The sequence below is a fragment of the Oncorhynchus clarkii genome, chromosome 9 (assembly GCF_045791955.1).
Source record: "Oncorhynchus clarkii lewisi isolate Uvic-CL-2024 chromosome 9, UVic_Ocla_1.0, whole genome shotgun sequence".
Classification (NCBI taxonomy): domain Eukaryota; kingdom Metazoa; phylum Chordata; class Actinopteri; order Salmoniformes; family Salmonidae; genus Oncorhynchus; species Oncorhynchus clarkii.
The window spans coordinates 8547698-8619786 of record NC_092155.1 but is presented as its reverse complement, the minus strand read 5'-3'; the positions used below and the strand labels follow the sequence as shown (position 1 = coordinate 8619786).

General features: G+C 43.1%; 4 protein-coding genes across 4 annotated transcripts in view; all 4 read right to left on the bottom strand.

Moving 5' to 3' along the window:
• Nucleotides 1–10118: 10118 nt before the first annotated feature.
• Nucleotides 10119–14914, bottom strand: LOC139415817 (zinc finger protein 714-like). The gene is made up of 5 exons (XM_071163932.1): nucleotides 14749–14914; nucleotides 12956–13414; nucleotides 11778–12209; nucleotides 11041–11705; nucleotides 10119–10467 (listed from the first exon to the last, which is right to left on the bottom strand). Exons 1-5 carry the CDS (start codon nucleotides 14912–14914, stop codon nucleotides 10201–10203), a joined length of 1989 nt encoding a protein of 662 aa, XP_071020033.1. The 3' UTR covers nucleotides 10119–10200.
• Nucleotides 14915–30073: 15159 nt separating this feature from the next.
• On the bottom strand, nucleotides 30074–60988 carry LOC139417029 (zinc finger protein 721-like). Its single transcript, XM_071166264.1, has 7 exons — nucleotides 60823–60988; nucleotides 58141–58590; nucleotides 55944–56181; nucleotides 54448–55697; nucleotides 47935–48102; nucleotides 45681–46130; nucleotides 30074–31812 (listed from the first exon to the last, which is right to left on the bottom strand). Exons 1-7 carry the CDS (start codon nucleotides 60986–60988, stop codon nucleotides 30074–30076), a joined length of 4461 nt encoding a protein of 1486 aa, XP_071022365.1.
• Nucleotides 60989–62244: 1256 nt separating this feature from the next.
• On the bottom strand, nucleotides 62245–63522 carry LOC139417028 (uncharacterized). The gene has a single exon (XM_071166262.1). It carries the CDS (start codon nucleotides 63520–63522, stop codon nucleotides 62245–62247), a length of 1278 nt encoding a protein of 425 aa, XP_071022363.1.
• Nucleotides 63523–70644: 7122 nt separating this feature from the next.
• Nucleotides 70645–72089, bottom strand: part of LOC139415843 (zinc finger protein 473 homolog) — a 5882-nt gene continuing 4437 nt past the window's right edge. Inside the window, exon 2 of the mRNA XM_071163973.1 lies at nucleotides 70645–71716. Within this exon, the coding sequence (XP_071020074.1) occupies nucleotides 70899–71716 (818 nt within the window). The 3' untranslated portion in view covers nucleotides 70645–70898. The remainder of the gene's footprint in view (nucleotides 71717–72089) is intronic.

The window sequence follows — 72089 nt, the reverse complement described above, 5'->3', positions numbered from 1 at the left end:
TCTAAAGGCCCATTTAAAAGTGTCAAGAAGGGGATCTGCTGTACCTATGTTATGTCTGAAAAAGTCTGTTATAAATTCTTCTGTCCCTTGTTCTAAACAAGTTATCATCTAGTAGGCTTTGATTAAATTTCCAATATCCTTACCCACGTGTATGCCAATTATATGATGATCCGACCGCATTCTGTCTCCTGTCAACACTTTTTAAAAATGTTTATTGCCAGAGAGAATGGCATAAAAAAGTAGTCAAGACGACTAGTTTGATTAAGCCTCCAGCATGTATATCTCACTAGGTCAGGGCATTTAAGTCTCCATATATCCATTAATTCCAATATATCCATGATATTCATAATTTCCTTAAGTGCCTGAGGGTGATAGTTTGTAGTGTGATTTCCTTTCCGGTCCATAGAGGTATTTAACACCGTATTAAAATCTCCCACCATAATAAGTCTAGTCTAGTGTTGCTTGTAGAGTTGATAAATTCTTATATATATTTTCAAAGAAGCTTGGATCATCATTATTTGGACTGTATAGGTTAATAAGCACACTTGTTATGTGCTTATTGTATAGGTTAATAAACACTTTTGTTCTTCAGCAATGTTGCACAATTCAAAAGAAGTTGAAATTCAAATTCTTATTCCCATTTAATGTACATTTGATATAACATGTTTCCAAAGTCGTAGACAAATACATTTGTTACCACAGCAACGATAAAGGACGATATCCATCCGGACCTTTGCCACCAAGGAAATGTGTGTCACTGGTCCTTCTCAAAAAGTAGTTGAGTTCCCCTGTTGTAGAGCATGAACCTGCAGGAGCGGGCCACTCCTTCGATGTTTGCAGAGAATGACAGGGTGTTGTCCAGGGTCACCGTGATGAGAGGTCTTTGAGTGGGCATGCCTTCCCCGGGACGAAGAGAAGTTCCATCTTGTCGAGCTTGAGCTTGAGGTGGTGGGCCAACATCCAAGTTGAGATATCTGCCAGGCATGCAGAGATGCGTGTCGCCACCTGGGTGTCAGAAGGGGGGGGGGGGGGAGAAAAGTAGTTGATTGTCATCCGCATAGCAATGATAGGAGAGACCATGTGAGGATATGATGGAGCCGAGTGACTTGGTGTATAGAGAGAAGATGAGAGGGCCTAGAACCAAGCCCTTGGGGGACATCAGTAGTGAGAGTACGTGGTGCAGACACAGGTCCTCTCCATGTCACCAGGTCCTCTTCACGTCACCAGGTCCTCTCCATGTCACCAGGTCCTCTCCACGTCACCAGGTAGGATCGACCTGCCAGGTAGGATGCAATCCAAGAGCGTGCAGAGCCGGAGACGCCCAGCCCTGAGAGGATGGAGAGGATCTGATAGAGCCGGAGACGCCCAGCCCTGAGAGGATGGAGAGGAGGATCTGATAGAGCCGGAGACGCCCAGCCCTGAGAGGAGGATCTGATAGAGCCGGAGACGCCCAGCCCTGAGAGGATGGAGAGGAGGATCTGATAGAGCCGGAGACGCCCAGCCCTGAGAGGATGGAGAGGAGGATCTGATAGAGCCGGAGACGCCCAGCCCTGAGAGGATGGAGAGGAGGATCTGATAGAGCCGGAGACGCCCAGCCCTGAGAGGATGGAGAGGAGGATCTGATAGAGCCGGAGACGCCCAGCCCTGAGAGGATGGAGAGGAGGATCTGATAGAGCCAGAGACACCCAGCCCTGAGAGGATGGAGAGGAGGATCTGATAGAGCCGGAGACGCCCAGCCCTGAGAGGGTGGAGAGGATCTGATAGAGCCGGAGACGCCCAGCCCTGAGAGGATGGAGAGGATCTGATGGTTCACGGTGGCGAAGGCAGCGGATAGATCTAGGAGGATGAGAACAGAGGAGTGACAGTCAGCTTTGGCAGTGCAGGAGAGCCTCCATGACACAGAGAAGTCTCGGTTGAGTGACCAGTCTTGAAGCATGACCGGTTTAGGGTCAAGAAGATTTTTCTGAGAGAGATAACGAGACTGTTGATCAGAGACCAGTGTTTTGGAATCAATAGGCTGGAGGAAAGTGGCTTTAGCAGCAGATACAGAGGTAGAGAGGAGGGAGTGAAAGGTTTCCTCAATTTTTCACTCAGCTACCCGTAGCCTTGTTCTGTAAGCTCGCAATGAGTCACTCAGCCACTGAGCAGGAGGGCCAAGCCAGCCGGGAGGAATAATATGGCAGCCGATACTGGATAAATGGTCTAGTCCCGCTTCATAACTGTGCTGACGATCTGCTGCTACACTGTGCTGTACTCCACTCAATATTTATTTTTGGCTTAACTACACTGTTTGTAATGACTATATGCTGTCTTCCTATACATGTACCACCTAATAGGATTTTGTTTTATTTTGTGTATGTGTGAGTTAAGTTTTGTCCTCTAAATTGGCCATCCCATTCAACAGTACAATGAATGTCAATGTTGGTATTGCTGTTTTTTTTAATTATTAGTTTTTGGGAAAATAATAAACATATACATTTTAAATATATAAAATATATATATAACATACTGTAACGTTTTCCCCACATGTAGGTATCTATTTCCCTTATCACTACTAGTCTTGGGTGGCAAGTAGCCTCGTGGTTAGAGTGTTGGGCCAGTAACCAAAAGGTTGCTGGATCAAATTCCAGAGCTGACAAAGTTAAAATCTGTCATTCTGAACAAGCCAATTAACCCACTGTTCCCCAGGATGCCGTCATTGTGCATAAGAATTTGTTCTTAATCTAACTGCACTTTTCTCAGATATGAAGGTAACACCCAGATGCAGACCATGTCGGACAACCAATAGTTTAATAATCCCAATTGGGGCAAATACAGATCAAGGCAGACAGAGGTCGGTAGGGCAAAGGTACAGGACGGCAGACAGAGGTCGGTAAGGCAAAGGTACAGGACGGCAGGCCGACGGGTCGGTAGGGCAAAGGTACAGGAAGGTAGGCAGACAGAGGTCGGTAGGGAAAAGGTGCAGAGGTCGGTAGGGCAAAGGTGCAGAGGTCGGTAGGGCAAAGGTGCAGAGGTCGGTAGGGCAAAGGTGCAGAGGTCGGTAGGGCAAAGGTGCAGGGGTCGGTAGGGCAAAGGTGCAGGGGTCGGTAGGGCAAAGGTGCAGAGGTCGGTAGGGCAAAGGTGCAGGGGTTTGTAGGGCAAAGGTGCAGAGGTTGGTAGGTCAAAGGTGCAGGACAGCAGGCAGAGGTCGGTAGGGCAAAGGTACAGGACGGCAGGCAGGCAGAGGTCAGTAGGGCAAAGGTACAGGACCGCAGGCAGAGGTCGGTAGGGCAAATGTGCAGAGGTCTGTAGGGCAAAGGTGCAGAAGGGTGAGAATACGGGAAACTGGAGAAAAGCAGGAGCTGAGACAAAATGCTGGTTAGCTTGAACAAACAAGACAAACTGGCACAAACAGAAAACACAGGTATAAATACCCAGGGAATAATGGGGAAGACGGGTGTGTCATGACTGTCCTGCTTGGCTCAGGTTACCAATGACCACAATCCTGCAGAGAGATTTCATCCCCACCAGAGGAGAAGGGATCTCTGTGGGGGTTTTATGACCCCTCACGCCCCATGGTAAATCTTAGACCACAGACAAAATTCCTTTGTCCTGTCACTATGGAGAACCAGCCTCAGAACATTAAACATAAAATAAAGGGACTTTGGAACAACGGTTTCCGTCAGCCACAATGGTGGTAAGGACGATAGATTTTTGTTTTGTTATTAAAGGTTAATAGATGACGTTATTACGAAAATATTGTAACGTTAAAAGTTTTCCTAGTATATGTTTGATGTTTATACATTGTACGTTGTGTGGAAAATGTCCAAATCAAAGAGAATGTTTTGGTAAAGAAATGTGAAGTTAGTTGTCTAAAATTGGATTTGAGTAAAATCTAGACCTTGCCTCTTAACTTGGTATGCCCAGAGAATTACCCTGAAGGCGGTTACGCCCACTTCTGACCCGAGGGTATAAAACCTGTGTGTGAAGAATTAACATATCAGACTAAGTGACCCAAGTTGCAGCCGAGGTCTAAAAAAGTAAACGAACCCAAAACTCAACCCAAGGTTGAAGACAAATAAATATTTTTCTACATTTCCACACACTTTGTCTATGCCTCTATTTAGTTTTCATGCTAGTGATGGCCGAGAATCAACTCTCACATAGGTACATAATTGCAAAGGGAATCGGTGTCTTTTAACAGCGCGATTTGCCAAGGAAAGAAACTCTGAGCGCGGCCCTATCCAGAAATCTGGCAGTGACTTCTGATTAAATTCAATTTTCACAGAACCGCTTCTTGCAATTTTGATGAGGCCTTCTTGTTCAGATATTGGTAAGTGGACTGGAGGCAGGGCAGGGAGGCAGGGCAGGGATAACGAATCCAGCTGTTTGTGTCGTCCGTTTCGGGAAAGTACCTGCATAATTTCCACCCAGCTCCCTCAGGTGCTTCGCTGTATCACACTTGACATTGTCCGTAAGCTTCAGTTAATTTGCACACAAAAAAATCATACAATGATGGAAAGACCTGTGTGTTGTCCTTGTTAATGCAGAGCTCCAACTTCTTAATCACAGCCTGAATTTTGTCCCGCACATTGAATATAGTTGTATGTTGTAAAAGTGTTACATGGTCGCAGTCCATATCATTACATAGTGCAGAAAATACACAAGAGTTCAGGGGCCTTGCTTTAACAAAGTTAACCATTTTCACTGTAGTGTCCAAAACGTCTTTCAACCTGTGGCAGCAAGAGCCTCTCGGTGGATGCTGCAGTGTACCCAAGAGCCTCTCGGTGGATGCTGCAGTGTACCCAAGAGCCTCTCGGGGGATGCTGCAGAGTACCCAAGAGCCTCTCGGTGGATGCTGCAGAGTACCCAAGAGCCTCTCGGTGGATGCTGCAGTGTACCCAAGAGCCTCTCGGTGGATGCTGCAGAGTACCCAAGAGCCTCTCGGTGGATGCTGCAGTGTACCCAAGAGCCTCTCGGTGGATGCTGCAGTGTACCCAAGAGCCTCTCGGTGGATGCTGCAGTGTACCCAAGAGCCTCTCGGTGGATGCTGCAGTGTACCCAAGAGCCTCTCGGTGGATGCTGCAGTGTACCCAAGAGCCTCTCGGTGGATGCTGCAGAGTACCCAAGAGCCTCTCGGTGGATGCTGCAGAGTACCCAAGAGCCTCTCGGTGGATGCTGCAGTGTACCCAAGAGCCTCTCGGTGGATGCTGCAGTGTACCCAAGAGCCTCTCGGTGGATGCTGCAGTGTACCCAAATGGCGTCGAGATCAACTGCTTGCACCACGTTACCACTCCACTATGTCTCCCTGTCATGGCTTTTGCGCCATCAGTACAGATACCAACACATCCATTTGATGTCACTAAGCTGTCCAGTACTTTATCCTTTATCCTGTTGTCCTGGTTTCCAGTGGTTTGCAGAAGAGGATGTCTTCCTTAATTGAACTCCCATAAACGTAACGGACATGTACCAGGAGCTGTGCCAGGCCCACCACGTCTGTTGACTCATCCAGCTGTAACAGACATGTACCAGGAGCTGTGCCAGGCCCACCACGTCTGTTGACTCATCCAGCTGTAACAGACATGTACCAGGAGCTGTGCCAGGCCCACCACGTCTGTTGACTCATCCAGCTGTAACACATAGAATTCACTGGCTTGTATGCGAAGCTGTAATTGTTTCAAAACTTCTCCTGCCAGGTCACTGATGTGTCGTGAAACAGTGTTGTTTGATGAAGGCATTGTCTGTATAGTTTTTTGGGCCTTTTTCCCCCAGCATTGTCCCAGCCATATCCACTGCAGCAGGAAGAATTAAGTCCTCTACAATAGTATGGGTCTTGTCTGTCCTAGCCACTCCTCTACAATAGTATGGGTCTTGCCTGTCCTAGCCACTCCTCTACAATAGTATGGGGCTTGCCTGTCCTAGCCACTCCTCTACAATAGTATGGGGCTTGCCTGTCCTAGCCACTCCTCTACAATAGTATGGGGCTTGCCTGTCCTAGCCACTCCTCTACAATAGTATGGGTCTGTCCTGTCCTAGCCACTCCTCCACAATAGTATGGGTCTTGCCTGTCCTAGCCACTCCTCTACAATAGTATGGGTCTTGCCTGTCCTAGCCACTCCTCCACAATAGTATGGGTCTTGCCTGTCCTAGCCACTCCTCTACAATAGTATGGGGCTTGCCTGTCCTAGCCACTCCTCTACAATAGTATGGGGCTTGCCTGTCCTAGCCACTCCTCTACAATAGTATGGGTCTTGCCTGTCCTAGCCACTCCTCTACAATAGTATGGGGCTTGCCTGTCCTAGCCACTCCTCTACAATAGTATGGGGCTAGCCTGTCCTAGCCACTCCTCTACAATAGTATGGGTCTTGCCTGTCCTAGCCACTCCTCTACAATAGTATGGGTCTGTCCTGTCCTAGCCACTCCTCCACAATAGTATGGGTCTTGCCTGTCCTAGCCACTCCTCTACAATAGTATGGGTCTTGCCTGTCCTAGCCACTCCTCCACCATAGTATGGGTCTTGCCTGTCCTAGCCACTCCTCTACAATAGTATGGGGCTTGCCTGTCCTAGCCACTCCTCTACAATAGTATGGGGCTTGCCTGTCCTAGCCACTCCTCTACAATAGTATGGGGCTTGCCTGTCCTAGCCACTCCTCTACAATAGTATGGGTCTTGCCTGTCCTAGCCACTCCTCCACAATAGTATGGGGCTTGCCTGTCCTAGCCACTCCTCTACAATAGTATGGGGCTTGCCTGTCCTAGCCACTCCTCTACAATAGTATGGGTCTTGCCTGTCCTAGCCACTCCTCTACAATAGTATGGGTCTTGCCTGTCCTAGCCACTCCTCTACAATAGTATGGGTCTTGCCTGTCCTAGCCACTCCTCCACAATAGTATGGGGCTTGCCTGTCCTAGCCACTCCTCTACAATAGTATGGGTCTTGCCTGTCCTAGCCACTCCTCCACAATAGTATGGGTCTTGACTGTCCTAGCCACTCCTCCACAATAGTATGGGGCTTGCCTGTCCTAGCCACTCCTCTACAATAGTATGGGGTTTGCCTGTCCTAGCCACTCCTCTACAATAGTATGGGTCTTGCCTGTCCTAGCCACTCCTCTACAATAGTATGGGGCTTGCCTGTCCTAGCCACTCCTCCACAATAGTATGGGTCTTGCCTGTCCTAGCCACTCCTCTACAATAGTATGGGTCTTGCCTGTCCTAGCCACTCCTCTACAATAGTATGGGGCTTGTCTGTCCCAGCCAGTCCTCTACAATAGTATGGGTCTTGCCTGTCCTAGCCACTCCTCTACAATAGTATGGGGCTTGCCTGTCCTAGCCACTCCTCCACAATAGTATGGGGCTTGCCTGTCCTAGCCACTCCTCTACAATAGTATGGGGCTTGCCTGTCCTAGCCACTCCTCCACAATAGTATGGGTCTTGTCTGTCCTAGCCACTCCTCTACAATAGTATGGGTCTTGCCTGTCCTAGCCACTCCTCTACAATAGTATGGGGCTTGTCTGTCCTAGCCACTCCTCTACAATAGTATGGGTCTTGCCTGTCCTAGCCACTCCTCCACAATAGTATGGTGCTTGTCTGTCCTAGCCACTCCTCCACAATAGCATGGGGCTTGTCTGTCCTAGCCACTCCTCTACAATAGTATGGGGCTTGCCTGTCCTAGCCACTCCTCTACAATAGTATGGGTCTTGCCTGTCCTAGCCACTCCTCTACAATAGTATGGGTCTTGCCTGTCCTAGCCACTCCTCCACGTATGGGTCTTGCCTGTCCTAGCCACTCCTCTACAATAGTATGGGTCTTGCCTGTCCTAGCCACTCCTCTACAATAGTATGGGTCTTGTCTGTCCTAGCCACTCGGTAGCTCACCATATAAGATGCTTCTAGCACCTTCTTCTTAATGGTATCTGTTGTTGTATACATGTCTTACTACTATAATTTAAGTCCTCTTTATTCTCACTCAAAAAACTCCTGTAGCTCATTTTTCAAATGGTCATGTTTCGTTTCTAAATGCATGAGTGAAGGTTTCCTGTGAGAGAGTAACGGTTAATGTGATTGGATGAGTAACGGTGAATGTGATTGGATGAGTAACGGTTAATGTGATTGGATGAGTAACGGTGAATGTGATTGGATGAGTAACGGTTAATGTGATTGGATGAGTAACGGTTTATGTGATTGGATGAGTAACGGTTAATGTGATTGGATGAGTAACGGTTAATGTGATTGGATGAGTAACGGTTAATGTGATTGGATGAGTAACGGTTAATGTGATTGGATGAGTAACGGTGAATGTGATTGGATGAGTAACGGTTAATGTGATTGGATGAGTAACGGTGAATGTGATTAGATGAGTAACGGCGAATGTGATTGGATGAGTAACGGTGAATGTAATTGGATGAGTAACGGTTAATGTGATTGGATGAGTAACGGTGAATGTGATTGGATGAGTAACGGTGAATGTGATTAGATGAGTAACGGCGAATGTGATTGGATGAGTAACGGTGAATGTGATTAGATGAGTAACGGCGAATGTGATTGGATGAGTAACGGTGAATGTTATTGGATGTTAATTATTTGACGAGGCTACCTGTATTTGACATTGTGTTGTTATTTCGCTGAACACTAGAGGGTTGAATTTAATTTTTGGCAGTGAAACGAGTCTACTCAGGTGAGAAAAAAAAGTGAATCACATTTTTATTTGGCGTACCCCAGTTTGGGAATACCTGTCAGGGGTCGTAGTTCATCAGGATCTCCTAGGGCAATAAGACCAGGAAAACTTGAGGGCGAGTATAATTTCTTCACTCTGCAACTGTTTATTATTAAATAAATGCCTTTGTTTTACACCCAGGGATGCGCATCACAAACCCTTCACCTGTGGACCTGGAGTTCCTCACCGTGATGGGACCTAGTGTCCCACCAGACGAATGCTGAGACATTTTCATTTTCATACACACCCCAAAGCATGAACTCAACACAGGAACAAAGAGGATACCCTCTGGTCTATTTGGGTCGGTGGCCCCTCCAGAGGAAATGCACAGCCAGTATTTATTCAAGCAAAGCCCTTTATAATCAGTCTACACATCCTATGGTCTCCCCAACTCTCCACCTCCAGGAAACACAATCCTGTTCCTCCTAAAGAAAAATACTAATTATATGACCCTGCATTGTGTGGATAACAAGTTAACAACAACAAAATACAGCAGTAGAATATTTAGGAAAAAGGCCCCAGAGAGAAAGAGGTTCTAAAAACAGGCCGTCTGCAGACAAAGAAAAATGACTTGCCAACAATGACCTATATACAGTCCAGCCTCGCTGGTAAACTCCTCCCTCAACCAGTTACATCTGATTCACACAATACAGGAATACCCCCTTATCCAATCACTACTCCCCTAGTTACAAAACATCCACCTTATCTAATCACTACTCCCCTAGTTACAAAACATCCCCCTTATCCAATCACTACTCCCCTGGTTACATATCCCTTATCCAATCACTACTCCCCTGTTTACAAAACATCCCCATTATCCAATCACTACTCCCCTGGTTACAAAACATCCCCCTTATCCAATCACTACTCCCCTAGTTACAAAACATTCCCCATTATCCAATCACTACTCCCCTGGTTAAGTAATGCTCACATTGATTATATAAGGGGGATGTTTTCTACAATTTCTTGAGATCGGATACACCTGGGTGGCTACTTATTGTACAATGTAGAAAATAGTACATATATATATATATATATATATATATATATACATATACATATATATATATATATATATATATATATACATATACACTATATATATATATATACATATATATATAGTGTATCCAAACTTCTGACTGGTACTGTAAATCTATTTACACATGAAAACTTGGGCCATATAAAACCACCAACGGGCAGCCTATTGGAAACCCTGCATCAGATCTGGACATCTTGTATCTACAGATCTGTCTACGACATTGAGTGATCACAACTCTCCTACATCATCTTCCAGTTGTTCACCTAAAAACTGGTGGTTGTCTGAACTGCAAATTGTCCATTTCATACACAAAGAGTAGCAACTTTACCTGTTAGGTTCAGACAACAGTCCCATTATATAATTACTGTGACATTGGACTGAGCAGGATCAGGAGGACCAGTTAGGGTTGGTCCACAGGGGATCTTGGGTGTATCTCAATACTCTCTTAGTCTTCTCTCTGTGTCCTCATTCACTTTCTTTGTGGTTGTTTTTCACGTGTTAGCAGATTAGTCTTCTGAATTAATATTTTATCACAGACTGAGCAGCCATGATGTTTCCGATTGAAGCTTTTCCCACAGTCCCCACAGCTACACGATGTCTCTCTGGTGTGAGTTAGTTTGTGTGTAGTTAAGGTCTGCTTGCGATTGAAGCTTTTCCCACAGTCACCACAGGAGAAAGGTTTCTCTCCTGTGTGAATCAGCATATGTCTTCTTAGGTCCCCTTTCAGAATAAAGCTCTTCCCGCAGTCAACACAGCTAAAAGGTTTCTCTCCTGTGTGAGTCAGTAAATGCCTCATTAGGACCCCCTTCTGAATGAAGCTTTTCCCACAGTCACCACAGCTAAATGGTGTCTCTCTGTTGTGAGTCAGTTTGTGCGTAGTTAAAGTCTCCTTGCGATTGAAACTTCTCCCACAGTCACCACAGGTGAATGGTTTCTCTCGTGTGTGAGTCAGTTTATGTCTCCTTAGGTCCCACTTCTGAATAAAGCTCTTCCCACAGTCACCACAGCTAAATGATTTCTCTCCTGTGTGAGTCAGTATATGTCTACTTAGTGCCCTGTTCTGAATAAAGCTCTTCCCACATTCACCACAGCTAAATGGTTTCTCTCCTGTGTGAGTCAGTTTATGTTCAGATAGGTGCCCTATCCGATTGAAGCTTTTCCCACAGTCACCACAGACAAATGGTTTCTCTCCTGTGTGAGTCAGTTTATGTTCAGTTAGGCTCACCTTCCGAATAAAGCTCTTCCCACAGTCACCACAGCTAAATGGTTTCGCTCCTGTGCGAGTCAATTTATGCTCAGTTAGGCTCACCTTCCGATTGAAACTTTTCCCACAGTCACCACAGCTAAATGGTTTCTCTTTGGTGTGAGTCAGTTTGTGCGTAGTTAAGGTCTCCTTCCGATTGAAGCTTTTCCCACAGTCACCACAGGTGAATGGTTTCTCTCCTGTGTGAGTCAGTTTATGCCTGGTTAGGAAATCCGTGCGATTGAAGCTTTTACCACAGTCACCACAGGTGAATGGTTTCTCTCCTGTGTGAGTCAGTTTATGTTCAGTTAGGCTCACCTTCCGAATAAAGCTCTTCCCACAGTCACCACAGCTAAATGGTTTCTCTTTGGTGTGAGTCAGTTTGTGCGTAGTTAAGGTCTCCTTCCGATTGAAGCTTTTCCCACAGTCACCACAGATAAATTGTTTCTCTCCTGTGTGAATCCTCATGTGATTGGACAGATCTCCTTTGTGTTTGAAGGTCTTTCCACAAACAGGGCAGGTGCAGGGTTTACCACTGTGACAGAGTCGGACATGGGCCTTCAGTTTACAGGTGGAGTTGTAGCGTTTTTGGCAGGAACTACATTCACTGGGTATCTTACTGAAGAGAGTCACATGTCTCTGCAGGTCAGCTTTCAGAGCAAATGTTGCACCACAGTCACGGCAGTGGTGAGTTTTTCTAGCTGTGGTGTTGGGTTTGGAACAGTGTTTCTTCAATGGTGGACTGGGATCCAATGGTGGACTGGGATCCAATGGTGGACTGGGATCTAATGGTGGACTGGGATCCAATGGTGGGCTACTGTCAAGTCCTACTGTGTCACTGCTTTCAGCTGAACTGTGGCTGGAGGCATTGTTTTGATTATCTGGAGGGTCACAGGGAATGTTGAGACCCTTAATGTGGGTCACAGTGACAAAAGGGTTCAGATCCACTGGTTTAGAGTCTCTCTCTCTGTTCTCCACAGTCTGGGTTTGGGGAAGAGTCAATGACTGAAGTGGGTCCTCTTGATCACATTCACTTTTCACACAGGAAGTAGTGAATATGGAGTCTTTGAGCCCTTGAAGCTGCTCTCCCTCCTGACTGGTCCTGACTTCCTCCTGTTCCTCTTTAATCTGTTTGGTCTCTGGGTCCTTCTGTCCCAGACTGGGGCTCCACTCCTGCTCACAGTGTTGCTGCTCAGGGGGAACCTCCTCTTCAGAGACAGAGAGCTGCAGGGAGTCTGGAGGGAAGCAGAGGAGGAGCAGAGGTTATTTATATACCACAGAATTAAAAAGAACACTTGAATCACAAATGTGAATTATAGATCTCAACGATTTTTTAATTGAAAATGTCTTTATTGGCATTGATCCTAAATAATATCAGGAGCTAAAATAATGTACGATACAGATAAATAGTTTTAAATAGTTTTACTGCTCCCAAACTTGATATTTTAATAAAGCTTGTACACGTCCTAATAATTTGAAAGATTTCTCAGAAAACTAGATGTTTTGATCACCGTATGCTAATATAGCCGATGTGAAATGGCTGGCTAGCTAGTTAGCGGTGGTGCGCCCAGGTTGGGGCGAGGGGACGGACGTAAAGTCTATACTGTTACACTTAGTAGAGGTCGACCTCTAATGCTTACTTCTATTATGACCTCACAGCGTTGAAGATGAGCAGAGTCAGGGGTCTACAGGACCGATGCCGTACTCAGCCTACTGCCATCAATATAATATGGAATTACTAGTGTGAACGTAAACATACTCACCGTCTCTAATGAAATGCTTTGGAGTCAGAAAGGCTGTGCTATATAAGCTATTTCAAATATCATTTCCTGACAGATAACTTTTTAGTTATGCCTGGTGAATCATAGCTATATTATGAACTGTTCTTTAAAAATGGATGCGATGGAGATCCCTGTTACCGGAAACAGTTTATTAACTAAGTAGAACCGTAGCTAGCTAGGTATTATATCTACATACTAACCTATTCTACGTAGTTGTATCTCTGGTGTCCTCCGCAGCATTCTCCGTAGCAGATCATTCTCCTCCTGGTACTCTGCTACCGTTTCCTCAATCGCACCAAAAATCTCAACAGCAGCAGATGCCGTTAAACATTCATTTAAAAACACACTCAACAACTGTAGTTTAGATGTTTTCAGTGGACTGAGAGTTGGGTGTTCAGCTAGTACGGCTTCTTGACATGGGTTCTCCAGATCACATTCACTTTTCACACAGGAAGGAGTGAATATGGAGTCTTTGGTATCAACGAGCCCTTGAAGCTGCTCTTCCTCCTGACTGGTCCTGACTTCCTCCTGTTCCTCTTTAATCTGTTTGGTCTCTGGGTCCTCCTGTCCCAGACTGGGGCTCCACTCCTGCTCACAGTGCTGCTGCTCAGGGGGAACCTCCTCTTCAGAGACAGAGGGCTGCAGGGAGTCTGGAGGGAAGGAGAGGAGGAGCAGAGGTTTACACTCTCTTATGTATTTATTTAGACAGTGAAACTAACATTTACAAATGTGCCTCTGTACTACAGAATTTGGGATCAAATGTTTTATATGTGGTGACAGTTAAGAACGTCACCTTTTATTTGAGGGGATTTTGATAATATCTGTTTTACCATTTAGAAATCAAAAGAACCTTTATGTATCTAGTCCCCCAATGTGAATTAGTCAGAAGCATTTGGATAAGTTAACGTAGTGTATTACAGTAGTCAGAAGCATTTGGATAAGTTAACGTAGCGTATTACAGTAGTCAGAAGCATTTGGATAAGTTAACGTAGCGTATTACAGTAGTCAGAAGCATTTGGATAAGTTAACAGTAGCCAGAAGCATTTGGATAAGTTAACGTAGTGTATTACAATAGTCAGAAGCATTTGGATAAGTTAACAGTAGTCAGAAGCATTTGGATAAGTTAACGTAGTGTATTACAATAGTCAGAAGCATTTGGATAAGTTAACAGTAGTCAGAAGCATTTGGATAAGTTAACGTAGCGTATTACAGTAGTCAGAAGTGTCGTATTTGATCCCATATTCATTACACACATTAAGCTTGTGAAACCACAAACTGGTTGAATGCAGTTGCAGTTTGTTTTGGTTGTGTTGTGGGTTTTGCCCAATAGGAAGTGAATGGTGAATAATGTGTTTGTTTTGGTTGTGTTGTGGGTTTTGCCCAATAGGAAGTGAATGGTGAATAATGTGTTTGTTTTGGTTGTGTTGTGGGTTTTGTCCAATAGGAAGTGAATGGTGAATAATGTGTTTGTTTTGGTTGTGTTGTGGGTTTTGCCCAATAGGAAGTGAATGGTGAATAATGTATTGTATAAGTTTGGAGTCCCTTTTATACAATATAATCTGTTTCTGGATAATAATGAATGAACCTTCAATGAAGTAAAGTGAGAAAGTTACAAGAAACAAAGATCCTCATCACATCCCTCCAAAATGCTAACCTCCCCTGTTATTGGTAAGGAGGAGGGGAGTTGTGATCTGTATTCCTGATTTTGCAGGATATTAACTTCATTATTCGTGATTATCCGTAATCATAGTATCATCCACATGAATGTATTAGTGTTCAGAAACATATTATATTCTTATTTACAATAAGAAATGGACTCCAAAAGTCCAATGCATTACACTTTAAATGTCTGTCATTTAGCAGACGCTCTTATCTCCAGCAATTACAGGAGACATGAGGGTTAAGTGCTCAAACACACATGGACAGATTTTTCACCTAATGTGGAAATATTGAAGGGGTCTGAATACTTTCCGAATGCACTGTACAGACGTACCTGTTCTACATAGTTTAACCTCCGGTGTGATCCGCAGCAGTCTCCGTAGCCGATCATTCTCCTCCTGGTACTCCACTACCGTTTTCTCAACTGCACCGAAAATCTCTACAGCAGCCGCCGTTAAACGATCATTTAAAAACACACGAAGCAACTGCTGTTTAGACATTTTAAGTTGACTGGTAGCTAGTTAGCTATTCAGCTGGTAGCTTCTTCCACAAAGAAAGAACGTTGTTCACAAGAAAGAAAAGTCCACTCGTAAGCTCACTTCCGCCTGTATCAGCGGGTGGCAAGCCAAAAGCCACAGCGCCTCTATGTGGAGGGAGAGTTAACTACAAGGGACAGACTTTATTTTTTTACTAAGTATAGAACAAATTATTATTTACACTGACGGCAACCTGGGGAAGAGTGGGTTAATTGGCTTGTTCAGAATTACTTCAGCCTCCCCTGGTTTCTCAGCAGCAGCTGTAAGCAGTGGTCGTGTCAGTGGTGGTTTTGTGGCAAACTAAGACCGTCACCAAAACAAAGATGTTCATGCCAAATTATTTGAGGAATGCTCCACACCACTCTCACTTGATTATATTACCTAGTTATTTACAGATTCTCATGTTGCTCTTTTGTAACTTTGTCAACTATGTGTTTAAATATATATGTTACCCCCCTTTTCTCCTCAATTCCTGATATCCAATTACGATCTTGTCTCATCGCTGCCACTCCCCAACGGGCTGGGGAGATGCGAAGGTTGAGTCATGCGTTCTCTGAAACATGACCTGCTAAACCACGCTTCTTAACACCCACCTGATTAAGCCGGAAGCCAGCTGCACCGATGTGTCGGAGGAAACACCGTTCAACTGACGACCGAAGTTAGCCTGCAGGCGCCCGGCTCGCCACAAGGAGTCGCTAGAGCGCGATGAGCCAAGTAAAGCCACCCAGTCAAACCCTTTATATTTGAAGGAGCAGGCTGGTTATTGTGACCTTGTTACTTTCTGGGGAAAGATGGTGTCTGCCGCTGGTGTCCCTGTTCATGTCCCAGCTGATGTCCCTGTTGGTGCCTGCAGCTATGTCCCAGCTGATGTCCCTGTTGGTGTCTGCAGCTGATGTCCCTGTTGGTGCCTGCAGCTATGTCCCAGCTGATGTCCCTGTTGGTGTCTGCAGCTGATGTCCCTGATGGTGCCTGCAGCTATGTCCCAGCTGATGTCCCTGTTGGTGCCTGCAGCTATGTCCCAGCGGATGTCCCCGTTGGTGCCTGCAGCTATGTCCCAGCTGATGTCCCTGTTGGTGCCTGCAGCTATGTCCCAGCTGATGTCCCTGTTGGTGCCTGCAGCTGATGTCCCTGTTGGTGCCTGCAGCTATGTCCCAGCTGATGTCCCTGTTGGTGCCTGCAGCTGATGTCCCTGTTGGTGCCTGCAGCTGATGTCCCTGTTGGTGCCTGCAGCTATGTCTCTGTTGATGTCCCTGTTGGTGCCTGCAGCTGATGTCCCTGTTGGTGCCTGCAGCTATGTCCCAGCTGATGTCCCAGCTGATGTCCCAGCTGATGTCCCAGCTGATGTCCTGTTGATGTCCAAGCTGATGTCCTGTTGATGTCCCAGCTGATGTCCCTGTTGATGTCCCAGCTGATGTCCCAGCTGATGTCCTGTTGATGTCCAAGCTGATGTCCCTGTTCATGTCCCAGCTGATGTCCCAGCTGATGTCCTGTTGATGTCCAAGCTGATGTCCCTGTTGATGTCCAAGCTGATGTCCCTGGTCTCAATAAACTGGGAGAGGTTGAAAATGTCAGGGAAGACACTTGCTAGTTGGCCAGCAGATGCATCGGATTACACGTCCTGGTAATCCGTCTGGCCCTGCGGCCTTGTGAATGTTGACCTGTTTAAACTTCTTACTCACATTGGCTGCGGAGAGAGTGATCACACAGTCATCTGGAACAGCTGATGCTCTCATGCATGTTCACTTCGAGGCAAGTAACCTCTTGGCTGTGCTTCCCTTTGTACTCTGTAATAGTTTGTATGCCAGTGTAGTACGATTCGATCTTAGTCCTGTATTGATGCTTTGCCTGTTTGATGGTTCGTCGGAGGGCATAGTGGGATTTTTTATAAGCTTCCAGATTAGAGTCCCGCTCCTTGAAAGCGGCAGCTCTGCCCATAGCTTAGCATCTGCTTCATCTGACCACTTTTTTATTGACCGAGTCACTGGTGCTTCCTGCTTTAATTTTTGCTTGTAAGAAGGAATCCGGAGCATAGAATCATGGTCAGATTTGCCAAATGGAGGGCGAGGGAGAGCTTTGTACGCGTCTCTGTGTGTGGCGTAAAGGTGGTCTAGCCTGACGCTACACGACCAAAAGCTTCCTTGTCTCCTTCTCAAAACCCGTTTGAGAAGAAGGTCAGTGCGGGGGAGGAACTCTGACCAGAGACCTCTTGGGTTTCTCAGCCAATGGGTTTTGAGAAGGAGACGAGGAGAGAGGACGCGAGGAGCATGCAATTACGAAGGTGTATAAAGATGGCGGGCACCGTGTACTTACCACAAACGCCTCATTTTCTAATTTCACCATATTGTACTGTGCTGCTCTCCGTTACTCTTTTTTGTATCGTTATTAGCACAATATACATGAACCCAATTCTAGCTCCAAGATGGCGGCAATTTAATACAACTATGTAGAAGAAGTGTGTGAGTATAGAGTGGTGAGGAGGAGTCTACTGTGTCCACAATATACATGAACCCAATTCTAGCTCCAAGATGGCGGCAATTTAATACAACTATGTAGAAGAAGTGTGTGAGTATAGTGGTGAGGAGGAGTCTACTCTGTCCAGAAGTGACTTCACCATTCATTTTCTGTATTCAGGTTCACTCAAACATTGTTTTAAACTTTGTTTAACTATTGACAGTTACAGCTGATTTCGGTATTGTGTGTTGATTTGCTCTCCCTAAATATTTGTCATCTGATGTATTCGATTCAGTCTCTGAATTGTTTAATCCATTTTTTTTTATTTTTTTATCCTGAATTAGCTTAGTGCGCATGTGCGCCCAGCTATATCCTGTCCCAAGGTTGTTTTTCCTGGTTTTCCCTGGCTAAACTAGCTAGCTAGCTAAACTATGCTTATTTTCATCCTCATTGCCAAACTTCATAAATAGTTTGCTAGTTTTACAATGAGACATTCGCTGTAAATAAACTTGAAAATTATTAATTGTTTTGTTGATTAGTCATGACTAATAGCAATGTGGTGGCAAAGGATATCATTGCCACTTAGCGTGGGTCCAAGTTCAGTTTTGAGATCCAGGTGTCATTGGCGTAGGGTTAGATGGACGTTTCTGACAGGTCTTGGAACTGTTACAACGGGCAGCCTCTCCCTGCTTGACTCATTGGGATATGTATTGATTTTGCCACCACAGCCAGATATGTACATAGTCTTATACCCGTAACCTTTTTTAAACTGACTATCATATTTGTTGGTTGAATCTGACTTTATTAATATAACGAGTAATCCAGGAATGTCACGAGTTAATTAAAACGATAAAATAGCAACTCTACAGAGCACCAATGGCTACAATGAATGGCTAAATTACTTCTGGACAGGAAAGGTCAGCTGAGAGCTCACCACCATCACCACCACTCTACTGTTGACGATCACAGATAGAACAATGAGCCAGATGTTTCATCAGATGTATAAACGTGCAGCATCCGGGTTGGCGTTTCCACACACCACCAAATATGGTGATGAGATGAAGGCCAGTGGGAGAAGATGGAGCGAGATGGGTTTTTGCTCACTTTCTGCTAATTTTCTTGTCGATGAAACATATACAGTTTTCCGTTACCAAAATTTAAATATGTTATGAAGAGAATGGACTAAGTTTTCTAGACTTTACCTTTATTTATTTTTTTACCCAACGTTTAAAAAAATATGTTGTTTAGAAGGAGTGAATTGGCGAGGTGAATTGTGAGGTATTGCACACATGAACTTCAGAGTAGGCGTTCCCTATCGGAAATATGGAAATAATGCTATAACGCACCAATAGGATCTCACTAGCTCGTGGTTGTTCTTCCCACTATGATTAATTTCCTCATATTGGAAATGACTGGAAACGACTGTGGTCACAGATAGATGAGACAGATATTTCACTGGATGTATAAATGTCAGACATCCGGTTAGCATTTCTTCTCACTACCAAATATGGTAGTGAGAGGAAGCCCAGTGGACGACAGTGGGAGAAGATTCAGCTAGATGGATTTTGGCCGACATTTTGCACATTTTCTCATAAAAGGAACATTTGATCTCCGTACAGTTTTCCGTTTCCAAAACTAGAATCTACAACAAACAGAGTGCACTACGTTTGGTAGACTTTGACTTACCCAATTGTTTGTAGAGATTACTTTGTTTAGGACGAGTGCACTAGATAGTGGCCGTTTTCCTAATGAACGTTATGCTTATTCAGCAAGGCACAAATGGTCTTCATCCTCTTCTTCGTGGTAGCTAGCTTGTCCCAAGTAGATATCTAGCTGACTAGCTAATTCACAAAAAAAAAAAACGACTTAGCTTAATAATAAATAGCTAGAAATAGATTTCTTTGCAAGTTTTCCCACTACTAGTACTCCTTCTGTGAATCAACTTTTTTTTCACGATAAGAAACATATGTCATCAATAAAATACTTTGTTTATTGTAAAAATGGAGTAGAGGAAAATCCTTGTTCCAGCTTCCAACAGACGTTGAAAGGTATGTAATAAATAATGAGAAGATGCATTTTGAGTAATTATTGCATGGTGAGGCACACGTTGTTGGCTGTGTAATCAGTAGTGTGCTGTATCCATGACTACCCATCGGATCAATCGCCAAAGCAATGATCACTGATAGATAAAAACATAGCTAGCTACCGGTAATGAAACAAACCTATAGCCGGGTTTAACACAGTGTAACCCCAAATATGGTAGTGAGAGGAAACGCCAAGCGGACGTGTCACATTTATACATGCAGTGATATATCTATCTCATCTATCTGTGATAGTTAGTTTACCAATGTGCCCAGCCGTATTACATCCAAGCCATCATTTGTGACACGGGGTCATTGCAAAGTAATTTATCGAGTCGTAGAACACTATTAACCCGTACCTCTTAAAATGATGGTAGATGTCTGTAAAACATTGTATAGGCAACGACTTATGTTCTGTTGCCCTGTGATCAGACTAAGTAAAGAAGAACACAAACGATAGTCTACTATAATCATACGCATCTTCAGAAAATAGACAAAACTCAAAAGGTTGTACATTTATTAAATGCCTGTTAACATAGGGGGAAAACATAGAACATATGGAAACCATAAAGGTAGAGCATTTGATCACAACCTGGAAGAACACATGGTGTGTGTGCATCCCCCCTCAACAGGAAAAGGGAACAAAAAAGAAAGACACACACACCATGTGTGGCAATAGAGAGGAGCTTCAAAAGACCAATCAGGTTTAAGAGGGCAGCAACGGAAAATGTTTCATAGGATAAAGTCTGGGTCTTTATTGTGATGTTTCATAGGACAGGATGAAGTGTGGGTCTTCATTATGATGTTTCATAGGATAAAGTCTGGCTCTTCATTATGATGTTTCATAGGACAGGATAGAGTCTGGGTCTTTATTGTGATGTTTCATAGGATAAAGTCTGGGTCTTTATTGTGATGTTTCATAGGATAAAGTCTGGGTCTTCATTATGATGTTTCATAGGATAAAGTCTGGGTCTTCATTGTGATGTTTCATAGGACAGGATAGAGTGTGGGTCTTTATTGTGATGTTTCATAGGACAGGATAGAGTCTGGGTCTTCATTGTGATGTTTCATAGGATAAAGTCTGGGTCTTTATTGTGATGTTTCATAGGATAAAGTCTGGGTCTTCATTGTGATGTTTCATAGGACAGGATAGAGTGTGGGTCGTTATTGTGATGTTTCATAGGACAGGATAGAGTCTGGGTCTTTATTGTGATGTTTCATAGGACAGGATAAAGTGTGGGTCTATTCTAATGTTTCATAGGACAGGATAAAGTGTGGGTCTATTCTAATGTTTCATAGGACAGGATAAAGTGTGGGTCTTTATTGTGATGTTTCATAGGACAGGATAAAGTGTGGGTCTATTCTAATGTTTCATAGGACAGGATAAAGTGTGGGTCTATTCTAATGTTTCATAGGACAGGATAAAGTCTGGGTCTTTATTGTGATGTTTCATAGGACAGGATAAAGTGTGGGTCTATTTAAATGAACTCTATTAAAAAACAATCAGGGTGAAAAACAGAGATAGAGGACATAACCATAAACTATTATCTACAAACTACAATATATCACCACAGATGTTATATCAACCACTACACTACTAAATTAACTATGAAACAGAAGACTTTAAGCATAGCCCAACATCCAGCTGAATTTAAAAATAATAATTTGAGATTAATAGCTACACACTTTTGTAATTACTGAGGAGGAAGATGTGGCTGAGAAACATCAGGCGTAGGGACATCAGTCTGCAGAAGTCCTTTGAGGACCTGAAGCGAGTGGGTTACACTGTGTGCGAGGAGCAGTTTTATTCTGATTATTGACCATCTTTGTCAATAAAAATGCATTTCAGTCATGATACTTTTCTGGTAAAAATGTCTTTCGACAGGGTTTACGGAAGACACTGTCCTCCGAGGCAGCACCTACCAGATTGCATTGCATGAATCCACCCCCTCAATCTGCAACAGATGAACGGCGTAGTAGAAAAAGAAGACAACCACAAAGTTGGTAGCAACTAAAGATGCATCGTTATTGTTTTATATCAACAGGTTTAAAGTCTTGAATTTGCTATTTTTTTGAAGGAGAGGCCAGGGAAGCAGATGTAGGAGTTTTAGGTGAGAAAGACAGAACAAGAGAGTGAAGGAGTGCTCCTCTCCTTCCTTCTACACCCAGCTCCAGCAGAGGAAGCAGCAGATGCTGAATTTAGTTCAAGGAGTCTGCAGGAGTTGGTCTGTCAGGTGAGGAGGCTTCCTCATGAGCAAACAGGAGGAGACTCAGGTGACAGAGGTGGCACGAGGCTTCCTCATGAGCAAACAGGAGGAGACTCAGGTGACAGAGGAAGCAGCATGTAAGCACAGGTGTCATGCAAGGAGGAGGCCATCATCCAATTGACGGTCTATAGTATAATAATAATAATAATAATAATAATAATAATGCACCCACAGTGATTGATTGCAGACACATTGAAACTAAAAATATCACAACGTTAGTCTCATACAGATGGTACTTTAACAAGAGAATACAGCTCCTGGAAAAGATGCTGTGAAAATCACACAAAAGAACAACAGTCAAATGCAAAGTAAGCATGCCGCGAGACTAAAAACCTCCAAAACCAAGTACGTGGTCATCTTATAGATTGGAATATCAAAAATGGAGGACATAATTGATTAAAAAAAACCTTAGCAGTCTCTGGCATTGTGTAAGGACGAAGAGTCACCTTACTTAGATCAAGTGCCTTTTGATTGTATCCTGGAAGGCCATGTCCAGCATGCCTACCCCCTAATAGAAAAAAATAAATGGTGAAGATATATATTTTTTTAAACATAGCACAGCGAAAACTGTGCTATGTGTGTTTCACCGGCTAGTCCTTTTCTTTTGGTGCCTGGACTTACACCCCCCCCCCTTGCTCACTATCCTGGTGAAGAGAACAAAAACAAACAGAGGAAAGGTGAGTCATCCCATTCCCTTTATCCCAGGGATGAACTAGATTCAGCCGCGTGACTATTATTTTCTTGAGCGGATGGTTGTGGGGGGTCGGGAACATAATTACAAATCATTTGTAGACTGTAAATTGATTGGAAAAAGCCCAAACAAATATAATTGTTTTGAATAAAATAATCATTCAAACCGTGCTTACATTTGTAACCAATCAGGTGTCTCTATTATTCATCGGAATGCAAGAATAGATTCTTAAATAAAATTTACAAAAATTAAATAACTTGAAGCTGATTTCCTGGTGTTTCTCCAGTCTTTTATGTACAACAATAAAATATATATTTTAAATTGCCTCAAAAACTTTGGGGCCCAAATAAAACCCACCCGTGTGCCAAATTCCTCGTGGGTGTCACGCCCTGGCCATAGAGAGGCTTTTATTCTCTATTTTGGTTAGGCCAGGGTGTGACGAGGTTGGGCATTCTATGTTCATTTCTCTATATTTTGCATTTCTTTGTTGTTTGGCCGGGTGTGGTTCTCAATCAGAGGCAGCTGTCTATCGTTGTCTGTGATTGAGAACCATACTTAGTTAGCTTTTTCCCCACATGGGTTTTGTGGGGAGTTCATTTCTGTTTAACCTTTCAGAACTGTTTTGGTTATTCCTTTTGTTATTTAGTGTTCAGTTTCAAATAAATAATATGAACACGTACAACGCTGCACCTTGGTCCTCACCTCCTTCCACCAACAGCCGTTACAGTGGGAAACAGTGCCTTGTCCTCACTGTCACTTTGAAACGAATTCCAATGTCCGTCTGGTCATGGTTCTGTTCAAAACAAAACGATTGTAAAATCATTTTGGTTACAACACCTGGTTGTAGTAGCTCCTTTGAGGTGTAACGATATGCAGTACTGTAGAGTACATTAATTCCTACAAACGCTGTTCGTCCGTGCTCATCCATTTTCTAGCTCTTCGAGTAAACTAGTAACTTACGTCCTGTTCTCTCAGATGTGCGGTTCTGAATGATTAGTTAGCTAAACTAGCTAGTGCTATTTTTCGGACAAGTGCAGAATCCGATTAATTGCACTACAGTAACGTTAGCCAGCCGATAAACATATACGTCTATATATCAACCTAACTAACGTTACTATTTCTCTTCTTGCCCATGTGAAATTCTAACATGTATTAAACAGGTAACGCCCACTACAACACGTTTTAATATCGAATTTATATAACGTGTATAAACATTCAAATATATATATTTGTAACTTACTTTTCGATCTTGGTGGCATTATAAAAGTGTCAACAACGAAAAGTTACTTAAAGTTAGTTAGTTAATAAAAGTGTTTTCTCCAAATCTCATTTTGAATATGACAAAGATGTATTTTATTGACGTCACTAAGCCATCTGACTGACATCTCTGATAGACCAATAAACGCGACTTTGAAAAACCCATCTCGACACTTGATCCCACCTACTCGGCTCACTTGCCTCCGCATTGGAAACGACAGGATGTGATCTATTCAATTCAATTCTATCTTAGTAGAACATCTTTGCTGTGGTCTAGCTTTACAACAACAATGGATCGTTACTAGTTACCACAGCCACAAATTTGTACAATATTTCTACAATTTCTCTTCCTAAAACCTGATTTTAAACCTAACCCTAACCACACAGTTAAACGTATGCCTAACCTTTAAATTAGAACCAACACGCACATTGGAGTTTTCTTAGGTTTTTACGACAGAGCCAATTTGTACTTGGTGGCTGTGGTAACTAGTGACAACCATTGTCTACAATCTTACTTCCGTGTTCTAGTCAAGGAATTTTAGAAAAATCCTTTATTCTCGTGGGCTGCGTGCCCTGAACCACACGACAGCGCCGCCAGCTGGATGGAGGTTTTCTGTGCAAGGCAGCCTACAGACCAGTAGCAAAGGGAAACGAAAACTACATAGACAAACAGTGAAGGATGATCTTGGAGAATCAATTCATCCTCAGGAGTCAACAGTTTATCATTATTCCATACAATATTAAATCAACACGATGAATGAGCAACATTTGATTAAAATTACATTTTTAAAAAACTATTGGACAAATTCAAGATGTTTTCTGGAAAGTATATCTATTTATATTATGTATCAATATATTTATATAATCAGGGGTTTTACTACAAGGTCCAGACCAGTTGGAATAGATAACTAAATGATGGGAAACAATTACAGCAAGTAATAGGGGGATCTAGGAGAATAATTTCTGGCATGAACTGAATTAATTTAGTCATTTTTAGTTCATTTAACCTTTACTTAACTAGGCAAGTCAGTTAAGAACAAATTTCTTATTTACAATTACGGCCAAAACTGGATGACGCTGGGCCAATTGTGCACCACCCTATGTGACTCCCAATCACGGCCGGTTGTGATACAGCCTGGATTCAAATCAGGGTGTCTGTAGTGACGCCTCAAGCACAGAGATGCAGTGCCATAGACCACTGAACCAGGGTCTGTAGTGACGCCTCTTACACTGAGATGCAGTGTCTTAGACCACTGAACCAGGGTCTGTAGTGACGCCTCTTACACTGAGATGCAGTGTCTTAGACCACTGAACCAGGGTCTGTAGTGACGCCTCAAGCACAGAGATGCAGTGTCTTAGACCACTGAACCAGGGTCTGTAGTGACGCCTCTTACACTGAGATGCAGTGTCTTAGACCACTGAACCAGGGTCTGTAGTGACGCCTCTTACACTGAGATGCAGTGTCTTAGACCACTGAACCAGGGTCTGTAGTGACGCCTCTTACACTGAGATGCAGTGTCTTAGACCACTGAACCAGGGTCTGTAGTGACGCCTCTTACACTGAGATGCAGTGTCTTAGACCACTGAACCAGGGTCTGTAGTGACGCCTCTTACACTGAGATGCAGTGTCTTAGACCACTGAACCAGGGTCTGTAGTGACGCCTCAAGCACAGAGATGCAGTGTCTTAGACCACTGAACCAGGGTCTGTAGTGACGCCTCAAGCACAGAGATGCAGTGTCTTAGACCACTGAACCAGGGTCTGTAGTGACGCCTCAAGCACAGAGATGCAGTGTCTTAGACCACTGAACCAGGGTCTGTAGTGACGCCTCAAGCACAGAGATGCAGTGTCTTAGACCACTGAACCAGGGTCTGTAGTGACGCCTCAAGCACAGAGATGCAGTGCCATAGACCACTGAACCAGGGTCTGTAGTGATGCCTCAAGCACAGAGATGCAGTGCCATAGACCACTGAAACAGGGTCTGTAGTGACGCCTCTTACACTGAGATGCAGTGTCTTAGACCACTGAACCAGGGTCTGTAGTGACGCCTCAAGCACAGAGATGCAGTGTCTTAGACCACTGAACCAGGGTCTGTAGTGATGCCTCAAGCACAGAGATGCAGTGCCATAGACCACTGAACCAGGGTCTGTAGTGACGCCTCAAGCACAGAGATGCAGTGCCATAGACCACTGAACCAGGGTCTGTAGTGACGCCTCAAGCACAGAGATGCAGTGCCATAGACCACTGAACCAGGGTCTGTAGTGACACCTCAAGCACAGAGATGCAGTGCCATAGACCACTGAACCAGGGTCTGTAGTGACGCCTCAAGCACAGAGATGCAGTGCCATAGACCACTGAACCAGGGTCTGTAGTGACGCCTCAAGCACAGAGATGCAGTGTCTTAGACCACTGAACCAGGGTCTGTAGTGATGCCTCAAGCACAGAGATGCAGTGCCATAGACCACTGAACTAGGGTCTGTAGTGACGCCTCAAGCACAGAGATGCAGTGTCTTAGACCACTGAACCAGGGTCTGTAGTGACGCCTCAAGCACAGAGATGCAGTGCCATAGACCACTGAACCAGGGTCTGTAGTGATGCCTCAAGCACAGAGATGCAGTGCCATAGACCACTGAACCAGGGTCTGTAGTGACGCCTCAAGCACAGAGATGCAGTGTCTTAGACCACTGAACCAGGGTCTGTAGTGACGCCTCAAGCACAGAGATGCAGTGCCATAGACCACTGAACCAGGGTCTGTAGTGATGCCTCAAGCACAGAGATGCAGTGCCATAGACCACTGAACCAGGGTCTGTAGTGACGCCTCTTACACTGAGATGCAGTGTCTTAGACCACTGAACCAGGGTCTGTAGTGACGCCTCTTACACTGAGATGCAGTGTCTTAGACCACTGAACCAGGGTCTGTAGTGACGCCACTTACACTGAGATGCAGTGTCTTAGACCACTGAACCAGGGTCTGTAGTGACGCCTCTTACACTGAGATGCAGTGTCTTAGACCACTGAACCAGGGTCTGTAGTGACGCCTCTTACACAGAGATGCAGTGTCTTAGACCACTGAACCAGGGTCTGTAGTGACGCCTCTTACACTGAGATGCAGTCTCTTAGACCACTGAACCAGGGTCTGTAGTGACGCCTCAAGCACAGAGATGCAGTGTCTTAGACCACTGAACCAGGGTCTGTAGTGACGCCTCTTACACTGAGATGCAGTGTCTTAGACCACTGAACCAGGGTCTGTAGTGACGCCTCTTACACTGAGATGCAGTGTCTTAGACCACTGAACCAGGGTCTGTAGTGACGCCTCAAGCACAGAGATGCAGTGTCTTAGACCACTGAACCAGGGTCTGTAGTGACGCCTCAAGCACTGAGATGCAGTGTCTTAGACCACTGAACCAGGGTCTGTAGTGACGCCTCAAGCACAGAGATGCAGTGTCTTAGACCACTGAACCAGGGTCTGTAGTGACGCCTCTTACACTGAGATGCAGTGTCTTAGACCACTGAACCAGGGTCTGTAGTGACGCCTCTTACACTGAGATGCAGTGTCTTAGACCACTGAACCAGGGTCTGTAGTGACGCCTCAAGCACAGAGATGCAGTGTCTTAGACCACTGAACCAGGGTCTGTAGTGATGCCTCAAGCACAGAGATGCAGTGTCTTAGACCACTGAACCAGGGTCTGTAGTGACGCCTCTTACACTGAGATGCAGTGTCTTAGACCACTGAACCAGGGTCTGTAGTGACGCCTCAAGCACAGAGATGCAGTGTCTTAGACCACTGAACCAGGGTCTGTAGTGACGCCTCAAGCACAGAGATGCAGTGCCTTAGACCACTGAACCAGGGTCTGTAGTGACGCCTCAAGCACAGAGATGCAGTGTCTTAGACCACTGAACCAGGGTCTGTAGTGACGCCTCAAGCACAGAGATGCAGTGCCTTAGACCACTGAACCAGGGTCTGTAGTTACGCCTCTTACACTGAGATGCAGTGTCTTAGACCACTGAACCAGGGTCTGTAGTGACGCCTCAAGCACAGAGATGCAGTGTCTTAGACCACTGAACCAGGGTCTGTAGTGAAGCCTCTTACACAGAGATGCAGTGTCATAGACCACTGAACCAGGGTCTGTAGTGACGCCACTCGGGAGCCCAACAAAGGAAAATACATTGTGACACAGGTGACTCCTGATAACTGGCTTGGGACTGATGTGACAGTGTGAATGTCCTTTGGACCGTGTGTACAATTACTTGGTGTCAAATTTGATTTACAAGTAAATCGATCACACGTCTATTTTCCTGTAACCCACAGCAGAGACTAAGATAGCTTTAAGATAAGCAGATAAGACAAACTTTATTGTCTAGTACGTTTAAACAGAATGAATGATCCAGAGACTAAGATAGTTTTAAGATAAGTAGATAAGATAAACTTTATTGTCTAGTACGTTTAAACAGAATGAAAATGTGTCATTGACGGTCAGAGTTACAATAAAAGGATAAAAAAACAGGGATAAAACAAACACATGAAATATTTACATGTCAGAATGAAATGTCAGAATGAAACCCATTTTCTAAATTTTATTTCACCTTTATTGAACCAGGTAGGCGAGTTGAGATCAAGTTCTCATTTGCAACTGCGACCTGGCCAAGATAAAGCAAAGCAGTGTGACACAGACAACACAGAGTTACAAATGGAGTAAACAATAAACAAGCCAATAAACAAATCAATGACACAGTAGAAAAAAGAAAGTCTATATACAGTGTGTGCAAAAGGCATGAGGAGGTAGGCAATAAATAGGCCATAGGAGCGAAGAGTTACAATTGAGCAGATTAACACTGGAGTGATAAATGAGCAGATGATGATGTGCAAGTAGAGATACTTGTGTGCAAAAGAGCAGAAAAGTCAATAAAATAAAAACATAACACATTTACATGTCAGAATGAAACTAATTTTACATGTCAGACTGAAATGTCAGAATGAAACAAAAAATTAAACATCACTGAGAGGTAGCAGAATTGTAATTGAGAACACTCAATCAGGGATTTGTGTACCACGATCAGTGTGAGTTTGCTTGCATTAAAACGTCATACTATTTTAAGTAGGGAAAGAAACGGCCATGCCTTTTTGTAGATGAGGTCAGTGTTTTGTGGTTGAAAAGTTTGTGGTCGAAAATTGTCCCCAAGTATTTAAAATGTGTGACTTGCTCCACGTCCTTCCATACTTTGTCCAATGCCAATATGTTGCCATTCATTTTTGTCCATTTCAGGGGGGTATTCCCTTACATAGTGACAGGCTCAAGAGAAGGGCTTCCATTTTCCCCAAATTGATTTCCTCCAAGGCACAGTTTTTTATTCTTGGTGACGTTGAGGTCAAGAAAGCTACTGTCAAACCACGTCAAGAGGCAGTCAATGAACTGGGAGTAGCTGGAGATGGACTTGACCTCCAGGCAAGCAACCAGAGCCATGTCGTCTGCATATTTGATGAGGGCCATATCGCTGTTGCTTCCTGTTACGGATACAAGTATCCTGTGTGTGTATCCTGTGTGTGTGTGTTTCTTTTCTCTCCTTCTCCCCTCACAGGTGAAAATCATCACTCCCCAATCAGTCAACAATCAACCCATCAATCAGAAGACACACCTCCTCCTGTTTCCTACCCTATCACAGTTCCTTCCCCATGGTTTAAAAACCCCATCATTTGTTTGCTCAAGAGCTCAATCTCTTTGTAAATGCCATGTTGGTAGATCTCTGTTCTTCATAGATTTCAGTAGCTCAATCTGTTTGTAAATGCCATGTATGTAGATCTCTGTGTTTCACTCTCTCGTTGTGTCTTAACCTCTCTTTTGTTTGAGCATCTCCATAGCACCTTGTCATCACCTGTGAGTATTGTTTTGGTTATGGTGTTTGTTTGTTGCTGGTGGGAAAAGGGGAAAACAAGACAAGTCGCCCATGGGCATACACTACCCGTAGGTGAACTTTGTTAAATACACTAGTTAGAACTGGGCGGACCACCCACTGTATTTTTGGTTAGTTAGTTAGCTGTTGTTAAAGTAGGCTAGTCTAGCTTAGGGGTGTTTTGAATACTTATTGTTTCTTTCCTTGGGTCCAGCTCAGCCCCTTTTCCTGCTCCCCCCATTACCGTGTGTTTATCAAATAAACCTTGAGTTTGACGGTAGATTTCAGTTGTCCTGGTTATTTTGTTCACACTTTTACTTTGTCACAATTATAATTTGCATGAGTTATGTTACGCGTCTCATACCATTCCCCCCTAGACTGTCGGGCCAAAAGGGATTCGTAACACTTCCTAAGAGATTTGTACACATCCTGCCTTTTTATTCACTAACCTGACAGATAATCTCTTTGTCCTAATGTTCTTTCCTCTTTCAGTTTCTGTCCTGTTTTCTTCCTTTGTGGATTTTATCCACATGCCTCAGCAGATGAGACTTCTGAGTGAATCTTTTACCACAGACTGAGCAGCCATGTGATTTCTCTCCTGTGTGAATCCGTATATTCCTCTTTAGGTCCACCTTCTGATTGAAGCTTTCCCCACAGTCACCACAGCTATAAGGTTTCCCTCCTGTGTGAGTCTGTATATGTTCATTTAGGTGCCCCTTCTCATTGAAGCTTTCGCCACAGTCACCACACCTATACGGTTTCTCTCCTGTGTGAGACAATATATGTATTTTAAGGCACCCCTTATGCTTAAAGCTTTTCCCACAGTCACCACAGATAAATCGTTTCTCTCCTGTGTGAGTTCGTATATGTTCATTTAGGTGCCCCTTCTCATTGAAGCTTTCCCCACAGTCACCACAGCGAAAGGAATTATCTCTGGTGTGAGTCCGTGCATGTCTGGTTAGGTTCCCCCTCGTATTGAAGCTTTTCCCACAGTCTCCACAGCTAAAAGATTTCTCTCCAGTGTGAGTCCGTATATGCACTTTTAGGTTCCCCCTCTTATTGAAGCTTTTCCCACAGTCTCCACAGCTAAATCGTTTCTCTGCTGTGTGAGTCAGTACATGTATCTTAAGGCACCCTTTATGCCGGAAGCTTTTCCCACAGTCACCACAGATGAATGGTTTCTCTCCTGTGTGAGTACGCATATGCATAGTTAAGACAGCCTTGCGATTAAAGCTTTTCCCACAGTCTCCACAGCTAAATGGTTTCTCTCCTGTGTGAGTCAGTTTATGCATGGTTAGGTACCGCTTGAGCCCAAAGCTTTTCCCGCAGTCGCCACAGCTAAAAGGTTTCTCTCCTGTGTGAATCAATACATGTTCAGTTAGGTTCCCCTTCTGACTGAAGCTTTTCCCACAGTCACCACAGATGAATGGTTTCTCTCCTTTGTGAATCCTCATGTGCCTGGGGAGACCTCCTTTGTGTTTGAAGGTCTTTCCACAAACTGGACAGATACAGGGTTTTCCACTGTGACAGAGTTGGACATGGGCCTTCAGTTTACAGGTGGAGTTGTAGTGTTTATTGCCGAAGCTGCATTCACTGAGTCTCTTCTTGGTGAGAGTCACATGTCTCTGCAGGTCAGCTTTCAGAGCAAATGTTTCTCCACAGTCACGGCAGTGGTGAGTTTTTATAGATGTGGTGGGTTTGGAACAGTGTTTCTCCAATGGTGAGCTGGGACCCAATGGTGAGCTGGGACCCAATGGTGAGCTGGGACCCAATGGTGAGCTGGGATCCAATGGTGGACTGCTGTCAAGTCCTACTGGGTCGCTATTTACAGCTGAACTGTGGCTGGAGGCATTGTTCTGATTATCTGGAGGGTCACAGGGAATGTTGAGACCCTTAATGTGGGTCACAGTGACAAAAGGTGTGAGATTCACTGGTTTAGAGTCTCTCTCTCTGTTCTCCACAGTCTGGGTTTGGGGAAGAGTCAAGGACTGAAGTGGGTCCTCCTGATCACATTCACTTTTCACACAGGAAGTAGTGAATATGGAGTCTTTGGTAACAAAGAGCCCTTGAAGCTTCTCTTCCTCCTGACTGGTCCTGACTTCCTCCTGTTCCTCTTTAATCAGTGTGGGCTCTGGGTCCTCCTGTCCCAGACTGTGACTCCACTCCTGCTCACAGTGCTGCTGCTCATGGGGAACCTCCTCTTCAGAGACAGAGAGCTGCAGGGAGTCTGGAGGGAAGGAGAGGAGGAGCAGAGGTTATTTATAACAGAATTTGGAATCACTCATGAATTATAGATCTCTATGACATTCAATTTCAATGTTCTTCCTTTGCATGCATCTCTATGATCTATATAGCCTGAGTGCAGATAGCTAGCTAGGTATTTGCTTCCTTAGCATGGATCTCTATGATCTATACAGCCTGAGTGCAGATAGCTAGCTAGGTATTTGCTTCCTTAGCATGGATCTCTATGATCTATACAGCCTGAGTGCAGATAGCTAGCTAGATATTTGCTTTCCTTCACACAAGCCATATAGGTGGTGGGTTAACATGCCAAGAGACTGTTGTAAAAGCATTCCAGGTGAAGCTGGTTGAGAGAATGCCAAGAGTGTGCAAAGCTCTCATCAAGGCAAAGGGTGGCTACTTTGAAGAATCTCAAATATACTTTTTGGTTATTACATGATTCCATATGTGTTATTTCATAGTTTTGATGTCATCACTATTATTACACAATGTAGAAAATAGTACAAATAAAGAAAAGGCCTTGAATGAGTAGGTGTGTCCAAACTTTTGACTGGTACTGTATGGATAAAATTGTATGTATTTTTTTGAAGGTTTTGTTGTTGTTGGTGTTTCTCTGTAATACCACACGATACTTCTAGATACCTATCAATTTTCTGAAGTTGGTATGAGCTAGTCTCCCAACCTCATAACTGGCTACCCAGAAGCCATTTCAGGCTATCAATCAAGTTAGAGTAGCTAGCTTGTCTTAACTATCTTAGCTGGCATGCCTGCTGACAAGGTTAGTAGACTTTAGAAAAGCAGGCTAATACAAAATGTACTAAATAAGACTCAGATTAATTTCAATCTTTTACACAGATTTTTAGCAGAGAAGTATATTTAGTTTCTTAAAATGAAAAAAAGAAGACCAGTCAGGAGGATACAAGACAGCTCAAGAGATTTGCAGAAAAATGAACATTTTTTTTTTTTTTTTTACATAGAATTAAGCATAATAATTATGGCTCTAGATTGCAGGTAAAAATGGGTTTTAGGTGTTTGAAAAGTGCAAAATTCTCCAACTTCTGGACGGGGTGTCTAGTCCGTCTCCGGACCACGCCCAACAGGCATCCTCACATCCTCAGATTTTTGTGACGCTGCTGACCTTGACCTGTAAGAACTAAGGGAAAGTGGGGAGGGGGGGGGGTCCTCTGAATGGGAAACTAAGCTGCCTGACTAGAACTAACCAGAAGGAATGAATAGAATCAGCTGACTGGAACTAATCAGAAGGAATGGATAGAATCAGCTGACTAGAACTAACCAGAAGGAATGGATAGAATCAGCTGACTGGAACTAACCAGAAGGATAGAATCAGCTGACTGGAACTAACCAGAAGGAATGGATAGAATCAGCTGACTGGAACTAACCAGAAGGAATGGATAGAATCAGCTGACTGGAACTAACCAGAAGGAATGGATAGAATCAGCTGACTGGAACTAACCAGAAGGAATGGATAGAATCAGCTGACTGGAACTAACCAGAAGGAATGGATAGAATCAGCTGACTGGAACTAACCAGAAGGATATAATCAGCTGACTAGAACTAACCAGAAGGAATGGATATAATCAGCTGACTAGAACTAACCAGAAGGAATGGATAGAATCAGCTGACTGGAACTAACCAGAAGGAATGGATAGAATCAGCTGATTGGAACTAACCATAAGGAATGGATAGAATAGGCTGACTGGAACTAACCAGAAGGATAGAATCAGCTGACTGGAACTAACGAGAAGGATAGAATCAGCTGACTGGAACTAACCAGAAGGAATGGATAGAATCAGCTGACTGGAACTAACCAGAAGGATAGAATCAGCTGACTGGAACTAACCAGAAGGAATGGATAGAATCAGCTGACTAGAACTAACCAGAAGGAATGGATATAATCAGCTGACTAGAACTAACCAGAAGGAATGGATAGAATCAGCTGACTGGAACTAACCAGAAGGAATGGATAGAATCAGCTGACTGGAACTAACCAGAAGGATAGAATCAGCTGACTAGAACTAACCAGAAGGAATGGATATAATCAGCTGACTAGAACTAACCAGAAGGAATGGATAGAATCAGCTGACTGGAACTAACCAGAAGGAATGGATAGAATCAGTTGACTGGAACTAACCAGAAGGAATGGATAGAATCAGCTGACTAGAACTAACCAGAAGGAATGGATAGAATCAGCTGACTGGAACTAACCAGAAGGAATGGATAGAATCAGCTGACTGGAACTAACCAGAAGGATAGAATCAGCTGACTGGAACTAACCAGAAGGAATGGATAGAATCAGCTGACTGGAACTAACCAGAAGGAATGGATAGAATCAGCTGACTAGAACTAACCAGAAGGAATGGATAGAATCAGCTGACTGGAACTAACCAGAAGGAATGGATAGAATCAGCTGACTAGAACTAACCAGAAGGAATGGATAGAATCAGCTGACTGGAACTAACCAGAAGGAATGGATAGAATCAGCTGACTGGAACTAACCAGAAGGAATGGATAGAATCAGCTGACTGGAACTAACCAGAAGGAATGGATAGAATCAGCTGACTAGAACTAACCAGAAGGAATGGATAGAATCAGCTGACTGGAACTAACCAGAAGGAATGGATAGAATCAGCTGACTAGAACTAACCAGAATGATAGAATCAGCTGACTGGAACTAACCAGAAGGAATGGATAGAATCAGCTGACTGGAACTAACCAGAAGGATAGAATCAGCTGACTGGAACTAACCAGAAGGAATGGATAGAATCAGCTGACTGGAACTAACCAGAAGGATAGAATCAGCTGACTAGAACTAACCAGAAGGAATGGATAGAATCAGCTGACTGGAACTAACCAGAAGGAATGGATAGAATCAGCTGACTGGAACTAACCAGAAGGAATGGATAGAATCAGCTGACTGGAACTAACCAGAAGGAATGGATAGAATCAGCTGACTGGAACTAACCAGAAGGATAGAATCAGCTGACTAGAACTAACCAGAAGGAATGGATAGAATCAGCTGACTGGAACTAACCAGAAGGAATGGATAGAATCAGCTGACTGGAACTAACCAGAAGGAATAGATAGAATCAGCTGACTGGAACTAACCAGAAGGAATGGATAGAATCAGCTGACTGGAACTAACCAGAAGGATAGAATCAGCTGACTAGAACTAACCAGAAGGAATGGATAGAATCAGCTGACTGGAACTAACCAGAAGGAATGGATAGAATCAGCTGACTGGAACTAACCAGAAGGAATGGATAGAATCAGCTGACTGGAACTAACCAGAAGGAATGGATAGAATAGGCTGACTGGAACTAACCAGAAGGAATGGATAGAATCAGCTGACTGGAACTAACCAGAAGGAATGGACAGAATCAGCTGACTGGAACTAACCAGAAGGAATGGATAGAATCAGTTGACTGGAACTAACCAGAAGGAATGGATAGAATCAGCTGACTAGAACTAACCAGAAGGAATGGATAGAATCAGCTGACTGGAACTAACCAGAAGGAATGGATAGAATCAGCTGACTGGAACTAACCAGAAGGATAGAATCAGCTGACTGGAACTAACCAGAAGGAATGGATAGAATCAGCTGACTGGAACTAACCAGAAGGAATGGATAGAATCAGCTGACTAGAACTAACCAGAAGGAATGGATAGAATCAGCTGACTGGAACTAACCAGAAGGAATGGATAGAATCAGCTGACTAGAACTAACCAGAAGGAATGGATAGAATCAGCTGACTGGAACTAACCAGAAGGAATGGATAGAATCAGCTGACTGGAACTAACCAGAAGGAATGGATAGAATCAGCTGACTGGAACTAACCAGAAGGAATGGATAGAATCAGCTGACTAGAACTAACCAGAAGGAATGGATAGAATCAGCTGACTGGAACTAACCAGAAGGAATGGATAGAATCAGCTGACTAGAACTAACCAGAATGATAGAATCAGCTGACTGGAACTAACCAGAAGGAATGGATAGAATCAGCTGACTGGAACTAACCAGAAGGATAGAATCAGCTGACTGGAACTAACCAGAAGGAATGGATAGAATCAGCTGACTGGAACTAACCAGAAGGATAGAATCAGCTGACTAGAACTAACCAGAAGGAATGGATAGAATCAGCTGACTGGAACTAACCAGAAGGAATGGATAGAATCAGCTGACTGGAACTAACCAGAAGGAATGGATAGAATCAGCTGACTGGAACTAACCAGAAGGAATGGATAGAATCAGCTGACTGGAACTAACCAGAAGGATAGAATCAGCTGACTAGAACTAACCAGAAGGAATGGATAGAATCAGCTGACTGGAACTAACCAGAAGGAATGGATAGAATCAGCTGACTGGAACTAACCAGAAGGAATAGATAGAATCAGCTGACTGGAACTAACCAGAAGGAATGGATAGAATCAGCTGACTGGAACTAACCAGAAGGATAGAATCAGCTGACTAGAACTAACCAGAAGGAATGGATAGAATCAGCTGACTGGAACTAACCAGAAGGAATGGATAGAATCAGCTGACTGGAACTAACCAGAAGGAATGGATAGAATCAGCTGACTGGAACTAACCAGAAGGAATGGATAGAATAGGCTGACTGGAACTAACCAGAAGGAATGGATAGAATCAGCTGACTGGAACTAACCAGAAGGAATGGACAGAATCAGCTGACTGGAACTAACCAGAAGGAATGGATAGAATCAGCTGACTGGAACTAACCAGAAGGAATGGATAGAATCAGCTGACTAGAACTAACCAGAATGATAGAATCAGCTGACTGGAACTAACCAGAAGGAATGGATAGAATCAGCTGACTGGAACTAACCAGAAGGATAGAATCAGCTGACTGGAACTAACCAGAAGGAATGGATAGAATCAGCTGACTGGAACTAACCAGAAGGATAGAATCAGCTGACTAGAACTAACCAGAAAGAATGGATAGAATCAGCTGACTGGAACTAACCAGAAGGAATGGATATAATCAGCTGACTGGAACTAACCAGAAGGAATGGATAGAATCAGCTGACTGGAACTAACCAGAAGGAATGGATAGAATCAGCTGACTGGAACTAATCAGAAGGAATGGATAGAATCAGCTGACTGGAACTAACCAGAAGGATAGAATCAGCTGACTAGAACTAACCAGAAGGAATGGATAGAATCAGCTGACTGGAACTAACCAGAAGGAATGGATAGAATCAGCTGACTGGAACTAACCAGAAGGAATGGATAGAATCAGCTGACTGGAACTAACCAGAAGGAATGGATAGAATAGGCTGACTGGAACTAACCAGAAGGAATGGACAGAATCAGCTGACTGGAACTAACCAGAAGGAATGGATAGAATCAGCTGACTGGAACTAACCAGAAGGAATGGATAGAATCAGCTGACTGGAACTAACCAGAAGGAATGGATAGAATCAGCTGACTGGAACTAACCAGAAGGAATGGATAGAATCAGCTGACTGGAACTAACCAGAAGGAATGGATAGAATCAGCTGACTGGAACTAACCAGAAGGAATGGATAGAATCAGCTGACTGGAACTAACCAGAAGGATAGAATCAGCTGACTGGAACTAACCAGAAGGAATGGATAGAATCAGCTGACTAAAACTAACCAGAAGGAATGGATAGAATCAGCTGACTGGAACTAACCAGAAGGATAGAATCAGTTGACTGGAACTAACCAGAAGGAATGGATAGAATCAGCTGACTGGAACTAACCAGAAGGAATGGATAGAATCAGCTGACTAAAACTAATCAGAAGGAATGGATAGAATCAGCTGACTGGAACTAACCAGAAGGAATGGATAGAATCAGCTGACTAGAACTAACCAGAAGGAATGGATAGAATCAGCTGACTGGAACTAACCAGAAGGAATGGACAGAATCAGCTGACTGGAACTAACCAGAAGGAATGGATAGAATCAGCTGACTGGAACTAACCAGAAGGAATTGATAGAATCAGCTGACTGGAACTAACCAGAAGGAATGGATAGAATCAGCTGACTGGAACTAACCAGAAGGAATGGATAGAATCAGCTGACTGGAACTAACCAGAAGGAATGGATAGAATCAGCTGACTGGAACTAACCAGAAGGAATGGATAGAATCAGCTGACTGGAACTAACCAGAAGGAATGGATAGAATCAGCTGACTGGAACTAACCAGAAGGAATGGACAGAATCAGCTGACTGGAACTAACCAGAAGGAATGGATAGAATCAGCTGACTGGAACTAACCAGAAGGAATGGATAGAATCAGCTGACTGGAACTAACCAGAAGGATAGAATCAGCTGACTAGAACTAACCAGAAGGAATGGATAGAATCAGCTGACTGGAACTAACCAGAAGGAATGGATAGAATCAGCTGACTGGAACTAACCAGAAGGAATGGATAGAATCAGCTGACTGGAACTAACCAGAAGGAATGGATAGAATCAGCTGACTGGAACTAACCAGAAGGATAGAATCAGCTGACTAGAACTAACCAGAAGGAATGGATAGAATCAGCTGACTGGAACTAACCAGAAGGAATGGATAGAATCAGCTGACTGGAACTAACCAGAAGGAATGGATAGAATCAGCTGACTGGAACTAACCAGAAGGAATGGATAGAATAGGCTGACTGGAACTAACCAGAAGGAATGGATAGAATCAGTTGACTGGAACTAACCAGAAGGAATGGACAGAATCAGCTGACTGGAACTAACCAGAAGGAATGGATAGAATCAGCTGACTGGAACTAACCAGAAGGAATGGATAGAATCAGCTGACTTGAACTAACCAGAATGATAGAATCAGCTGACTGGAACTAACCAGAAGGAATGGATAGAATCAGCTGACTGGAACTAACCAGAAGGATAGAATCAGCTGACTGGAACTAACCAGAAGGAATGGATAGAATCAGCTGACTGGAACTAACCAGAAGGATAGAATCAGCTGACTAGAACTAACCAGAAGGAATGGATAGAATCAGCTGACTGGAACTAACCAGAAGGAATGGATAGAATCAGCTGACTGGAACTAACCAGAAGGAATGGATAGAATCAGCTGACTGGAACTAACCAGAAGGAATGGATAGAATCAGCTGACTGGAACTAACCAGAAGGATAGAATCAGCTGACTAGAACTAACCAGAAGGAATGGATAGAATCAGCTGACTGGAACTAACCAGAAGGAATGGATAGAATCAGCTGACTGGAACTAACCAGAAGGAATGGATAGAATCAGCTGACTGGAACTAACCAGAAGGAATGGATAGAATCAGCTGACTGACTGAAGAACTAACCAGAAGGAATGGATAGAATCAGCTGACTGACTAGAACTAACCAGAAGGAATGGATAGAATCAGCTGACTGGAACTAACCAGAAGGAATGGATAGAATCAGCTGACTGGAACTAACCAGAAGGAATGGATAGAATCAGCTGACTGGAACTAACCAGAAGGAATGGATAGAATAGGCTGACTGGAACTAACCAGAAGGAATGGATAGAATCAGTTGACTGGAACTAACCAGAAGGAATGGACAGAATCAGCTGACTGGAACTAACCAGAAGGAATGGATAGAATCAGCTGACTGGAACTAACCAGAAGGAATGGATAGAATCAGCTGACTGGAACTAACCAGAAGGAATGGATAGAATCAGCTGACTGGAACTAACCAGAAGGAATGGATAGAATCAGCTGACTAAAACTAACCAGAAGGAATGGATAGAATCAGCTGACTGGAACTAACCAGAAGGAATGGATAGAATCAGCTGACTGGAACTAACCAGAAGGAATGGATAGAATCAGCTGACTGGAACTAACCAGAAGGATAGAATCAGCTGACTAGAACTAACCAGAAGGAATGGATAGAATCAGCTGACTGGAACTAACCAGAAGGAATGGATAGAATCAGCTGACTGGAACTAACCAGAAGGAATGGATAGAATCAGCTGACTGGAACTAACCAGAAGGAATGGATAGAATCAGCTGACTGGAACTAACCAGAAGGATAGAATCAGCTGACTAGAACTAACCAGAAGGAATGGATAGAATCAGCTGACTGGAACTAACCAGAAGGAATGGATAGAATCAGCTGACTGGAACTAACCAGAAGGAATGGATAGAATCAGCTGACTGGAACTAACCAGAAGGAATGGATAGAATAGGCTGACTGGAACTAACCAGAAGGAATGGATAGAATCAGTTGACTGGAACTAACCAGAAGGAATGGACAGAATCAGCTGACTGGAACTAACCAGAAGGAATGGATAGAATCAGCTGACTGGAACTAACCAGAAGGAATGGATAGAATCAGCTGACTAGAACTAACCAGAATGATAGAATCAGCTGACTGGAACTAACCAGAAGGATTGGATAGAATCAGCTGACTGGAACTAACCAGAAGGATAGAATCAGCTGACTGGAACTAACCAGAAGGAATGGATAGAATCAGCTGACTGGAACTAACCAGAAGGATAGAATCAGCTGACTAGAACTAACCAGAAGGAATGGATAGAATCAGCTGACTGGAACTAACCAGAAGGAATGGATAGAATCAGCTGACTGGAACTAACCAGAAGGAATGGATAGAATCAGCTGACTGGAACTAACCAGAAGGAATGGATAGAATCAGCTGACTGGAACTAACCAGAAGGATAGAATCAGCTGACTAGAACTAACCAGAAGGAATGGATAGAATCAGCTGACTGGAACTAACCAGAAGGAATGGATAGAATCAGCTGACTGGAACTAACCAGAAGGAATGGATAGAATCAGCTGACTGGAACTAACCAGAAGGAATGGATAGAATCAGCTGACTGGAACTAACCAGAAGGAGGATAGAATCAGCTGACTAAAACTAACCAGAAGGATAGAATGGATAGAATCAGCTGACTGGAACTAACCAGAAGGAATGGATAGAATCAGCTGACTGGAACTAACCAGAAGGAATGGATAGAATCAGCTGACTGGAACTAACCAGAAGGATAGAATCAGCTGACTAGAACTAACCAGAAGGAATGGATAGAATCAGCTGACTGGAACTAACCAGAAGGAATGGATAGAATCAGCTGACTGGAACTAACCAGAAGGAATGGATAGAATCAGCTGACTGGAACTAACCAGAAGGAATGGATAGAATCAGCTGACTGGAACTAACCAGAAGGATAGAATCAGCTGACTAGAACTAACCAGAAGGAATGGATAGAATCAGCTGACTGGAACTAACCAGAAGGAATGGATAGAATCAGCTGACTGGAACTAACCAGAAGGAATGGATAGAATCAGCTGACTGGAACTAACCAGAAGGAATGGATAGAATAGGCTGACTGGAACTAACCAGAAGGAATGGATAGAATCAGTTGACTGGAACTAACCAGAAGGAATGGACAGAATCAGCTGACTGGAACTAACCAGAAGGAATGGATAGAATCAGCTGACTGGAACTAACCAGAAGGAATGGATAGAATCAGCTGACTAGAACTAACCAGAATGATAGAATCAGCTGACTGGAACTAACCAGAAGGATTGGATAGAATCAGCTGACTGGAACTAACCAGAAGGATAGAATCAGCTGACTGGAACTAACCAGAAGGAATGGATAGAATCAGCTGACTGGAACTAACCAGAAGGATAGAATCAGCTGACTAGAACTAACCAGAAGGAATGGATAGAATCAGCTGACTGGAACTAACCAGAAGGAATGGATAGAATCAGCTGACTGGAACTAACCAGAAGGAATGGATAGAATCAGCTGACTGGAACTAACCAGAAGGAATGGATAGAATCAGCTGACTGGAACTAACCAGAAGGATAGAATCAGCTGACTAGAACTAACCAGAAGGAATGGATAGAATCAGCTGACTGGAACTAACCAGAAGGAATGGATAGAATCAGCTGACTGGAACTAACCAGAAGGAATGGATAGAATCAGCTGACTGGAACTAACCAGAAGGAATGGATAGAATCAGCTGACTGGAACTAACCAGAAGGATAGAATCAGCTGACTAGAACTAACCAGAAGGAATGGATAGAATCAGCTGACTGGAACTAACCAGAAGGAATGGATAGAATCAGCTGACTGGAACTAACCAGAAGGAATGGATAGAATCAGCTGACTGGAACTAACCAGAAGGAATGGATAGAATAGGCTGACTGGAACTAACCAGAAGGAATGGATAGAATCAGTTGACTGGAACTAACCAGAAGGAATGGACAGAATCAGCTGACTGGAACTAACCAGAAGGAATGGATAGAATCAGCTGACTGGAACTAACCAGAAGGAATGGATAGAATCAGCTGACTGGAACTAACCAGAAGGAATGGATAGAATCAGCTGACTGGAACTAACCAAAAGGATAGAATCAGCTGACTAAAACTAACCAAGAAGGAATGGATAGAATCAGCTGACTGGAACTAACCAGAAGGATAGAATCAGCTGACTGGAACTAACCAGAAGGAATGGATAGAATCAGCTGACTAAAACTAACCAGAAGGAATGGATAGAATCAGCTGACTGGAACTAACCAGAAGGATAGAATCAGTTGACTGGAACTAACCAGAAGGAATGGATAGAATCAGCTGACTGGAACTAACCAGAAGGAATGGATAGAATCAGCTGACTGGAACTAACCAGAAGGAATGGATAGAATCAGCTGACTGGAACTAACCAGAAGGATAGAATCAGCTGACTGGAACTAACCAGAAGGATAGAATCAGCTGACTGGAACTAACCAGAAGGATAGAATCAGCTGACTGGAACTAACCAGAAGGATAGAATCAGCTGACTGGAACTAACCAGAAGGAATGGATAGAATCAGCTGACTGGAACTAACCAGAAGGAATGGATAGAATAGGCTGACTGGAACTAACCAGAAGGAATGGATAGAATCAGCTGACTGGAACTAACCAGAAGGAATGGATAGAATCAGCTGACTGGAACTAACCAGAAGGAATGGATAGAATAGGCTGACTGGAACTAACCAGAAGGAATGGATAGAATCAGCTGACTGGAACTAACCAGAAGGAATGGATATAATCAGCTGACTGGAACTAACCAGAAGGAATGGATAGAATCAGCTGACTGGAACTAACCAGAAGGAATGGATAGAATCAGCTGACTGGAACTAACCAGAAGGATAGAATCAGCTGACTGGAACTGGACATTTTTGACAACAACGGTTTTGGAAACCTTCAAAACTTTCCTTTCATATCACCGCAAAATAATTGTATACATATAAGAGGTGTTTTGCGTTTCCCTGAACTACAGGGCATTAGGAAAGTATTCAGACCCCTTCCCTTTATCCACATTGTTACCACATTGACTCCCAATCACGGCCGGATGTGATTCAGCCTGGATTTGAACCAGGTACTGCAGTGACGCCTCTTGTACTATGATGCAGTGTCTTAGACCACTACGCCACTCGGGTGCCCATCTCTGCAGCACTCCACCAATCAGGCTTTTAGGGACGAGTGGCCAGACGGAAGCCACTCCTCTGTAAAAGGCACATGACATGACGGCCCACTTGGAGTTTTCCAAAAGGCACCTAAAGGACTCTCAGACCATGAGAAGTAAAGATTCTCTGGTATGATGAAACCACGATTGAACTCTTTGGCCTGAATGCCAAGGGTCACGCCTGGAGGAAACCTGGCACCATCCCTACAGTGAAGCCTGGTGGTGGCAGCATCATGCTGTGGGGATGTTTTTCAACGGCAGGGACAAGGAGACTTGATCGAGGGAAAGATGAACGGAGCAAAGTACAGAGATCCTTGATGAAAACCTGCTGCAGAGCGTTCAGGACCTCAGACTGGGGCGAAGGTTCACCTTCCATCAGGACAACGACCCTAAGCACACAGTCAAGACAGGAGTGGCTTCGGGAATGGCTCTGAATGTCCTTGAGTGGCCCAGCTAGAGCCCGGACTTGAACCAGATCGAACATCTCTGGAGAGACCTGAAAATAGCTGTGCAGCGACACTCCACATCCAACCTGACAGAGCTCGAGATGATCTGCAGCAAAGAATGGGGGAAACTCCCAAAATACAGGTGTGCCAAGCTTGTAGCATCATACCCAAGAAGACTCAAGGCTGTAATCGCTGCCAAAGGTGCTTCCACAAAGTACTGAGTAAAGGGTCTGAATACGTATGTAAATGTGATATCATTTTTACATTTTTTATAAATGAACCAAAACTCATAAAAAAATGTTTTTTTTTGCTTTGTCATTATGGGGTATTGTGATGTCATTATGGGGTATTGTGATGTCATTATGGGGTATTGTGTGTAGATTGATGAGTAAAAACAACTATTTAATCCGTTTTAGAATAATGTAACTAAATGTGTAAAAAGCTCTGAATACTTTGTAAGACACTTAATTGTAAGACACTTCTTGTGGAAACAGGGAAGGGAACACAACAATTTGGCTCGAAGTTAAACAAAATTCTCTGTGGAAATCTGTGGTAAAACAGCAAGCATACATTCTGTATTTGTAAAGTCATTTTGGGTGATAATTAAGGTTAGTGTTCAAGGTTTCCAAAATTGGTATAGCAATCAAGGATCAATTGTTTCTAAACTGAACAAAAATATAAACGCAACATGTAAAGTGTTGGTCCCATGTTTCATGAGCTGAAACAAAAGATCCCAGAAAATGTTCCATACGCACAAAAAGCTTATTTCTCTCAATGTTTTCACAAATTTGTTTACATCCCTGTTAGTGAGTATTTTTACTTTGCCAAGATAATCCATCCATCTGACAGGTGTGGCATATCAAGAAGTTGATTAAACAGCATGATCATTACACAGGTGCACCTTGTGCTGGGGACAATAAAAGGCCACTCTAAAATGTGCAGTTTTGTCACAACACAGTGCCACAGATGTCTCAGGTTTTGAGGGAGCGTGCAAATGGCATGCTGACTGCAGGAATGTCCACCAGAGCTGTTGCCAGAGAATTAAATGCTAATTTCTCTCATTTCCAACATAATTTTAGAGAATTTGGCAATACGTCCAACTGGCCTCACAACCATAGACCACGTGTGTGGCGTCATTGCGCGAGCGATTTGCTGATGTCAACGTTGTGAACAGAGAGCCCCATGGTGGGGTTATGGTATGGGCAGGCAGGCAGGCAGGCATAAGCAACAAACAACAAACACAATTGTATTTTATCGATGGCAATTTGAATGCACAGAAATACCATGACGAGATCCTGAGGCCCATTGTCGTGCCATTCATCCACCGCCATCACCTCATGTTTCAGCATGATAATATACGACCCCATGTCTCAAGGATCAACTCTATGCGAAGGAGATGTGTCGCGCTGCATGAGGTACATGGTGGTCACACCAGATACTGACTGGTTTTCTGATCCACGCCTCTACCTTTTTTTAAAGGATATCGCTGACCAACAGATGCATATGTATATTCCCAGTCATGTCAAATCCATAAATTAGGGCCTGATGAATTTATTTCAATTGACTGATTTCCCGAAAATACATTTTAACTTTTAAAACCTTTGAAACTGTTGCATGTTGCATTGATATTTTTGTTCAGTGTAGATCACACGTGACCAAATCATCATCCTCAGCTAATCAAAAGGAACGTTTTTAGTAGATCTAATAATAAGAATAATTTTGCACGCCCAATTTTTCAGTTTTTGATTTGTTAAAGTTTGAAATATCCAATAAATGTCGTTCCACTTCATGATTGTGTCCCACCTGTTGTTGATTCTTCACAAAAAAATACAGTTTTATATCTTTATGTTTGAAGCTTGAAATGTGGCAAAAGGTCGCAAAGTTCAAGGGGGCCGAATACTTTCGCAAGGCACTGTATGTACTAACCTATTCTACATAGTTGTATCTCTGGTGTCCTCCGCAGCAGTCTCCGTAGCCGATCATTCTCCTCCTGGTACTCCACTACCGTTTTCTCAACTGCCCCGAAAATCTCCACAGCAGCAGATGCCGTTAAACGCTCATTTAACAACACACTCAACAACTGTAGTTTAGACGTTTTCAGTGGACTGAGAGTTGGGTGTTCAGCTAGTACGGCTTCTTGACATGGGTTCTCCAGATCACATTCACTTTTCACACAGGAAGGAGTGAATATGGAGTCTTTGGTATCAACGAGCCCTTGAAGCTGCTCTTCCTCCTGACTGGTCCTGACTTCCTCCTGTTCCTCTTTAATCTGTTTGGTCTCTGGGTTCTTCTGTCCCAGACTGGGGCTCCACTCCAGCTCACAGTGCTGCTGCTCAGGGGGAACCTCCTCTTCAGAGACAGAGAGCTGCAGGGAGTCTGGAGGGAAGGAGAGGAGGAGCAGAGGTTACCTATAAAGACATGCCTGAGTAGATCTATAGCTAGCTATCAGTAGATATACATACAAACCTATTCTACCATAATTTGCAAATAAATTCATAAAAAATCCTACAATGTGATTTTCTGGATTTTTTTCCCTCATTTTGTCTGTCATAGTTGAAGTGTACCTATGATGACATTTACAGGCCTCTCATCTTTTTAAGTGGGAGAACTTGCACAATTGGTGCATTCTGGATTCGAGACGCCGGGTAGGGGGCCTACAGTACCTCGTGGACTGGGAGGGGTACGGTCCGGAGGAGAGATGCTGGGTTCCGATGGGGGACATTTTGGACCCTTATCTCCCGAGAGATTTCCACCGCCTCCACCCGGATCGCCCAGCACCTCGTCCTCCGGGTCGTCCTCGAGGCCGGTGGCGGCGCACTGCGGGGGCCGCGCGTCGGGGGGGGGGGGGGGGGGGGGGGGGGTACTGTCAAGTTGGCTCCCCTGCCTGTTCGGGCGGTGCTCGGCGGTCGTCGTCACCGTCCTACTAGCCACTACCGATCCCTTTTTCGTTTGTCTGTTGGTTTTGTCTTATTAGTTTCACCTGTGTGTATTTTAGTTTAATTAGCGTCCCTATATATAGTAGGTTGTCCCGCCCTTGTTTTGTGCCGGATTGTTTTGTATTCCTGTTATTTGGTGGTGTTCATGAGTTTTTATTCTCCGGACTATTTTGGTCCTGCTTTGGATTATTTCACCCTGTGTTGGGTTGACCGTTGTTTTGTGCGCCGGAGAATAAACTGTCTAATAATTGAAACCTGCTCTCTGCGCCTGATTCCACCCACCTTAGTAATTCGTGACAGCTATATTGTATTTACTTTGCCACCATGGCCTTTTTTTTTGCCTTTACCTCCCTTATCTCACCTCATTTGCTCACATCGTATATAGACTTGTTTCTACTGTATTATTGACTGTATGTTTGTTTTACTCCATGTGTAACTCTGTGTTGTTGTTTGTGTCGAACTGCTTTGCTTTATCTTGGCCAGGTCGCAATTGTAAATGAGAACATGTTCTCAACTTGCCTACCTGGTTAAATAAAGGTAAAATAAATAAATAAATATAGCTATACTGGTACCCCGTGTATACAGTAATACTGGTACCCTGTGTATATATAGCTATACTGGTACCCTGTGTATAGAGCTACACTGGTACCCTGTGTATACAGCCATACTGGTACCCCGTGTATACAGCTATACTGGTACCCTGTGTATATATAGTCATACTGGTACCTCGTGTCCAGCTATGCTGGTACCAGTGTATACAACAGTATCGTTACTCATTGTCAGGGTTCTCCCCAGGATTTTTTAACAAGGTGGTGCTACTGAGTACGAGGGCAGCGCCCCACTTTGGGCTCTTTGGGGAGAACCCTGTGTTATCTTTATTATTTTTCTCTCTGCATTGTTGGAGGGCCATAAGTAAGTTTATTAGTTAGTTTATGCCTGTTTACGAAGCATGTGACAAATACAATTAGATTTGAAGGCTTTAGATAAGTAATCAAATATGCAGACAACTATATAATCATAGGCCTACGTAATAATTGTTAATGGCTTTCATGGTTTATTTAATCTAGTAAATTACACATTCGCAGATAAAAGCTTGATTGCTTTAGGCCTGTAGACCAATACATACAGTAGTTAGGTAGAACATCTCATGAAAACATTTGGTTGAAACTGTGATCTCTATTTACCTAAGAAGTTTGCTAATTGAGTAGAACTATATCTAACTATCAGTAGATCTACATACTAACCTATTCTACATAGTTGTATCTCCGGTGTGATCCGCAGCAGTCTCCGTAGCCGATCATTCTCCTCCTGGTACTCCACTACCGTTTTCTCAACTGCACCGAAAATCTCCACAGCAGCCGTAGTTAAGCGCTCATTTAAAAACACACGAGAAAACTGTAGTTTAGACATATTTCAGACGACTGGGAGTTGGGTATTCTATTTAGGTCAGTCAGTAGCTAACTAGGTCGTTCTTTACTCCACAACAATAACGCTCAAAATCAAAACAATGTCACTTCAGAGAGGAAGAGGCGAAGCGAGAGATTAGAGGTTACACTCGCTAAAATCTGTCCAAAATAATCCTGATACGTTTCAATGGATTTATTTCGGACGTAATCATGTCGCCTGCATTCCTACTTTTGGGACAAGGATTTTTATTGTCAGGATTGAGTGACATGAGCATCTCATCATTACATACAGATCTTTGTTCACCTCCAATCCTACTTCCGTGTTCTAGTCGAGGAATTTTCGAAAACTCCTTGGTTCTTCTGGAACCCGGAAACATACAACAGCGTCGCCAGATGGGTGGAGGTTTATTATTGTGCAAGGCAGCCAGCCTACTGACCAGAGGTGTATTCTACAAAGCATGTCCCTGAGTTAGCTAGCAAACTAGCCTACACAATATATATACGCTTGAAATGGGCTTGGTCAATTTGACTAAACCAAAAACCCATATCAAACTTTAGCTGTCTCAATCCACCTGATTATCAGTCATTATTTTTGGTTGTTTATCAAAGTTATTGAACCCACTTTGTATTACAAACTGGGTGGTTCGAGCCCTGAATGATGATTGGCTAACAGCCGTGGTATATCAGACCGTATACCACCGGTATGACAAAACATTTATTTTTACTCCCGTAATTATATTGGTAACTAGTTTCTGATAGAAATAAGATACCTCAGGGGTTTGTGGTATATGGCCAATATAACACGCGATGAGTCGTGCCTAAGAACATCCCTTAGCCGTGGTATATTGGCCATATACTACACCTCCTTGTGCCTTATTGCTTAATGATACCCCTCAGTCACTGGGGGTTGGTGGGAGGAGCTTTAGGAGGACAGGCTGGGATGGAATCAACTACTGCCTTCAGTAGTAAAGCAGTAAAGGGAAACGATAACTACATGTAGACAAACAGTGGTTATCATCAATATAGGATGATGTGGGATAATCAATTCATCATCAGGAGTCGACTGTATATAATTTCTCCATATACGAGACTAAATCAATATCATCAATGAGCAGCATTAGGTCAGAATTGATGAGAAATGCATTTTCTGGAAAATATCACTACCATTTTTAATGAATCAATTACATCCGTCAAACATTATCTCAATACCCTGAGAGACATTCTGAATCAATAACATCAGTCAAAACATTATCTCAATACCCTGAGAGACATTCTGAATCAATAACATCAGTCAAAACATTATCTCAATACCCTGAGAGACATTCTGAATCAATAACATCCGTCAAACATTATCTCAATACCCTGAGAGACATTCTGAATCAATAACATCAGTCAAAACATTATCTCAATACCCTGAGAGACATTCTGAATCAATAACATCCGTCAAACATGATCTCAATACCCTGAGAGACATTCTGAATCAATAACATCCGTCAAACATTATCTCAATACCCTGAGAGACATTATGAATCAATAACATCAGTCAAAACATTATCTCAATACCCTGAGAGACATTCTGAATCAATAACATCCGTCAAACATTATCTCAATACCCTGAGAGACATTCTGAATCAATAACATCCGTCAAACATTATCTCAATACCCTGAGAGACATTCTGAATCAATAACATCAGTCAAAACATTATCTCAATACCCTGAGAGACATTCTGAATCAATAACATCCGTCAAACATTATCTCAATACCCTGAGAGACATTCTGAATCAATAACATCAGTCAAAACATGATCTCAATACCCTGAGAGACATTCTGAATCAATAACATCCGTCAAACATGATCTCAATACCCTGAGAGACATTCTGAATCAATAACATCCGTCAAACATGATCTCAATACCCTGAGAGACATTCTGAATCAATAACATCAGTCAAAACATTATCTCAATACCCTGAGAGACATTCTGAATCAATAACATCAGTCAAAACATTATCTCAATACCCTGAGAGACATTCTGAATCAATAACATCCGTCAAACATTATCTCAATACCCTGAGAGACATTCTGAATCAATAACATCAGTCAAAACATTATCTCAATACCCTGAGAGACATTCTGAATCAATAACATCAGTCAAAACATTATCTCAATACCCTGAGAGACATTCTGAATCAATAACATCCGTCAAACATTATCTCAATACCCTGAGAGACATTCTGAATCAATAACATCCGCCAAACATTATCTCAATATCCTGAGGGACATTCTGAATCAATAACATCCGTCAAACATTATCTCAATACCCTGAGAGACATTCTGAATCAATAACATCAGTCAAAACATTATCTCAATACCCTGAGAGACATTCTGAATCAATGACATCAGTCAAAACATTATCTCAATACCCTGAGAGACATTCTGAATCAATAACATCCGTCAAACATTATCTCAATACCCCGAGAGACATTCTGAATCAATAACATCCGTCAAACATGATCTCAATACCCTGAGAGACATTCTGAATCAATAACATCAGTCAAAACATTATCTCAATACCCTGAGAGACATTCTGAATCAATAACATCCGTCAAACATTATCTCAATACCCTGAGAGACATTCTGAATCAATAACATCAGTCAAAACATTATCTCAATACCCTGAGAGACATTCTGAATCAATAACATCCGTCAAACATGATCTCAATACCCTGAGAGACATTCTGAATCAATAACATCAGTCAAAACATTATCTCAATATCCTGAGAGACATTCTGAATCAATAACATCAGTCAAAACATTATCTCAATACCCTGAGAGACATTCTGAATCAATGACATCAGTCAAAACATTATCTCAATACCCTGAGAGACATTCTGAATCAATAACATCCGTCAAACATTATCTCAATACCCCGAGAGACATTCTGAATCAATAACATCCGTCAAACATGATCTCAATACCCTGAGAGACATTCTGAATCAATAACATCAGTCAAAACATTATCTCAATACCCTGAGAGACATTCTGAATCAATAACATCCGTCAAACATTATCTCAATACCCTGAGAGACATTCTGAATCAATAACATCAGTCAAACATTATCTCAATACCCTGAGAGACATTCTGAATCAATAACATCAGTCAAACATTATCTCAATACCCTGAGAGACATTCTGAACCAAACGACCAGATATTCCCGTTTCTAACAGCATGAAAAAAATCAACAGACGTTGAACAGCAGATCTGTCTGTGAGATTCTCATAAAACAGTGGACTACTTTTTTGACCATTACCTCGTCATTCAAATCAAATCAAACTTTATTTACATAGAACGTTTTACAAAAAAATAAATCCATCACACATTTAATTATCTCAACCCAACAGCATGAATGATCCAGAGTTGCTTTGCTTTCCTGAGACTGTTGTCTACACCTTGCCTTAGTTTCAAGGTTCTTGACGTTCACATCACTGAGAACCTGACATGGAACCACACCATCACCACATGGACAAGAAGGAGCAACAGCCACTCCAACTTCGGCATAATTGAGAACATCCTGATTATACTGTTCTATTGATATTATACTGTTATTATATTGTTATTATATTGTTATTCTACTGTTCTATTGTTATTATACTGTTATTCTACTGTTATTATATTGTTATTCTATTGTTATTCTACTGTTATTATATTGTTATTCTACTGTTATTCTATTGTTATTCTACTGTTATTCTACTGTTATTATATTGTTATTCTATTGTTATTCTACTGTTATTATATTGTTATTCTACTGTTATTCTATTGTTATTCTACTGTTATTCTACTGTTATTATATTGTTATTCTATTGTTATTCTACTGTTATTATATTGTTATTCTACTGTTATTCTATTGTTATTCTACTGTTATTCTATTGTTATTCTACTGTTATTCTATTGTTATTCTACTGCTCTACTGTTATTATACTGTTATTATATTGTTATTCTATTGTTATTCTATTGTTATTATACTGTTATTCTATTGTTATTATACTGTTATTATATTGTTATTCTATTGTTATTCTATTGTTATTATACTGTTATTCTACTGTTATTATATTGTTATTATATTGTTATTCTACTGTTCTACTGTTATTATATTGTTATTCTATTGTTATTCTATTGTTATTATACTGTTATTCTACTGTTATTATATTGTTATTATATTGTTATTCTACTGTTCTATTGTTATTATACTGTTATTCTATTGTTATTATATTGTTATTATATTGTTATTCTACTGTTCTATTGTTATTATATTGTTATTCTACTGTTATTATACTGTTATTATATTGTTATTCTATTGTTATTCTACTGTTCTACTGTTATTATATTGTTATTATACTGTTCTATTGTTATTCTATTGTTATTCTATTGTTATTCTACTGTTCTATTGTTATTCTACTGTTCTATTGTTATTCTATTGTTATTCTACTGTTATTCTACTGTTATTATATTGTTATTCTACTGTTAATTGACTGTTATTATATTGTTATTCTACTGTTAATTGACTGTTATTCTATTGTTATTCTACTGTTATTATATTGTTATTATATTGTTACTGTATTGAGCCTATATTTTGGTACTTTTTATTTTATATTATTGTTGTCAAGAGGTGAACCAAGAGGTTACGCACGTCATTGTATTGTGTACTGTACACCAGGGCTGTTCAATGGGCACGATTCAGTTATGCTGAGCCACGGGGCACATGCTGTTACGTCATCAGGTCCAAAGTGGGGTGGGTGGAGATCCCTTCTCAAATGGAACAGTAATCTGTGCTGCTCAGTCATGTTGTGAACAAGGCAGAATGGTGCATTGTTCAGAAACAGAAACATCTCTTTTCCATCAAATAAATGTTACAATAATCAACTTTATTTCATTGGCAGATAAGAAAATAAATGACTTTTGCAATATGAAAACACAGACTCCTACTCATTATTCCTTGTATTGCTTCTACATCACTTTGCTTTGAGCCAACTTCGCCCGTGGGCTTTGATCGGGGCACCTGGGTCACACAGGGGAGGCAGCCAGGTCACAAAACCAATACAGTCAACTTTCACTCGGTGTAAAACACCTACACGGGGGACCGGGCCAGATTAATACAACCGCCTGTGTCCGTCCTGGAGGGCCAAAACACTTTTGGTTTCTAATCAAAGACTAATTCAAACAGGCGACACCCATCTTCTGACAAAATATGTATTTGTCCTGATTTCTTTCTTTGAAGACGTAATTTACATTCTTTAGCAGATGAGCCTTACAATTGAATATTTTACCACAGACTGAGCAACCATGTTGTTTATCTCCTATGTGAGTCAGTCTATGCTTCCCCTAGCGACTGAAGCTTTTCCCACAGTCACCACAGCTAAATATTATATCTCTTTTCGGAGGAGTTGGCATAATAGTGGAAGTCGAATTTCCTTTGGACTTTGTGTGGAATGACTTACTGTCAAATTTGATTTACATACAATGTTTTGCAAAAGTCAATCGATCGCACATATATATTTCTGTAACCCAAAGCATGAATGATCCAGAGTTAAGGTAGCATTAAAATAAGCAGACAAGACAAACTTTATTGTCCATTAAGTTTAAACTGAATGCAAACGTGTCGTTGGCACTCTGAGTTGTAATAAAAGTATGAAAACAGACATAAAACATACACAAACACATTAAACATTGACATGTCAAAATTAAACAAAAAATTAAACATCAATGAGAGGTACCAGAATTGTAATTGAGAACACTCAATCTGCTATTTGTATACCACGATCAGTGTGAGTTTGCTTGCATTAAAACGTCATACTATCTTAAGTAGGGAAAGAAACGGCCTTGCCTTTTTGTAGATGAGGTCAGTGTTTTGTGGTTGAAAAGTTTGTGGTCGAAAATTGTCCCCAAGTATTTAAAATGTGTGACTTGCTCCACGTCCTTCCATACTTTGTCCAATGCCAATATGTTGCCATTCATTTTTGTCCATTTCAGGGGGGTATTCCCTTACATAGTGACAGGCTCAAGAGAAGGGCTTCCATTTTCCCCAAATTGATTTCCTCCAAGGCACAGTTTTTTATTCTTGGTGACGTTGAGGTCAAGAAAGCTACTGTCAAACCACGTCAAGAGGCAGTCAATGGACTGGAGTAGCTGGAGATGGACTTGACCTCCAGGCAAGCAACCAGAGCCATGTCGTCTGCATATTTGATGAGGGCCATATCGCTGTTGCTTCCTAAGAGATTTGTCCATATCCTGCCTTTTTATTCACTAACCTGACAGATAATCTCTTTGTCCTAATGTTCTTTCCTCTTTCAGTTTCTGTCCTGTTTTCGTCCTTTGTGGATTTTATCCACATGCCTCAGCAGATGAGATTTATGAGTGAATCCTTTACCACAGACGGAGCAGCCATGTGGTTTCTCTCCTGTGTGAATCAGTATATGCCTCCTTAGGTCCGCCTTCTGAATGAAGCTTTTCCCACAGTCACCACACCTATATGGTTTCTCTCCTGTGTGAGTCCGAATATGTTCAGTTAGGTGTCCCTTCTCATCGAAGTTTTCCCCACAGTCACCACAGCGAAAGGAATTATCTCTGCTGTGAGTCCGTATATGCGTGGTTAAGTTCCCCCTTTGATTGAAGCTTTTCCCACAGTCTCCACAGCTAAATGGTTTCTCTCCTGTGTGAGTCCGTAAATGCATGTTTAGGTTCCCCCTCTTATTGAAGCTTTTCCCACAGTCTCCACAGGTAAAGAGTTTCTCTCCTGTGTGAGACAATATATGTATCTTAAGGGACCCTTTATGCCTGTAGCTTTTCCCACAGTCACCACAGATAAATGGTTTCTCTCCTGTGTGAGTTCGAATATGCATGGTTAAGACCTCCTTGCGATTAAAGCTTTTCCCACAGTCTCCACAGCTAAACGGTTTCTCTCCTGTGTGAGTCAGTTTATGCATGGTTAGGTGTCGCTTGAGCCCAAAGCTTTTCCCGCAGTCTCCACAGGTAAAAGGTTTCTCTCCCGTGTGTGTCAGTTTATGAATGCTTAGGTTCCCCTTCTGACTAAAACTTTTCCCACAGTCACCACAGCTAAAAGGTTTCTCACCTGTGTGAGTCAGTTTATGAACAGTAAGGTGTCCCCTCTGACTGAAGCTTTTCCCACAGTCACCACAGCTAAATGGTTTCTCTCCTGTGTGAATCAGTACATGTTCAGTTAGGTTCCCCTTCTGACTGAAGCTTTTCCCACAGTCACCACAGATAAAGGGTTTCTCTCCTTTGTGAATCCTCATGTGCCTAGATAGATCTCCTTTGTATTTGAAGGTCTTTCTACAAACAGGGCAGATACAGGGTTTACCACCATGACAGAGCCTGACATGGGCCTTCAGTTTACAGGTGGAGTTGTAGTGTTTATTGCCGAAGCTGCAGTCACTGAGTCTCTTCTTGGTGAGAGTCACATGCCTCTGCAGGTCAGCTTTCGGAGCAAACGTTTCACCACAGTCACGGCAGTGGCTAGTTTTTATAGACGTGGTGCTGTGTTTGGAACAGTGTTCCCCCATTGGTGGGTTGGGATCCAATGGTGGGCTGGGATCCAATGGTGGGCTGGGATCCAATGGTGGGCTAGGATCCAATGGTGTGCTGCTGTCAAGTCCTACTGGGTTTCTGCTTACGGCTGAACTGTGGCTGAAGGCATTGTTTTGATTATCTGGAAGGTCACATGGAATGTTGAGACCCTTAATGTGGGTCACAGTGACAAAAGGTGTGAGATCCACTGGTTTAGAGTCACTCTCTCTGTTCTCCACAGTCTGGGTTTGGGGAAGAGTCAAGGACTGAAGTGGGTCCTCCTGATCACATTCACTTTTCACACAGGAAGGAGTGAATAAGGAGTCTTTGGTAACAAAGAGCCCTTGAAGCTTCTCTTCCTCATGACTGGTCCTGACTTCCTCCTGTTCCTCTTTAATCTGTGTGGTCTCTGGGTCCTCCTGTCCCAGACTGGGGCTCCACTCCTGCTCACAGTGCTGCTGCTCAGGGGGAACCTCCTCTTCAGAGACAGAGAGCTGCAGGCAGTCTAGAGGGAAGGGGAGGAGGAGCAGAGGTTATTTATAACAGAATTTGGAATCACTCATGAATTATAGATCTCTATGATATTCAATTTCAATGTTCTTCCTTAGCATGGATCTCTATGATCTATATAGTCTGAGTGCAGATAGCTAGCTAGGTATTTGCTTTCCTTAGCATGGATCTCTATGATCTATACAGCCTGAGTGCAGATAGCTAGCTAGGTATTTGCTTTCCTTAGCATGGATCTCTATGATCTATACAGCCTGAGTGCAGATAGCTAGCTAGGTATTTGCTTTCCTTAGCATGGATCTCTATGATCTATATAGCCTGAGTGCAGACAGCTAGCTAGGTATTTGCTTTCCTTCACACAAGCCATATAGGTGGGGGGTTAACATGCCTACTATTGAACACACTGTTGCTAATGAGAACAAAAGTTCCACCGACACTGTCTAACCCTTAACAATCCTTGCACATCTGAAAAATAGTGTATGTTTTAGAGGATCGAAGGACCATGATTGGCATAAAAACCGTAGGTTAAGGTTAAGCTTAGCATCCACTACAGCATGTCTGAACCCCCACTTCTCCTTATATGGTACCTTACTAAACCCCCACTTCTCCTTATATGGTAACTTTCAAAACCCCCACTTCTCCTTGTATGGTTCCTTACTTAACCCCCACTTCTCCTTGTATGGTTCCTTTCTAAACCCCCACTTCTCCTTATATGGTCACTTTCAAAACCCCCTCTTCTCCTTATATGGCTCCTTACAAAACCCCCACTTCTCCTTATATGGCTCCTTTCAAAAACCCCACTTCTCCTTATATGGCTCCTTTCAAAACCCCCACTTCTCCTTATATGGTAACTTTCAAAACCCCCACTTCTCCTTGTATGGTTCCTTACTTAACCCCCACTTCTCCTTGTATGATTCCTTTCTAAACCCCCACTTCTCCTTATATGGTAACTTTCAAAACCCCCTCTTCTCCTTATATGGCTCCTTTCAAAACCCCCACTTCTCCTTATATGGCTCCTTTCTAAACCCTCACTTCTCCTTATATGGCTCCTTTCTAAACCCCCACTTCTCCTTATATGGCTCCTTTCTAAACCCCTACTTCTCCAGAGAGATATACTGGTAGCAGCATAGAGACCAGGAAGGATGAGTATTCAGACCCCTTCACTTTTTCCACATATTGTTACGTTACAGGCGTATTCTAAAATTGATTACATTTTCCTCAACAATCTACACATAATATCCCATAATGACAAAGCAAAAACTATTTTTTGTTTGTTGGTATTTGTAAAGTCATTTTGGATGATAGTTAAGTTTAGTGTTCAAAGTTTCCAAATCTGTATAGCAATCAAGGATAAATTGTTCCTAAACAACTGAACAAAAATATAAACGCAACATGGAAAGTGTTGGTCCCATGTTTCATGAGCTGAAACAAAAGATCCCAGAAATGTTCCATACGCACAAAAAGCTTATTTCTCTCAAAATGTTTTCACACATTTGTTTACATCCCTGTTAGTGAGTATTTTTACTTTGCCAAGATAATCCATCCATCTGACAGGTGTGGCATATCAAGATGCTGATTAAACAGCATAATCATTACACAGGTGCACCTTGTGTTGGGGACAATAAAAGGCCACTATAAAATGTGCGGTTTTGTCACACAAACCCAATGCCACAGATGTCTCAAGTTGAGGGAGCGTGCAAATGGCAAGCTGACTGCAGGAATGTCCACCAGAGCTGTTGCCAGAGAATTAAATGTTTATTTCTCTGCCATAAGCCACATCCAACATCATTTTAGAGAATTTGACAGTACGTCCAACCGGCCTCACAAACGCAGACCACGTGTATGGTGTTGTTGGGAGGGCGGTTTGCTGATGTCAACATTGTGAACAGAGTGCCCGGAAACAGTTTATTAGCTAAGTAGAACCGTAGCTAGCTAGGTATTAGATCTACATACAAACCTATTCTACATAGTTGTATCTCTGGTGTCCTCCGCAGCAGTCTCCGTAGCCGATCATTCTCCTCCTGGTACTCTGCTACAGTTTTCTCAATCGCACCAAAAATCTCCACAGCAGCAGATGCCGTTAAACATTGATTTAACAACACACTCAACAACTGTAGTTTAGACGTTTTCAGTGGACTGAGAGTTGGGTGTTCAGCTAGTACGGCTTCTTGACATGGGTTCTCCAGATCACATTCACTTTTCACACAGGAAGGAGTGAATATGGAGTCTTTGGTATCAAAGAGACCTTGAAGCTGCTCTTCCTCCTGACTGGTCCTGACTTCCTCCTGTTCCTCTTTAATCTGTTTGGTCTCTGGGTCCTTCTGCCCCAGACTGGGGCTCCACTCCTGCTCACAGTGCTGCTGCTCAGGGGGAACCTCCTCTTCAGAGACAGAGAGCTGCAGGGAGTCTGGAGGGAAGGAGAGGAGGGTCAGAGGTTACCTATACATAAATGCCTGAGTATATATATAGTCATACTGGTATCCTGTGCATATATATATAGTCATACTGGTACCCTGTATATATATATATAGTCATACTGGTACCTTGTGCATATATATATAGTCATACTGGTACCCTGTGCATATATATATAGTCATACTGGTACCCTGTGCATATATATATATATATATATATATATATATATATATATATATATAGTCATACTGGTACCCTGTGCATATATATATAGTCATACTGGTACCCTGTATATATATATAGTCATACTGGTACCCTGTATATATATAGTCATACTGGTACCCTGTGCATATATATATATATAGTCATACTGGTACCCTGTGCATATATATATATATATAGTCATACTGGTACCCTGTGCATATATATATATATAGTCATACTGGTACCCTGTATATATATAGTCATACTGGTACCCTGTGCATATATATATATATAGTCATACTGGTACCCTGTATATATATAGTCATACTGGTACCCTGTATATATATAGTCATACTGGTACCCTGTATAAATATATATAGTCATACTGGTACCCCGTGTATACAGCCATACTGGTACAACGTGTATATAGCTATACTGGTACCCTGTGTATACAGCCATACTGGTACAACATGTATATAGCTATACTGGTACCCTGTGTATATAGCTATAATGGTACCCTGTGTATACAGCCATACTGGTACCCTGTGTATACAGCCATACTGGTACCCCGTGTATATAGCTATACTCGTACCCTGTGTATATAGCCATACTGGTACCCTGTGTATATAGCCACAACGGTACCCTGTGTACATAGCTATACTGGTACCCTGTGTATATAGCTATACTGGTACCCCATGTATATAGCTATACTGGTACCCTGTGTATATATAGCTATACTGGTACCCTGTGTATATATAGCTATACTGGTACCCTGTGTATACAGCCATACTGGTACCCCATGTATATAGCTATACTGGTACCCTGTGTATATATAGCTATACTGGTACCCCGTGTATATAGCTATACTGGTACCCTGTGTATACAGCCATACTGGTACCCTGTGTATATAGCTATAATGGTACCCTGTGTATACAGCCATACTGGTACCCTGTGTATACAGCCATACTGGTACCCCGTGTATATAGCTATACTGGTACCCTGTGTATACAGCCATACTGGTACCCTGTGTATATATAGCTATACTGGTACCCTGTGTATATATAGCTATACTGGTACCCTGTGTATACAGCCATACTGGTACCCCATGTATATAGCTATACTGGTACCCTGTGTATATATAGCTATACTGGTACCCCGTGTATATAGCTATACTGGTACCCTGTGTATACAGCCATACTGGTACCCTGTGTATATAGCTATAATGGTACCCTGTGTATACAGCCATACTGGTACCCTGTGTATACAGCCATACTGGTACCCCGTGTATATAGCTATACTGGTACCCTGTGTATACAGCCATACTGGTACCCCATGTATATAGCTATACTGGTACCCTGTGTATATATAGCTATACTGGTACCCCGTGTATATAGCTATACTGGTACCCTGTGTATACAGCCATACTGGTACCCTGTGTATACAGCCATACTGGTACCCCGTGTATACAGCTATACTGGTACCCTGTGTATATATAGTCATACTGGTACCTCGTGTCCAGCTATACTGGTACCCCGTGTATACAACAGTATCGTTACTCATTGTCAGGGTTCTCCCCAGGATTTTTTAACAAGGTGGTGCTACTGAGTACGAGGGCAGCGCCCCACTCTGGGCTCTTTGGGGAGAACCCTGTGTTATCTTTATTATTTTTCTCTCTGCATTGTTGGAGGGCCATAAGTAAGTTTATTGGTTAGTTTATGTTAGTTTATGCCTGTTTACGAAGCATGTGACAAATACAAGGCTTTAGATAAGTAATCAAATATGCAGACAACTATATAATCATAGGATACGTAATAATTGTTAATGGCTTTAATGGTTTATTTAATCTAGTAAATTACACAGATAAAAGCTTGCTTTCTTTAGGCCTGTAGACCAATACATACAGTAGTTAGGTAGAACATTTCATTCAAAACATTTGGTTGAAACGGTGATCTCTATTTACCTAAGCATTTGACTAATTGAGTAGAACTATATCTAACTATCAGTAGATCTACATACTAACCTATTCTACATAGTTGTATCTCTGGAGTGATCCCCAGCAGTCTCCGTAGCCGATCATTCTCCTCCTGGTACTCCACCACCGTTTTCTCAACTGCCCCGAAAATCTCCACAGCAGCCGTAGTTAAACGCTCATTTAAAAACACACGAGAAAACTGTAGTTTAGACATATTTCAGACGACTGGGAGTTGGGTAGTCTATTTAGTTCAGTCAGTAGCTAACTAGGTCGTTCTTTACTCCACAACAATAACGTTCAAAATCAAAACAATGTCACTTCAGAGAGGAGGAGGCGAAGCGAGAGGTTAGAGGTTACACTCGCTAAAATCTGTCCAAAATAATCCCGATACGTTTCAATGGATTTATTTCGGACGTAATCATGTCGCCTGCATTCCTACTTTTAGGACAACGACTTCTATTGTCAGGATTGAGTGACGTGAACATCTCATCATTACATACAGATCTTTGTTCACCTCCAATCCTACTTCCGTGTTCTAGTCGAGGAATTTTCGAAAACTCCTTGGTTCTTCTGGAACCCGGAAACATACAACAGCGTCGCCAGATGGGTGGAGGTTTATTATCGTGCAAGGCAGCCAGCCTACTGACCAGAGGTGTATTCTACAAAGCATGTCCCTGAGTTAGCTAGCAAACTAGCCTACACAATATATATACGCTTGAAATGGGCATGGTCAGTTTGACCCAACCAAAAACACATATCAAAGTTTAACCTTCTCAATCAACCTGAAAATCTGTCGTTATTTTCAGGTTGTTATTCAATCTATTTGGTAGTATACCCCCAGTCAGTGGAGGCTGGTGGGAGGAGCTATAGGAGGACGGGCTCATTGTAATGGCTGGTATGGAATGAATGGTTTCCACATGTGATTGATATGTTTTACACCATTCCATCCTATAGCTCCTCCCACCAGCCTCCACTAGTAAAGCAGTAAAGGGAAACGATAACTACACGTAGACAAACAGTGGTTATCATCAATATAGGACGATGTGGGATAATCAAGTCATCATCAGGAGTCGACTGTATATCATTTCTCCATATACGAGACTAAATCAATATCATCAATGAGCAGCATTAGGTCAGAATTGATGAGAAATGCTCTTGGAGAGATGCATTTTCTGGAAAGTATCACTGGAAAGTATCACTACCATTTTTTTATGAATCAATAACATCAGTCAAAACATTCTCTCAATACCCTGAGAGACATTCCAATATAAACGACCAAAGATTCAGATATTATTTACGTGATAATGCCCAAGGAGTCGGTGTTTGCAGAATATATTGGCATGTGTGTTGTTTAGGCCCGAGACGAAGTCAAAGGGCTACAAACCGTGCCAATATATCCTCCAAACACCGGCTGCAATGGCATTATCACTTAAATAACAACAGAATAACATTTAGCAGAAAGGGCATCACTCAAACAAATTTACAGTAGAATAATTGTGGCTGGGGTGTGTGGGGTCCCGTGGGGTGTGTGGGGTCCCGTGGGGTCCTGTGGGGTGTATGGGTCCCGTGGGGTCCTGTGGGGTCCCGTGGGGTCCTGTGGGGTCCCGTGGGGTGTATGGGGTCCCGTGGGGTCCTGTGGGGTGTATGGGTCCCGTGGGGTCCTGTGGGGTCCCGTGGGGTCCTGTGGGGTGTGTGGTGTCCTGTGGGGTGTGTGGTGTCCTGTGGGGTCCCGTGGGGTGTGTGGGGTCCCGTGGGGTACTGTGGGGTCCTGTGGGGTCCCGTGGGTCCTGTGGGGTCCTGTGGGGTCCCGTGGGGTCCCGTGGGGTCCTGTGGGGTCCCGTGGGTCCTGTGGGGTCCCGTGGGTCCTGTGGGGTCCTGTGGGGTCCCGTGGGGTACTGTGGGGTCCCGTGGGGTGTGTGGGGTCCTGTGGGGTCCCGTGGGGTACTGTGGGGTCCCGTGGGGTCCTGTGGGGTCCCGTGGGGTCCTGTGTGGTCCTGTGGGGTCCTGTGGGGTCCCGTGGGGTACTGTGGGGTCCCGTGGGGTCCTGTGGGGTCCTGTGGGGTCCTGTGGGGTCCCGTGGGGTACTGTGGGGTCCCGTGGGGTCCTGTGGGGTCCCGTGGGGTGTATGGGGTCCCGTGGGGTCCTGTGGGGTGTATGGGTCCCGTGGGGTCCTGTGGGGTCCCGTGGGGTCCTGTGGGGTGTGTGGTGTCCTGTGGGGTGTGTGGTGTCCTGTGGGGTCCCGTGGGGTGTGTGGGGTCCCGTGGGGTACTGTGGGGTCCTGTGGGGTCCCGTGGGTCCTGTGGGGTCCTGTGGGGTCCCGTGGGGTCCCGTGGGGTCCTGTGGGGTCCCGTGGGTCCTGTGGGGTCCCGTGGGTCCTGTGGGGTCCTGTGGGGTCCCGTGGGGTACTGTGGGGTCCCGTGGGGTGTGTGGGGTCCTGTGGGGTCCCGTGGGGTACTGTGGGGTCCCGTGGGGTCCTGTGGGGTCCCGTGGGGTCCTGTGTGGTCCTGTGGGGTCCTGTGGGGTCCCGTGGGGTACTGTGGGGTCCCGTGGGGTCCTGTGGGGTCCTGTGGGGTCCTGTGGGGTCCCGTGGGGTACTGTGGGGTCCCGTGGGGTCCTGTGGGGTCCCGTGGGGTACTGTGGGGTCCCGTGGGGTCCTGTGGGGTCCCGTGGGGTCCTGTGGGGTCCTGTGGGGTCCTTGATGATGTTATGAGCCTTCCTGCATTTATTTAAGCTGTTTTCTAGTGACATTTATTTGGATACATCCATAACAATGAGCTAATGAGGAGCGATTTCTCCTGGCATAGATAATGTGTTCTCTCGTCAGGACACTGTTGTTCAGAGGAGCTAGCCAACATCACAGCTAACACAATCACTTCACACTGAAGCTGGAAAGGCTGAAAACTAGCTCCACTTCATTTAGTTTTACCTTTTTTAAATTTACCTTTCTTTGTATATCCATAAAAATGATGTCAGCGGATTCATGATTTCAACGGGCTGAGAAACGCTGCCTGCCTGTCTCTCATCCCGACTTGTTCATTACTATGGGACAGCTGGAGATCGAATTTGAATATTGAAACAATGTTGCAAATGTCAGAGAGATGTTTATACAAATCTCTGCTGTTGAAAACTAAATGTTAGACTAAAAGTAATGTGAGGTAATGTCTAGACGCTTTTTATAGTGAAGATCAAGTTTATAAATTGTTTAGTTGGGTTGCTCAGTGGGTTGGATGGAACAGAGTAAATAGGCATTTTAATATCAGAGATTAAGGTGGTGGTAATTTGTGGAATAGACACCGGCTGGAATGCGGTTTTAACCAATCAACATTCAGGATTACACCCACCCATTGTATAATATGCTGTTATTCTATTGTCATTCTACTGTTCTATTGTTATTCTACTGTTCTATTGTTATTATATTGTTATTCTACTGTTATTCTACTGTTCTACTGTTATTCTATTGTTATTCTATTGTTATTCTACTGTTCTACTGTTATTCTATTGTTATTCTACTGTTCTACTGTTATTCTATTGTTATTCTACTGTTCTACTGTTATTCTATTGTTATTCTATTGTTATTCTACTGTTCTACTGTTATTCTATTGTTATTCTACTGTTCTACTGTTATTCTATTGTTATTCTACTGTTCTACTGTTATTCTATTGTTATTCTATTGTTATTCTACTGTTCTATTGTTATTCTATTGTTATTCTACTGTTCTACTGTTATTCTACTGTTCTACTGTTATTCTACTGTTCTATTGTTATTCTACTGTTCTATTGTTATTCTACTGTTATTCTACTGTTCTATTGTTATTCTACTGTTCTATTGTTATTCTACTGTTCTATTGTTATTCTACTGTTATTCTACTGTTCTATTGTTATTCTATTGTTATTCTACTGTTCTATTGTTATTCTATTGTTATTCTACTGTTCTATTGTTATTCTACTGTTCTATTGTTATTATATTGTTATTATATTGTTATTCTACTGTTCTATTGTTATTCTACTGTTCTATTGTTATTCTATTGTTATTCTACTGTTATTCTACTGTTCTATTGTTAGTCTACTGTTCTATTGTTATTATACTGTTATTCTACTGTTATTCTACTGTTCTATTGTTATTCTACTGTTATTCTACTGCTCTATTGTTATTCTACTGTTCTACTGTTATTCTACTGCTCTATTGTTATTCTACTGTTCTACTGTTCTACTGTTATTCTACTGTTCTACTGTTATTCTACTGTTATGCTACGGCTCTATTGTTATTCTATTGTTATTCTCCTGTTATTCTACTGTTCTACTGTTATTCTATTGTTATTCTACTGTTCTATTGTTATTCTATTGTTATTCTATTGTTGTTCTACTGTTCTACTGTTATTCTATTGTTATTCTACTGTTCTATTGTTATTCTATTGTTATTCTACTGTTATTCTATTGTTATTCTACTGTCATTCTACTGTTCTACTGTTATTCTATTGTTATTCTACTGTTATTCTACTGTTATACTGTTATTCTATTGTTATTCTACTGTTATTCTACTGTTCTACTGTTATTATACTGTTCTATTGTTATTCTACTGTTCTTATACTGTTCTATTGTTATACTACTGTTATTCTACTGTTATTCTATTGTTATTCTACTGTTCTATTGTTATTCTACTGTTCTATTGTTATTCTACTGTTAATTGACTGTTATTATATTGTTATTCTACTGTTCTATTGTTATTCTACTGTTCTACTGTTATTCTACTGTTAATTGACTGTTATTATATTGTTATTCTACTGTTATTCTACTGTTAATTGACTGTTATTATATTGTTATTCTACTGTTATTCTACTGTTAATTGACTGTTATTATATTGTTATTCTACTGTTATTCTACTGCTCTATTGTTATTCTATTGTCATTCTACTGCTCTATTGTTATTCTATTGTTACTGTATTGAGCATGTATTTCTGTACTTACTTTTTTTTATTTTATATTGTTGTCAAGAGGTGAACCAAGAGGTGAACCAAGAGGTGAACCAAGAGGTGAACCAAGAGGTACGCATGTCATTGTACTGTGTACTGTACACCAGGGCTGTTCAATGGGCAGGATTCAGTTATTTCTTTAACAACATCTGGGTCACACAGGGGAGGCAGCCCGGTTACAAAACCAATACAGTCAACTTTCACTCGGTGTAAAACACCTACACGGGGGACCGGGCCAGATTAATACAACCGCCTGTGTCCGTCCTGGAGGGCCAAAACACTTCTGGTTCCCATCCGCTCCTTCTAATCAGGGACTCATTCCTGGAGGGCCAAAACACTTCTGGTTCCCATCCGCTCCTTCTAATCAGGGACTCATTCGAAATAGTACAATAATGAAAAACGGCAGTTTACTTCAAAACTAGCCGTTGTTCAATCTCCTAACAGTTAAGATAATGGGACAATCCAGAGTACCAGGCAGTTTCCATCCCTGGAATGAGGTACATTTTCCAAGGCTACGTTGAGGTAAACATCGGAGTACGATACTTGTGAGAATGATGCGTGTATGGATATCAACCCCAATACATATTCACGTCAGCAACACCAATCAATTGCATTACAGCAGAGAACTGTACGCAATGATGTCATGCTAATGTACCTCCGCCCCCTAACAACGGGAGTCGTTGTCGCAAAGGCGAGAGGGCAGGCGACAAGTTTTAGGTCCGAAAAAAGCCCATTGCTACGGAAGCCCAGGGAGGACATATGAATAATATCACAACCTCTTTATCTCATGATCACGACATAACAAAAGTGGTGTCAATATCACGACCTCTTTATCTCATGATCACGACATAACAAAAGTGGTGTCAATATCACGACCTCTTTATCTCATGATCACGACATAACAAAAGTTATGTCAATATCACGACCTCTTTATCTCATGATCACGACATAACAAAAGTGATGTCAATATGTTTTATTCCATGTGTAACTCTGTGTCGTTGTTTGTGTCGAACTGCTTTGCTTTATCTTGGCCAGGTCGCAATTGTAAATGAGAACTTGTTCTCAACTTGTCTACCTGGTTAAATAAAGGTGTTCTCTACTAGCCCACCTGGTTAAATAAAAGTGTTCTCTACTAGCCACCTGGTTAAATAAAGGTGTTCTCTACTTGCCCACCTGGTTAAATAAAAGTGAAATAAATAAAAATTTAAAAAATGAGGAATGTTCTTTTACTTGTTTTGTTTTTTAAATAGTAGGTTCTAAATAGGCCAGACATTTAGGTAATGACATAGTAGACAGGTAGTGACATCATAGTGACATGTAATTGTAACGGATGTGAAACGGCTAGCTTAGTTAGCGTGGGCGCTAAATAGCGTTTCAATCAGTGACGTCACGTGCTCTGAGACCTTGAAGTAGTAGTTCAAGGGCCGCGGCTTTTGTGGAGCGATGGGTAACGACGCTTCGTAGGTGTCAGTTGTTGATGTGTGCAGAAGGTCCCTGGTTCGCGCCCGGGTATGGGGACGGTTTAAACTTATACTTACATCATTAACCAAGAACAAATTCTTATTTTCAATGACTGCCTAGGAACAGGAGCAGAACGACAGATTTTGTACCTTGTCAGCTCGGGGGTTTGAACTTGCAACCTTCCGGTTACTAGTCCAACGCTCTAACCACTAGGCTACCCTGCCGCCCCGTGGGACTTATGGAATCATAGTGACATCATAAAGCATTTGTATGACTGAGTCTGTCTTTATTTGATTGTCATGGTTTCTCCCACAGCTCCCTCTGCCGGGATCTCGCTGGGCCAACACCGACTGGGAATGTGGAATTACGCACGCCCGTGTCGTATAGTTGCTGTAACATTGATTGCCATCGACTTGGACGCTGAAGAAGGGCTCATAACCCGAAACGTTCATGCGCCACAATTTTTTTTTTTTCTTCCATTTTAAGGTTATTTACCGGAGTGCTGTCCTATCTCTGTTCTTCTAATTATATACACGAGGACCCAGCACCCGATTTAAGTTTCTATAAAGGTTGAACACGCTGCTTATCTTTTCACAGGATGCACTAGATCTCAGAATGCATTTATCATTAGATTGAAAGAATGTTATTGAATTGGGGCTGGAAAAACACTTTTGAAAAGATTCCAACAATATCACGAATGAGCAGCATTAAGACAATTGATGAGAAATACTGCTGAACAGATAGGAGATCCAGTCATTTCTGGAAAGTTAAGTTAATCTTTAATCCCTTATTTTACAAGGTAAACTGACTGAGAACACATTCTCATTTGCAGCAACGACCTGGGGAATAGTTACAGGGGAGAGGAGATGAATGAGCCAATTGTAAACTGGGGATGATTGGGTGGCCATGATGGATCGAGGGCCAGAGTGGGAATACAGCCAGGACACCGGGGGTTAATACCTCTACTCTTACGATAAGTCCCATGTGATCTTTTAGTGACAACAGACAGTCAGGACACCCGTTTAACGTCCCATCCAAAAGACAGCGCCGTACACAGGGCAATGTCCCCAATCACTGCCCTGGGATATATTTATTTTAGACCAGAGGAAAGGGTGCATCCTACTGGCCCTCCATCATCACTTCCTGCAGAACCTGGTCTCCCATCCAGGAACCAACCAGAATCAACCCTACTTAGCTTCAGAGGCAAGCCAGTAGTAGGATGGCAACAGTAGGATGCCAACAGTAGGATGCCAGTAGTGGGATGCCAGTAGTGGGATGCCAACAGTGGGATGCCAACAGTAGGATGCCAACAGTGGGATGCCAACAGTAGGATGCCAACAGTGGGATGCCAACAGTGGGATGCCAGTAGTGGGATGCCAGTAGTGGGATGCCAACAGTGGGATGCCAGCAGTGGGATGCCAACAGTGGGATGCCAACAGTGGGATGCCAGTAGTGGGATGCCAACAGTGGGATGCCAGTAGTGGGATGCCAACAGTGGGAAGCCAACAGTGGGATGCCAACAGTGGGATGCCAACAGTAGGATGCCAACAGTGGGATGCCAGTATTGGGATGCCAGTAGTGAGATGCCAGTAGTGAGATGCCAACAGTCGGATGCCAACAGTGGGATGCCAGTAGTGGGTTGCCAACAGTAGGATGCCAACAGTGGGATGCCAGCAGTGGGATGCCAGCAGTGGGATGCCAACAGTGGGATGCCAACAGTGGGATGCCAACAGTAGGATGCCAACAGTGGGATGCCAACAGTGGGATGCCAACAGTAGGACGCCAGTAGTGGGATGCCAACAGTAGGATGCCAACAGTGGGATGCCAGTAGTGGGATGCCAACAGTAGGATGCCAGTAGTAGGATGCCAACAGTAGGATGCCAGTAGTGGGATGCCAACAGTAGGATGCCAGTAGTAGGATGCCAACAGTGGGATGCCAGTAGTAGGATGCCAACAGTGGGATGCCAGTAGTAGGATGCCAACAGTGGGATGCCAGTAGTAGGATGCCAACAGTGGGATGCCAGTAGTAGGATGCCAACAGTGGGATGCCAACAGTGGGATGCCAACAGTGGGATGCCAGTAGTAGGATGCCAACAGTGGGATGCCAGTATTGGGATGCCAACAGTGGGATGCCAGTAGTAGGATGCCAACAGTGGGATGCCAGTATTGGGATGCCAACAGTAGGATGCCAACAGTGGGATGCCAGTAGTAGGATGCCAACAGTGGGATGCCAACAGTAGGATGCCAACAGTGGGATGCCAGTAGTAGGATGCCAACAGTAGGATGCCAACAGTGGGATGCCAACAGTGGGATGCCAGTAGTAGGATGCCAACAGTAGGATGCCAACAGTAGGATGCCAACAGTAGGATGCCAACAGTAGGATGCCAGTAGTAGGATGCCAACAGTAGGATGCCAACAGTAGGATGCCAACAGTAGGATGCCAACAGTAGGATGCCAACAGTAGGATGCCAACAGTAGGATGCCAACAGTAGGATGCCAGTAGTAGGATGCCAACAGTGGGATGCCAGTATTGGGATGCCAACAGTGGGATGCCAGTAGTAGGATGCCAACAGTGGGATGCCAGTATTGGGATGCCAACAGTAGGATGCCAACAGTGGGATGCCAGTAGTAGGATGCCAACAGTGGGATGCCAACAGTAGGATGCCAACAGTGGGATGCCAGTAGTAGGATGCCAACAGTAGGATGCCAACAGTAGGATGCCAACAGTGGGATGCCAACAGTGGGATGCCAGTAGTAGGATGCCAACAGTAGGATGCCAACAGTAGGATGCCAACAGTGGGATGCCAGTAGTAGGATGCCAACAGTGGGATGCCAACAGTAGGATGCCAACAGTGGGATGCCAGTAGTAGGATGCCAACAGTAGGATGCCAACAGTAGGATGCCAACAGTGGGATGCCAGTAGTAGGATGCCAACAGTAGGATGCCAACAGTAGGATGCCAACAGTAGGATGCCAACAGTGGGATGCCAGTAGTAGGATGCCAACAGTGGGATGCCAACAGTAGGATGCCAACAGTGGGATGCCAGTAGTAGGATGCCAACAGTAGGATGCCAACAGTAGGATGCCAACAGTGGGATGCCAACAGTGGGATGCCAGTAGTAGGATGCCAACAGTAGGATGCCAACAGTAGGATGCCAACAGTAGGATGCCAACAGTAGGATGCCAGTAGTAGGATGCCAACAGTAGGATGCCAACAGTAGGATGCCAGTAGTAGGATGCCAGTATTGGGATGCGGGGTGCATTTTATTTTTATGTCTAAATAACAGTGTAATAACAGACCATTCTCTCATCACCTGGGAGACATTCTTAAATCAAAGGACCAGGAATTCCTGTTTCTAATAACGTGAAAACATCAACAGACTGAACAGCAGACCGGCGAGCTTCCTACAATACTATGTAATGTTGAATCATTACATCATCATTCGAATCAAATCCAACTTTATTTACGTAGAATGTTGAAAAACATAACTTGATCACGCATCTATTTATCTGAAACCCTGAAATGATCCAGAGTATTGCTTTGCTTTCCTAAGTGTGTTGTCCACATCCTGCCTGTTATTCCCATCGTCTGACAAGAGATCTTTGTCCTAATTTCATCTGACCGCCTATTATGAATGAGTGTTGTCCACATCCTGCCTGTTATTCCCATCGTCTGACAAGAGATCTTTGTCCTAATTAGTTTCCATCCAGTTTTCTTTCTTTGTGGACGTTATTCACGTGTTTCAGCAGATGAGCCTTACGAATGAACGTTCTACCACAGACGGAGCAGCCATGTGGTTTCTCTCCTGTGTGAGTCAGGATATGCCTCCTTAGGTCCCCCTTTTGACTGAAGCTTTTACAGCAAAAATTACAGCTGAATGGTTTCTCTCCTGTGTGAGTCAGGATATGCCTCCTTAGGTCCCCTTTCTGAATAAAGCTCTTCCCACAGTCACCACAGGTAAATGGTTTCTCTCCTGTGTGAATCCTCATGTGCATGGACAGGTGTCCTTTTTGTTTGAAGGTCTTTCCACAAAAGGGGCAGGTGCAGAGTTCCCCCATTGGTGGGTTCAGATCCAATGGTGGGCTACTGTCAAGTCCTACTGTGTAGCTGCTTACGGCTGAACTCTGTCTGTAGGCATTGTTTTGATTATCTGGAAGGTCACAGGGAATGTTGAGACCCTTAATGTGGGTCACAGTTCCAAAGGGTGTGAGATCCACTGGTTTAGAGTCTCTCTCTCTGTTCTCCACAGTCTGGGTTTGGGGAAGAGTCAAGGACTGAAGTGGGTCCTCCTGATCGCATTCACTTTTCACACAGGAAGGAGTGAATATGGAGTCTTTGGTATCAAAGAGCCCTTGAAGCTGCTCTTCCTCCTGACTGGTCCTGAGATCCTCGTCTTCCTCTTTAATATGTGTGGTCTCTGGGTCCTCCTGTCCCAGACTGGGGCTCCACTCCTGCTCACAGTGCTGCTGATCAGGGGGAACCTCCTCTTCAGAGACAGAGAGCTGCAGGGAGTCTGGAGGGAAGGAGAGGAGGGTCAGAGGTTACCTATATACAGCCTTTAGACATCATTGTTGGGGGTCAATTCGAATTTAAAATCAATGATTGAAAGACTAGAATGATTGTTCAATAACTTCCTGATAATATGAAGAGAAGAAGCCATTTGGTTCAGTCGTATTTTTGAATTGTTAGTCGTCGCGAGTCACACTTCCTATGACACTGTATTGGTTCAATAACGTGTGTTATTGTGGGTTTATAGCCTGCTGTGTCCAGTCTGTTTGTGACTTGAATACCCAGTTATATAATGGTAAAATGATTGTGGCATGGCTCTGCATTACGGTGGATAATATCCCATTTTGCTGGAGCTAGAGCACCTGCCTGTACAACCA

Coding starts and splice junctions, on each gene's coding strand:
- LOC139417029 (XM_071166264.1), bottom strand. CDS start 60,988: ATGTCTAAACTACAGTTTTCTCGTGTGTTTTTAAATGAGCGTTTAACT. Junction 55,698..55,943: donor GATCAGGAGGACCCACTTCA/GTCCTTGACTCT, acceptor ATTGGATCCCAG/CCCACCATTGGATCCCAACC. Junction 31,813..45,680: donor GATACAACTATGTAGAATAG/GTTAGTACATAC, acceptor CCTTCCCTCCAG/ACTCCCTGCAGCTCTCTGTC.
- LOC139415817 (XM_071163932.1), bottom strand. CDS start 14,914: ATGTCTAAACAGCAGTTGCTTCGTGTGTTTTTAAATGATCGTTTAACG. Junction 12,210..12,955: donor GATACAACTACGTAGAATAG/GTTAGTATGTAG, acceptor GCTTCCCTCCAG/ACTCCCTGCAGCTCTCTGTC. Junction 10,468..11,040: donor GGAAAAGTTTCAATCGGAAG/GTGAGCCTAACT, acceptor GACTGCGGGAAG/AGCTTTATTCTGAAAGGGGA.
- LOC139417028 (XM_071166262.1), bottom strand. CDS start 63,522: ATGTCACTAGAAAACAGCTTAAATAAATGCAGGAAGGCTCATAACATC.